Here is a 66,820-nt window from a genome sequence, read left to right as displayed (position 1 = left end):
CTTTAATATTGGGGCTCAGTGACCACTTACCATGTAGAAGACACTCCCACCACCACCACCAAGTTATTGTCTCCAGCACAGACCCGTCCCCTGAGCTCCCCTTACACAACAAATCTGGTAGATTGGTTCTTCTCAAACGGGGCGGTACCGCCCCCTGGTGGGAGTTTTGGAAATTTGCGCAAACGTTTTTGGTTGCCGCGTTGACGGAGGGCGCTACAGACTTTTTTTTTTTTTTTTAACGTCTTTATTGGAGCATAATTGCTTTACAATGGTGTGTTAGTTTCTGCTTTATAACAAAGTGAATCAGTTATACATATACATATGTTCCCATAACTCTTCCCTCTTGCGTCTCCCTCCCTCCCACCCTCCAGACATTTAAGAGGCCAGCGTCAAGGCATGCTGCTGGATATTGCGTCCGCGTCCTGAACAACTTGAAAACATCGTTAAAGGCATTCATATGGGTAAAAAGATAAGTTTATAATTATCTGAAATTAATATAAATACGCATGCATGAAAAATTTGGGTATGGTTTAAAATATACGAACTTTTTTTCTGAAATGAAACTATACAGTAAATAGAGTGACAATGATAATTTATTTGTTCAGAATGGTACCAAGCGTTGTTAACCATATCACAAAAGTATAATTGCAACCATAATGCCATCTATGAGATATAATGTAAAAAATTTAATGATATATAACACACATAAAGAAATGTGCTCATAGCACAAGTATTCAGTGTGATAAATTGTCAGAAAATGACAACACCTGTGTAACTAGCAACCAGGTCAAGAAGCAACATTATCAGTCCCATAAAAACACTCCTTGTGTCCCTTTCCAATCACTGTCTCCCTCTCCCCCGAAGGTAACCCCTCTTGCCACGAATCAGTTTTGACTGTTTTTAACTCTAAAGAGATGAAATCGTACAGTATGTTCTCTTTGGGGTCTGACTTTTAATTCAACACTGTGTTTGTGAGATTCATCCATCCTGTTGCTCTGGATAGTTTTCATTTCCCCTATGATCTCCTTTTCTTAACCCAACTTGAGCCAATCCGGTTTGATCTGTCTGAAATTTGGAATAAAGGCACTACATTTCAGAGTCAGGCAAGGGTGTGGTGCCCTAGAACTGGGGCAGTCAATTCTTGGACAAGCAATAATTATGGACAAAGAGGGAAGCTAGGTATCTACAAGGAGAGATTGGAGGAAATCTGCTGAGGGATGTGGACAAAAGATGATGGGACCAATGAAAGAGAAAAAGAACTGGATAGATTTGCACAACCCATGAGACCCAGTTGTACTTCCGATTCTTTTCTTCTATGACATTGTCATGCACCTTTACAATGCACTTTTTAAAATCAACTTTTATTTTGATGTGATATCAGGCCTACAGAAAAGTTCTAAGAAGGTTACAAAGCATTTCAATACAGTTCACCCTCATTCCCCAAATGTCAACATTTTACCTTTGTTTTATCCTTTTCTATCTCTCTGTATAAACACACATTCTTTTTCTCAGTTGTTTGAGAGTAAATTGAAGACAAAATAAACTTTTACCCTAAACGATTAAGTGCACATTTCCTAAGAACAAGGCATTCTCTTACCCAACCATAGTGTAATAGAATTAACATTGACACAATATTGTTATCTAATCTACAATTCTTACTCAGTTTTGTCAACTGTCCCCATAATACCCTTTATAGAAAATATGTGTTGCCCTCAGTTGCCATGTCTCTTTAGTCTCCTTTAAGCTGGAACAATTCAGTCTTCTTTTGTGTTGCATGACTCTGACATATATGAAGATTACAGGACAGGTATTTTGTAGAATATCCTTCAATTTCAATGTCTCCCTCATGATTAGATTCAGGTTATGCACTTTAGTCAGGAATATCATTGACATACTTTTGTATCCTCAATATTTCACATCAGCAGGCCCGTGATGTCAATTTCTAACATGCCTGGTAATGTTAACTTTGATCATTTGGTAAAGTGGCATCTGTCAGGTTTCCTCCGCTGTGAAATTACTATTTTTCCCTTAGTAAGTAATAAAGGAAATGCCTTTTAGCTCTACTAATTTGAGTGAGTTTCTTCCCCTTGTAAATTATTCATTTCTGTATCAGTTTACTAAGGACCCCATTCAAACTGGCTTAAGGGAAAGGGTAATTTATGGTTGCAACTAACTAACTGAAGACACCATTCAGATTTACCTAAGGGAAAAGGGGAATGTATAGTCCAGGAGCGGCTCTGACTTTGGGTATCCAGGGGCTTAGCATAATTAGGAACTTGTCTTATTCAATGGTATCTATATAAATTAAGAGGGACTCGATTCTGGGCAGACAGAAGCAATAGATATCTGTTACATTGATTCAGACAGTAGCAAAGAGGAAGCAAAAAGTGCGTGAAGAGACCCAACCACAGCCTGGGGGTTCCTTTGGTGAGCCTTACCCAAGTGGTTTATGTGGTTCTGAGCAACCCAGGACCTGGATTATGCACATATTTAGTCCCCTGGCCATAATGATTGGCTCAAGGATGGACGTAAGACCCAAGCTGGGCTGACGAAAGACAGCCCCAAGACCTTCCAGAACTATTGGTAAAAGATGTACTCTGGCTCCTGAGCTTGTGGAATGCCAGCTTGGAACTGCAAGTGGTCATCTTTGTCTCCCAAATGAAGGGTCTAGCTGAGAATGAAGTCAACACAGAGAACAGCAAAGCCAAGAGATACAGAGAGATAGACCCCTCGTAGCTTTGTTTCAATAAATTCACCTTTTCTCCTTAGCCAAAGTGGAAACAGAATGTTGTACGTTTCTCCTCCTCCTCCTCCTCCTCCTCCTCCTCCTCCTCCTTCTTCTTCTTCTTCTTCTTCCTCCTCCTCTTCCTCCTCCTCCTCTTCTTTCTTCTCCTCCTACTCCTCTCTCTTTTTGGGGGGTGGGTGGGTGGGTGTGGGCCACATGGCTTGGCTTGTGGAATCTTAATTCTCCGACCAGGGATTGAACCTGCGCCCTCAGCAGGGAAAGTGAAGAGTGCTAACCACTGGGCAGCCAGGGAATACCCTGTAGTTTTCTTCTTTGAACAGGAAAAGTACATAATTAGAAAAATTCTATTCTTAGGAATGGAATCTTTTTTTAATTAAAGGGAAATCAGTTGGACTCCAATGTATTTGGGTATTCAAGTGCTGTGGTATAAAAACTTATTTTAGCCTATGCTGATAAAAAATAATATGTGGACAAGCATTTGTGGGGTTTTAAAAAATATTTATTTATTTGGCTGTGCCAGGTCTTAGTTACGGCACGTGGGATCTTCGCTGCGGCGTGCGAACTCTTAGTTGTGGCCTGTGGGCTCTAGCTCCCTGACTAGGAGTCGAACCCAGGCCCCCTGCATTGGGAGCACAGAGTCTTAGCCACTGGACCACCAGGGAAATCCCTGGACAAGCATTTGAACTAAACAGTTTTGACAATATGATTAATAAAATAGAACTGGGGGCCTAAAGAAAGATTATTCCTAACTATACTCTGTTCTCCATGGAAATAGACAGCTTCTCAGTTATCTTTTCCTGCTTTTCAATTAAAAAAATAAGAGACTAATAAGAACCTGCTGTATAAAAAAATTAATTAAATTTAAAAATTTTAAAAAATAAGAATTCTTTTGCTGGGCTGCTTTATTATAGTGCCTTTAAAAAAATAAATTTATTTATTTTATTATTTATTTATTATTTTTGGCTGTGTTGGGTCTTTGTTGCTGAGCGCTGGCTTTCTCTAGTTGCAGCGAACAGGGGTTACTCTTCCTTGCGGTGCACGGGCTTCTCATTGCGGTGGATTCTCTTGTTGTGGAGTACGGGCTCCAGGTGCTTGGGCTCAGTAGTTGTGGCTTGTGGGCTCTAGAGCGCAGGCTCAGTAGTTGTGGCGCATGGGCTTAGTTGCTCCGCAGCATGTGGGATCTTCCTGGACCAGGGCTTGAACCCGTGTCTCCTGCATTGGGGGACGGATTCTCAACTACTGTGCCACGAGGGAAGCCCGTATGGTGCCTGTTTTTAAAGTCACTTTTGTTGAGCTTTAATTTATGTACCATAAAATGCACCCATCTTAAGTGTAGAGTTCAGTGAGTTTTGACAAATCTATACATTCATGTAACTACCACCATAATCATCATATAGAACATTTCTATCACCCCCTCAAAAATTTCCTCATACTCTTTTTTTAGTCAGTTCCTTCCCATGGCCCCAGACAACCACTAATCTGGCTCTGTCACTGTAGATTAGCTTTGCCTGTTCTAGAATTTCTATAAGTGAAATCACACAGCATGTATTATTTTGTGTCCAGCTTGTTTCAAAAAAGGCTGTTTATTTTCTATGCAGTCTATTTATGTTTACATGTGTGTCATAGTTTATACATCGTGTTGTAGATAACTATGGAAAAGCATAAACCAAGCTATTTCAGATGTAGTTGAACTCAAAATGAACTGAGTTTTTAACATGTCTTTTCCCACTTCTGAAATGTTTACTTTAAAAAGCATAAAGACCCTCAGACTAGCTTTTCATTATTGAGATGTCTTTTACAATTCACTGTGTCCCTAAGGAGATCTCTAAATCCAACCGCAGGAGGAGCCTTGTTTATACTTTGACACCAGCTTGAACCATCTTCTGTCACTTACACACGCCCCTCCACTTCCCTTTCTGAAAAAGTTCAGTCCCTTTGTGTCCAATGGAGATCACTTAACAAGCTCAGCCTAGGCTGGAATAAAAAGAACAATTGGGATATTATGTCTTGCAGGTGTAGGAAAAGGGTGTTGAGAAGGCTCTCACACCAGCTGTCCCCTCAGCTCAAAGGGTAGAGCATCAAGTTCCATAGGGTCCAAATCTCCTGCCACCTGATCGTAGATTCCTCTTGCATCCTCATACCTGTCTTCAGGCCAGTAGAGGTCACAGGAGCCCTGACAAGCAAAGGTGGAGTTAGAACCATAGAGAGATGCTCTGTGGGTCATCATTGCAGCTCTGGAGGATACACCCTCCTGCTCTACTTCATAGAAAAAAAAAATGTTTTAGCTTCTAATTATGGGGGAAATTCCAACATAAACAAAGGGGAGAGTGATTATTATGTACCCCCGTGAGCCCATCACTTAGTTTCAACAATATCAACCTTTGATCAATCTTTATTTATCTATATCTCTATCTTCTCATCCCCCACCCCCCCAACTGGATTATTTTTAAGCAAGTCCAAGATATCTTGTGATTTACTGTCAAAAAAGTAATTCAAATGTCAGACATGTGGAACTTTTAGTTAGCCCACGATATCAGCTATGGGAATTGTGGGATGTGAGTCTTGATTCTGTCAGTCTTATGAATGTCCAAAACATTCCCTCATCAAAATAGAAGAGATAAAAGACCATGTGGGGGTGGTCGCTGCTGGGGATGTGCTTTCCCTAGATTTGGGAGAAAATGGTTGTTTTTGATCAGCAAACTTTAGAGTAGACTTGCCCACGGGCCAAATATGGCCCACTGCATTTTTGTATTGCCTAAGAATAGTTTTACATTTTTTAATTGCTGGGGAAATATCAAAAAAAGAATGATACTTGTGACATGTGAAAATTATATTAATTTCAAATTTCAGTGCCCCCAAATAAAGTTTTATTGGAACTTAGCCACAATTGTTTGTTTATCCATTTTCTATGGCTGTTTTTATGGCAGAGTGAGTCGTTTCTAGAAAGACACTATATCCTGCAAAGTCCCATGTATTTACTACCTGGCCCTTTTCAGAAAGTGTGCAGACTGCATCTGTGCTTTAGAGGGCGCGCGTGGTTCAGCACCATGGACAGCACTGTGCACTTCATTTCCACCTTTGTGGGGAGAACAGTTCCCCATCTGGGACAAAGTTACAGAGGGAAATCTTTGGCCCACTGTAGCCAGAGCATTAGTCAAGGCCACCCAGAAAGTAGGGGTTCTGCCCCACCTCCCTTACTGTGAGGCAGTAGGTGGGGCTTAGTTCGTGGCCAAGGTCCCTGTCGGCCGCTTTCGCCTGCCCAGCCACTCTCTTCACTTCCCTCTGTGCTCTCCATCCTTATTCCACTCTCAGCCCAGTGGATTGAATGGGGCCGGCCCCTACTCCCTGATGCCATGGGTGGGCACTGATTCAGACTCGTCCAATTAGCATATTCTACTCCCCACTTCAGTGGTTCAGCAATGAGTACGAGCCAAACTAAACCAATAAGTGTCTGCGTTGGGGCTTTGGAGCTATTGAAAAAGAGGCATTCCCTTTATTTGAAGGTTTCTAATCTAATAGGATACAAACCTGCATTTGTTAGGGACATCTTTAGAGAGGACATTCTGGGTGGGCCTGAAGACATTTCTATCCCTTGACTTTTCCACTGAGTGGGCCAAAAAATTATTTCTCTATATCTCTCTGCTTAACCAGTATAGTGGAGATGGTTAATTATCCAACCGAATACATACCTTCCTTCTTCCACAGTAAAAGAATTGTAGTAGGGGATATAGCTGCCAAATAGGCTGCGTTTCTCAGCCTCCTTTGCAGTTAGGTGTGACCATGTCCATATTCTCACCAGTGGAATAAGACCAGAATGCACCGTTTCTGGGCCTGTACCATAAGTCAGGGTTGTGCCTCTACCATGCTCTCTTTCTCCCTTTCCCACCAGTTGAAACCCCCAGGGAACTGTCCTATCCATGTAAACTTGGTCAACTTATTAGAGGATAGCAGAGGGACACAACAGAAAGAACTTGGGTTCCAGAATAATCACGTGCAGCAGGGCTACTCACCTCTGACTGCTATGTGAGAAAGAAATAGACTGTCTCGTTTAGGCCACCGGATTATGGCTAAGGCCTCTTTGCTACAGCAGCTAGCTTACCCTAATTAATACAAGCAGTAGGAGGTGGGTTTCTAGCACTAGCCAAGAAATATTTCTGCTCACACAAATCTCCTCACCATCGGTACTTCATCGTAGAGGGGTCCCCAGGCCCCAGATGGGGCGTACAGTCTTTCCAGCTCATCATACACGTGCCCAGGAAAAGCCATATTCTCCTCCTTAAGACCTGTGAGACCTGGAAGGGAGAGATGATCAGGGCACCAGGTCCAGTTGTCAGGGGTACCTATGGGGGGGCGTGGTTTCCTCTGTGCTCACCACTCACCTCGGGGATAAGACATCTCCTCCAGCGTGGGGGGCAGCTGGAGGCTGAAGTCCCTCATGGAGTGGTAATATGGCTCTACATCTGTTGTGCTAACCTGTCAACGCCCCCCCCCCCCAAAAAAACCAGATAAAGTCTTTTCCATCCTTTGACTCCATCATTCCTGGAAAGGGCAATGATTAACGTGAAGCTAACAGTGGAATTTTAGTCACTGTCAATTCCCTGTCAGGGGGGTGTCAGGACCACCCCCCCACTCACCATGGAGCTTCGAGTGTCACGGTCTCCAGTCCACTGGCTCTCCTCATATTCATTCCTGACTCGGTCTTCCTCCGACCTTCCAGGAGGGAGGCATGGGGGCAGCTGGGTGTTGACCCTCTGAGAGCTGTCTCCCCCAAACCTCCTCCCCAGAGCCTTCCTTACAGAAAAATATCCCCACTTACCCTGCCTCTGTCTTCTCTGAGATGCCTGAGGGAAGTAGGAAAAGTCAGAAACATGCTCCTCGAGCCCACTTGGCCCTGGGATACCTTCAATATGCAGCCAACCCAGGGATCCCATCACCCTTGGGCCTCCATCCCCGCAGGGGAAAGGTCCCTCCTCACCCTCAGCAAGACGCTTCAGTCTCCGCTGCCAGAGGAATCCCCCGACACAGGAGGCATTAGAAAGCAGCAGAAGACCCCCAACAGCAAACAGCACAGGCAGCAGGGGCAGCTTTGAGGGTCCTGTGGGGACAATTGGTTTTAGACTTCAATGGGGGTTCTCTGAAAAAACCTGTCCCTGACCAAGCAAAGTTCTCCTCCTAGGTCAGGAAAGCAGATGGGCAGGGGTTTCCATGTCCACTCCTTTTGCCACCCCAGGGAAGGTGGCTCCTTTCTCAAATCAGGCCATTAGCAGTGGGTCCTACCTTTGCCCAAGCCCCTTGTATGGACTCAAGCAGGAACTTCAGCTCTTTAGCTGGGCATTCAAGACCTTCTGTGATCTGACCTCTTTCCATGTCCCCACTCCTGCTCACAAACTATTGACCCTCCAGCCACACAAAACTAACCACTGGCTGTTTCCAGAATCACTGAGACAAACCCACACTTCTAAGCTTTCGAATAGTCAAGTGTCTGTCTTTAAATGTCCTTTCATCTCAAGCAAACTTCGATTCTCCCTTCAAACTCCATCTCGAATGACTTCCTCTTTGCACAAACTTCCATCCCAGACAATATCAGAATCCTCTGCTGTATCCCTGAGGACAGGACTAAGTCCCTCTCAGTAGACATCTGCTTAGCACTCATTTCCCCAACTTCTGCTAACAGGACTCATTTTCCTTTGACGGTGGTTACTCCCTGCTCTCAGTCTGGATGGCTCCTCAGGACTCTGTGCAGGACACATGGCCTGACCTGGCCAATAAGAGAACCCATCCCCCTTCCCACGGTGATCAGAGACTGGCATTTAACCTAAGGTGGATTTTTGCAAGAACATCTAGGACACTCTTCTGCTAGCTGCTAAGAAGTGAAATAAAAGCTGAAGGTGTGGGAGGATTTCTTTGCCTTTTTAAGAGAAGAACCTGAGAAGGAAGTCATCAGAGTTGAAAACAAAGTTGAGAGAGTGAGAAACTGATCCTTGGTGAAAATTTTGAGCACCTGAATCCAGGCACATTAAGAGGTTTCGATTTCATGAGCCAAGCCATTCTTTTTGTTGTCAACAACGGCTGAATTTCTGTCACTTGCAACCTTCTCAGACTCTAAAGGGAATTATTTGCAAAATGATCATAATTGTCTCCCTATATGCATACCCTTGAGATGTTCCCTTCCGCACTGACTCCGAATTGAACCATGTCACTTGCTTCGGCCAATGAGACAGAATCAGAAGCTTGAAAAGTACCTGTAAATTGGAACTTGCCCTCTCCTGCTGCTCTTGAGATTCCAGTGGCTACCTCCATGTGAACAAGCCAAGGAGACACATGTGGCCCACTTACCTCCATTGTCCCAACCAAGAGCCAGATTGTCAGACGTGTGAGGAGGGGGCCCCCTAGACCAACCAGTCCCAGCCAAGCTGCTACATGACTATAGCCCAGACCAGAACTGTTCAGCCACTCACAGAATCACAAGAAATAATGTTTGTTGCTGTAAGTGCGCATATTTGGGGTGGTTTGTAACGCAGCAAAAGCCAACTGACACAGGCTCTGCACAGGGCATGGAATCAGCTAGTTTTTCATTTTGCTTTTTTCCTCAGAATTAAACTGAATTAGGAAGAGAGAAAATGTATCACATCCAGGTAAGAGGAAGAGCTAAGGATATGAGTGAGGGCCTACAGGGCAGAGCTAAGTCTTAAAGGGCTGTGGCCACAAGGAAGAGGAGCTGGGGTTAGAGACCAGAAAGTTTTTTCCAGGAGAGAGAGGGTGTTTGGGGATTGAGGACATGCCTGCAGGCTGCTCTGTGGGCAGCTGGTCATCAGGTTCTCCAGAAGGTTGGTCTAGACCTGGGAAGTGAATATAGAGAATGCAAATTAACACCATTAATCTGGGATAAGCCTTAAATATTTCTCAGCCTCCTATTAAGCTTTGCAACCCATTTTGAGACTCATGGGAACTAATTTATGACTTCTTAGGAATATTTCAAAGAGAACTGGAAATTGCTGATGATAATGACAATACTATTAATAGCCATTCTAACGCTAATGCTAATAATAAAATAATAATAATAAAATAATAATAAAAATATAGTTAAATAATAAATAATAAATATTTATTATTTATAATATATAAAAATATATATTTATAAATATAAATAAATATAAATATTTATAAATAATAAATAAATAATAAAAATAATTTTAAAATAAATAATAAAAATAATAATAATAAATTATTGATGAGTGCTTTATGGTGTGGAAGGTTCTTTTAACCTGAATTGTCAATTTGGGGGATTAATCAAAAAAGATGCTGGGTTCTCAGGATGCCTTAATAGAGGTATAAGTTCTAGAGCAAGGGAGGTAAGTATAGTTCTACTTTATGCTTTAGCACTTAAAGGGAAAACTGGAATGGAGGTGGGGGAAGGGGAGGGAAGATTGTAGGGATGGTAAAGAGTCCTTACTTCCTGAGGAAAAAGGCTGCTCTGTCAGGAAGGGAAAGAGAAAAAGGGAGCTTTCATGGGGCAAAGTAAACAGAAGGTGAGCAGGGGGCATTTCGTTAAATTAGCATCTACATAGCACTTACTTTGTACAGGGCCCTGTTCTAAGAGTTTTAGATATATTTTATTTAATCCTCACAACTGTCTAAGATAGACCTTATTTTCAGAAACTGAGATACAGAGGCTGGAGATACACCTTATCTTTAGACCCTGAGGCTCAAAGATTATACTGAGTCTTAAGTGACTTGCCTAAGGTCTCACATCTAGGAAGTTGCAGAGCTGGGACTTGAACCCAGCTTTGTCTGAACCAGGCTCTGTGTGATTAGCCACTACACTGTAGTGTCTACCAGAGCCAAAATGTTCTCAGTCATATAAGAATTTATCCGTGTCATCAAGTTGCTGAATTTATTGACATAAAATTGTAATACTTCCTAATTTCCTTTAATGTCTGTAGGATCAGTGGTAATGTCCCCCTTTTCATTCCTGATATTGGTTAAGTGGTGTCTTCTCTCTTTTTCGCCTTGACTAGCTTTATAAACATTACTGATCTTTTCAACAAGTCAGCTTTTGGTTTCATTGATTTTTCTTTATTGTTTTTTGATTTTGCAGTTCATCAATTTTTCTGCTCTTCATTATTTCCTTCCTTCTGTCTACTTTGATTTCTTTTTTTTTTTTTTTTTTTTTTTTTCGGTACGTGGGCCTCTCACTGTTGTGGCCTCTCCCGTTACGGAGCACAGGCTTGGGACACACGGGCTCAGCGGCCATGGCTCACGGGCCCAACTGCTCCGCGGCATGTGGGATCTTCCCGGACCAGGGCACGAACCCGTGTCCCCTGCATCGGCAGGTGGACTCTCAACCGCTGCTCCACCAGGGAAGCCCCTTCTGTCTACTTTGGATTTGGATTTAATTTGTCTTTCTTTTTCTAGTTTCTTAAGATGGAAACTTAGACAATTTGAAGACTTTAAAAAAAATCTAATATGAGCACTTAATGTTATAAATTTCTTGCTAAGCACTGCTTTAGCTGCACTCCACAATTTTCATGTTTTCATTTTAATTCAATTCAAATTCTCTTATAATTTCCCTTGTGTCATCAATCACATTCCAACAGTAGAGTCTAGTGGCAAAAACTAATCTTCGGAGTTCATCTGCCTGAGTTTAAATCTCATCTGTAGTTCCTTCCACCTGTGCGAGCTGTGACAGTTTATTTAACCTCTCTGGGCCTCAGTTTCTCCATCTGCAAAAAGGGAATAATAGTATTGACTTCACTGTACCACCCTATAAGTTCTCTGAGGAATTTTGCAACCTGCCCAGGAATGTCCCTTCCCACCTGGAGTGGTGACTGAGATCTGGGACCCTTTGTCAGCTAGTCCACTGTCGCCCAGGGCATTGCTGGCCAGCAACCAGACCCTGTATCGCGTGGAAGGCTGCAGCCCAGTCAGTGTGAAGGTGGTGGCCTGGGGTGGTAGGACATTCATGTAGAGGAATCCTGGAGTCCCCAGAGCCTCATACCTGCATGAAAGGGAGGGCAGTCATTCAGGGAGGTGCCCCAGTCCTATTGGCTACTACCCCTTCCTGCCATGGCAGGGACCCACCTGACTTGGAAACTTTGTGGCAAGCCCCCATCAAAGCCAGGCTTCCACTCCAGCCCCACCGAGTATGGGGTCATGCTCACGACCTTCAATCCCAATGGCGGATCAGGGCGGCCTTTGAGGTAAGGGATGGGGGACATAGTCAGAAGATACAGAAGGATTCTGAAAGATTCCTTCCAGATTCCTTAAGCATGATTTTAAATATACAGTCGATTCTCATTATTCATGGTGGTCATGTTCTCTAAAGTCACTGTGAACCCTCAACGAGCAAATACCAAACCATTGCTTCTAGGGGAAATGCAGGCTTAGATTCCCACGAGCCTCTAGTCACGTTTTCATCAACCAATTAATACATGATCTTGTATTATGCATGTTTCTGCTCAAAGACATCTTATTTACTATATCTTGTTGATTCATTAACATTGAACTCACAGCCAGTGGTGCTGTAACTCACACCTGAACGAAGCTTATCCAACACAAGTATTTTCTCCAAATGGCACACCACAGACTTCTTGAGCTTAGGAACACCAGACAGCACTTTAGTGCTGTTCTTGGGGGCCATTTTATTTAGCAAAATCACTAACAAAAAGCACGAAGGTGCAAAATAGGAGAGCTCTAAGGAAGCAGGGTGTTGTCTCGCTCCACCTCAGCTGAGAATGTACTCATCGGGTGACTCAAATTTTTCACCCGCTCTGTACTGTCCCCTGAATGTCTGAGAGAGCAGCATGAGTATTGATTTGAGGGTTATACATAAATTTTAGCAAGCAGGCAAATTTGCAAATACAGACTCCACAAAGAAGGAGGATTGACTGCATGATATACGCTTCTTGTAGTGAATTTTTGTGCCTATCTCATATCCATTCCCCTCATTTCTTCTGGTGACAGAACCCTGAATTTCCATTGGAGAACCACTCGCCCACATTCTCAGGCCACGTGCTTCTGATGGAAGTGACTCCACTCCTTGTAGGATGGACATGTGACTAGGCCTAGCCAATAGGAGCAACAATCAGATCAGGTTGTCTTCCCCTCACCACCTGATTGGATCAGGGATGGGCTGGGAGCCAAGTGGAACCAATGGATATTAATTCTAGTACTTTCACACCACTGTTAGGAAGCCTCACTTTATCGAAAAGCTTCTCACAGTGGTTGTTAGATGTCTAACAGACATCTCACAATAAAGCCAACGCGGAGAGAAGCAGTCCTGAGAGATGGGGAGTTCTTGATGACTGCTGAACCTAGATCCAGCGACTCCTGGAAATCTACTTTTCAGTTACTTGGGCCAATAAGAAAACCCCTCCATTTTTTCCTTTGTTGTGGGTTTCCCTAAAAATCCAGTCTCCATTGGGATTTCGGGGCAGGCAAAAACTCCATCCTCATTCATAAACACTTCTCAGGTTTCAGGAACACTGCCATTCGGAGAGCAACCAGAGACTTGAGGATTGACCTAGGGGAGCACCCTCCCAACACCCTCACAGCCCCCTCCCACCATACTGATGCTGACGAGTTGAATATCGGTGCGGTCCGAGCCGAGCGGGTTGGTGGCTGTGCACGTGAAGAGAGCATAATCCTGGGCTGCGGACACGTTGGCAATGGTCAGGAGGCTGCTGTGGACACCACTCTGGTGGTATGTGTGCTCTGTGTACCTGGAGAGGAGGTGTGGCATGGACTCAGGGAGGGTGATTGGGGCTGGGAGATCAAAGTTAGGGCTGGACTGCTACCTGGCTGGGCCTGGGCTCACCTGGGATCCTGGAGATCCAGAGGGACCCCGTTTTTGGTCCAAGTGAAGACGATATTGGGGACACCTCGGGCACGACAGTGGAGGGTGGCAGAACTAGTGCTGTCTCCAGCTGCAGCCACTTTAGTTAGAGGAGAGGGATGCTCCACGTGGGGGGCAACTAGAGGGGTTGGAGGTCAACATGAGGTGTATGGAAGGACATGATTTGTGGATTTGGTGGCAGGCGTTGAAGTTAGGGCTTTGGCTGTTACTCACATCTGACGACAAGACGGACCAGCCCTCTGGCTGGAGGTGCCACTCCATTGTCCACAATGCACTGGTAAGCACCAGCCTGGGTCAACTTGGCATGGTGAATCCGAAGACGCCCTGTGGACCCCTTTGATATCTTCTCCATGTCATCCAGGCTCTGGTCCTCCTCCTCTTCTCCCTGGAGGCACAAGAGTCAGCAGATGGTCTCCAAGTCTGGCCCCAGCTCCATTATCCTCCAAACTGGGTCCCCTCTGTAGCCTCATTTCCCCAGCCACCATCACCCCTCCTAGCAAAGGAAAAATTCCCGCTGTCATCCACCCATGCACCCATTCATCCATTTATCCAACCATTCATGCGTGGATCCATCCATTCATCCACCAATCCAGCCAACCACTCACCCAACAATTTGTTCAACCATTCATGCTTGGAACCATCTACCCACCCATCCATCCATGTATTTAACCATCCTATCCATCAATTCATTCATTTATCCATACATCCATCAACCTCCCGTTCCATCCATTCATCCATTCACCCATTCATTCATCCAACCATCTGTCTTCCTTCTACCTGTCCATTCACCCTTCCATCTCTCAACCCATCCACCCCATCTATTTCCTCATAGACACACACACCAATAAATACATGCATCTGTTCATCAATGCATCTAGCTACCTATTTATCTATCTCTCCATCTCTCCATTGGCCTGTGCACTCACCCATCCATCCATCCATCCATTTACCCATTATCTTTCCGCAGACGTCTTTTCCACTGATGGTGTATCTATCCATCCATCTACTCTCTGGTCTAATCTACTCATTTCTCTCATTCAATCATCTAACTGCCCATTTATTGATCCATTTATCCAGTCATTCACTTGTTCATTTGTCCATCTGTTCTTCCATCCACTCATTCATCCATCCACCTATTCATCCACCCATCTACCTATCCATCCATATATCCACCCACCTGCCCACCCACTCACCTGGTTATCTATTCACTCATCCACCCATCCATCTGCCATTCAACAGTTAGTTCTTGGAGCGTGCCCGGACAAGTACATAGTTATAGAGGGTCATGTAGACGTGACCCCTCCTCCCAAGGAACTCACAGTCAAGAAATCACATCCCCCCAGCCCCCTCCATCTACCAAAGGTTGGATCCTCACCAGCCTCTCCCAGTTGAACATCTCAGGAAGGATGGGATTGGCATCAACAGTGCAGACTATGTCCACAGAGCCCCCAATATTCACTTCAGTGGGGTCTTGGAGGGCTCGGATGATGGGAGCATCTAGGGAAGGGAGGAGCTTGGGGAAGGCACTTGGGCCCAGACAAGCCATAGTGGAAGAGGGCCCCAGGTGGTAGAGGCGTCTTAGAGGTGCCCGAGAAAGTTATGGGTGTGATAAAGTGTGTCTTTGGAGTAAAGTTCTCAAGGTTAATGAGGTCGTCCCCACCCTCTACTATACCACTGTAGTGACAAGAGTAGGTGCAGTGGACTTCCAGAATTGTGTGGCGGTGGGGCGTCCACAGTGGGCTTGGCTTCCTGATGGGAGTAGGTGGGCAGAGATTCTACATAGGGTCTCTCTAAGTGGGCAGGTTTCCCGAAGTGGACGTGGCTCCATCACAGTGGGGGCTCCCAGAGTGGGAGGCTTCCAGGATGGGTGAAAATCCCTGGGTGGGTGGAGCTTCCACAAAGAGGAGACTCCACAGTGGGCAAGATTCCCTGGGTGGGTGTGGTTTCCATGGTGGGCGGGGCTCCCAAAGCTCCCTAGTTGCCTAGGGTGACGAGGGGTCTCACAGTGTACGTCCAGCCTCACGAGAGCTTCAGCGGTGCCCTCTGAGTTCTGGCAGTGCAGCTGGTAGAGGCCATCGTCAGCGCGGGTCACGTTCCATAGCTGCAGAGCTCCACCAGACAGGATACGATGCCGGGGGCCGCCAGCTGGGGGAAGTAAAGGTTGAGGGGCCTACCAGACCCTCCCGTCCCGGAATCCCGGAGACCTGCGCTCCTCTTCATGTCCCTTCCCTGTACCTGGGCTGAGGCGGTAGCCGCGGAAGGTCCAGTTGAAGGCCTCCGGGGCGGGGTTGGCAGACACGGACACGGGCAGCAGTGCCTCGCTCTGCTCCACCGCGGTCACCACAAGCACCTGCTCACCCAGGAACTCTGGAGGGTCTGCGGAGGAGGCGCCGCTGGGAGTCAAGATTGTTAAGGTTCGGATCCGGGGAGGATTTGAGATCAGGTGCAGGCATGAGGTGTTAAAGTCGAGATCATGACTAGATTTTAAGGTTGTGTACAAGGTAGCAATTAAGTTCAGAGCTGAAATGGGGGTTAGGTTCAGAAGCCAGAGTCAGCTTTAAGGATGGAAAGAGGGTTCGGGATGGGGGTGATGGTCAGGGGTAAGGATAGAGGACAAAAGGCAGGATGGGGGCTGGGCAGGATAGGAGGTGGTGCAGGGTCGGGTGTGAGGATAAAGGTCAGGAAAGTTTCAAAGTTTAGGATGGAAGTCAAAGACAGTATCAAGATGAAGACCCACGTAGTATAGGATAGGGTCAGGAGGGAATCAAGAGGGATGCCAGGCCTGCGCACATACACAGCACGTTGAGGCGGTAGAACGCGCTCACGGTTTCCCGTAGCTCGGTGCTGTGGGCACGGCAGGTCACGCGGTGGCCGTGGTCGCGGGATGACACTCTCAGAAGGACGCTCCTAGCGGCGGCGGAGCCTTTGAATGGAGCACTCCGGGGCGTGGCGGCCACACCCTCCAGCCTGTGGACCGGGCAGGGAGTAGGACCAGAGCCAGAGTCTGGGTCCTGGGCAGGGTACTGAACAGAACGGCAAGTAGGGTGGGGGCGGGATTCTGACTGTCAAGCAGCGTGACCAGAACCAGGGAGCGACGGGGCCACTAGCACTCTCACCTCTCCCCCTCCTTGTCCCACGACAAGTTGACCGGAGGGTTGCTGCTAACGCTGACGCACGTCAAGTTTAAGGCATCCCCGGGGCGCAGCGCCGACGCGTTGGCCAGGATCGTCACATTAGTTGGGGGGACTTCGAGAACCGGTGGGAGGAGCGAGGCTCAGAGGTGAGGAGGAGGCCCGGCCTGCTTCCGCCCGGCAGTGACCCAGGCCCCGCCCAGCCCCGCCCCCCCTCCCCAAGCCGCCCCGCCTCCCCAAGCCACCCGCCACGGCTCCGGCTCAGGGCCCAGCCCTCCCCCCCAGCCCGGCCGTGCGGCCCCTCACACTGCACCACAAGCTGCGTGGACGCGCTGAGCTGGCCGGCTTTGCACGTGAACTTGGCCTGGTTGTCCGACGGACCGGTGATCAGTACCAGCTCTCGGGAGAAGGTGCTCCCGGACTTCTCCAGACTTCCCAGCTGCACCCGCCGTGGCTCCGGGGGCGGCCGCGGTTCGGTCACTGGGCGCAAGTCCTGAGGGCCGAGACTGACTGGGGGACCGCGCGTAGCCCTGCCATTCCCCGCGAGACGCCCCACTCGGCTGCCGGCCAGCCCAGATAAAGCTTTTGCGTGATGAGGAAAGGGCGCCCCCTTCCGTGGGCACCAGCTAGGGTAGAGGAATGGGGACTGGAACTGAGCACATCCTACCGGAATCTCTCCCGCCGACTGGGCCCCCCGGAGCCCCGAGATTTTGCTGTCTGATTCCGCCTCCAGTCCCACGCCTCACCACCCCCGCGCCCCACCCCCACTCTTCCTCTGCTCTCTGGAGGCCCTCGGCTGACCCTCAGCCCCACTCCTCAAAATTCATTCCAGCTATGTTTACCAGACACCCTACGCCAGGAAACTCCCTTGGAATTCCCAAACCTTTCCCAGAATTCCTTCACTTTTGCCTATCCTTAGTTCTTTTTCTTAAACTCCCCACCTTCCTCAAAGATTTCCTTTGATCTTTCCCTTAATTCCATTGGCTGGTCGCAAATTTCTGAATCCTTCCCCAATATTCTCTTATTATCGTAATCTTTTACTAGAATCCTTTGTATTGTCCCAATTCGTGGCATTTCTCCAAAATTCCATCCAATTAAATGGAATTCAATTTCCTTCCTATAATGCCTAGTGCTTCCCCCAGAATTTCCACTAGATTCCTAATTTCCCAAGAGTCTCCCAGAATTCTGCCAGAATTTTTAAATTTTAATGGAATTTCATTTTCTTACCCCCAAGTCCCAAGAATTCAAGTTAATATTAATGGATTTTTCAAATGTGCTGGAGGATTACTCGTCTTTCCCCCAAAATTTCTAGGCTTTGCCCACCATTGTCTTTGTTTCTGGAATTCTTAGTCTTTCCCTAAAATTCCTGCCATTTCACCTGAATTCCAAGATTTAACCAGAATTTCCTTTAATTTTAATGAAATTAATTGCCTTTTCTCTAGAATTCCCAATCCGGATCCAGAATTCTTTCTTTTATTCTAGAATTCTCACTGTTTTCCCAGAATTTCCTCACTTTTTCTAAAGTCGCGTTTAATTCTCATGGCAATTGTCTTTTCCAATTCCCTGCCGAAACTCAAAATCTCCAGTATTTTTCAAGAAATTCAGGTTTCCCAAGATTTCCCAAGAGGAGGAGAGAAGGGGCTTCATCTTTCCCCCACATTCCTGGCCACCCCACAACCCTTGCTTGGCACCAACCTTGTACCAGGTGAGGGAAGGGTCTGGATTGCCTCCAATGGCCAAACATACCAGCCTCACCCGGGTCCCAGCCCGGAGACGCTGCCCCTCTGGGGGGCCCTCAATCCATAGCTTCTGGGCAGGATCTGTGGGGAGAGCCAGGAAGAGTGGATTTTCTCTCCCAGCTGGGGCCTGAGGGTGGGGGGGGTCTCTAAGGCATGGGGAACCCCCGGGAGAGGGTGGAGCCTCACATTTCACATTCAGGGTGAGTGACTTCTTGAAGGTCTCCTTGGTGAAGGCCTCACTGAAGGCCTCACATGTGAGGGTCAGACCATTGTCCTCCCGTCGCGCCAGGAATGTCAGGTTAGACATGGAGATGTGGCCACCATGCAGGCCCTGGTAGAGAGGGAGCTTCAGACTGGGGGAGTAGGGCACCCCCATCCATGGTACCAGTGACTTGGGTCCACCCCAGACCCCAGCAGGGACCTATGAATCATCTCCACCCTCTCCTCTGTTAGACCCAGGAGGCCCTGGGCCCCAGTCCATGCTTGCTCCCCAGGCACCAAGGCATCCAAGCTGCCAGACCCCTCCTCTCCCAGATCCAGGAGTTGTGCCCTCAGCTCCCTCCTCCCTCAGACCCAGGAGCCCGGCCCCCGCCTCACATCCATGAGCGTCTCCTCTGTGGGCAGCAGCTGCCGCCAGCCCAGCCACCATCGCAGTAGGACCCTTGGGCGACTGGACTTGGTGATGCAGGAGAGTGTCACGTTCTTGTTCTCAGACTGGGATGCAGATCCCAGGATGGTAACGGCACTGGGGGGAACTGCAGGGATGATGGACAGAGGAGAGACACTAAGCTGGGCTGCACGGCTCACAGATGAGCCCAGACAGAGAGGAGACTGGGGACAGATGATGAGGTCTCCGGCATCAGACAGGCATGATTTGGGGACACGGACAGATGGTTCTCTGGGGCACAGACTGACAGATGGGCAGCTGGCACCAGGACTCACAGGTGACCTGCAGCGTGACCCCACGTTCCTGGATCCCTGTAGATACGCTGTTGTAGGCCTCGCAGCTGAGCCTCGCCCCGTGGTCTTCCGGCCGCACGATCATCACTAACATGCTGCGGGCCACTGCCTGGGCGTGCTCTGTGCCCCAGGCTGTGGACACTGGCTGGCCGTTCTGGAGACAGGGACAGGCCTGGGCCAGCTCAGGGCCGGCTCCTGGCCCTGACCCCTTCCCCCATCTCCAGGCCCGCCTCTGCCCTCACCTTCAGCCACTGCAGTGTGGCTAGCGGATTTCCCCCTCGGGCCATGCACAGCAGCTCCAGGTTCTGCCCTGCCCTCGCGTGCCCCTCTTCCAGGCCTGGCCACTCAATGACAGGGGGTCCTGGGGGGACTGGGGAACAGCAGTCACGGGCCTGGGGACCCCACCCATTCTTTCCAGGCCCCACAACCCGCCTCTGAACCCCTCTGTTTCCCCCTTGAGAGTCTGAGCCTTCCATAATCCCTGTGCTCCCCGGGCCCCCCCAATTCCTGCTTCCCATCCTTACTGCCAACAGTTGACTCAGTTCCCCACTTACACAGAACATTCATGGTGATTGAAGCCTTGATAGGGGTGTCCAAAGCTGGGCTGGACCCCTCACAGACCAGTAACTGCCCATTATCCGAGCTCTGGGGTGTCACCCTGGGGTGGGAAGTTAGGGTTCTAAAGTCAGAGTCATCATCTGAAATTTGGGAAGTCAAGGTGAAGAGGTGGGCATGCCAGGTCCCCACACCTGGCCTAAGTCTCTATGATGATTTCCTTTAGGACTTAGAGTTCCACGGAAGAGATTTCGGGGTCAACAGTGAGAACTGGGGTCCCAGAGGCCCACACCTGGCCAAAACCTTTGTAATTGATCCTCTGGAACTGGGATTCCATGAAGAAGTTTGAGAGTGTCAGTCCCGGATGTTCCTACCTGACCCAAGTTTCCATGCTTTAATCCCTAGGATATGGGGTTTTCATGGAGAAATTTGGGGATCAGTCTGCGGGGAGGGCACCCCAATTTCCATACCTGGCTGTGGCCTCTGTGGTGAAGAGTTTCTCCTGGGATCCCTCATTCACATTAGCAGAGATGTCAGAAATTCTTTGTCCACCTTGGGGTAACAAGAAGGTTGAAGGGGTGCCAGGTTTCCCCCAAGGTAGATCTTGGGGAGCATGGCCTGGAATTCCTCAGGGTGGACATACAACCCCTCCCTCCTGGTTCTAGAGGAAAAACACTATGTCCATTCCCTCCACACATTCCAGCCTCCCTGAACCCTGGAGTCCTCACTCAGGACTGAGTCCTGGCCTGGGCCTCTCCCCTCCTCTCCTTTTTTTTTTTTTTTTTTTTTTTTTGGCTACGCCACCTGGCTTGCCGGGATCTCAGTTCCCTGACCAGAGATCAAACCCGTGCTCCCTGCAGTGGAAGTGCGGAGTCCTAACCACTGGACAGCCAGGGAATTCCCTCTCCCCTCCCGTCCTTGCTGGGTTGTATTACCCACGCCCATCACCTCAGCTTCCCGTTGCTGCACCAGAGGGACACCCGTATCTCTATGGAGCCTCAACCTCTCCCCTGAGAGGGAGGCCTAGCAGTCCGGTGAACTCCTCGGTACCTTTCCTGGATGTCCCCTCCCATCCACTGGGTCCCACACTGGCCTCAGCATCTCCCCAAGCCTGTTCCTGCATCCCATCTCAGGAGAATCCTGGGCAGGGACACATCCCCTCCCCACTCCAGGGGCTTCCTGGTGCCCCCATCAGTTCACCCACACTCACTCAGGAGGAAGGAGATGTCAGGTGCTGGCTTTGCATCCCCAGACACACAGCTGACCAAGTACTCCTGCCCAGCTACCCACGTGACCGTGCTCCCTGCCTCGGGGGTCAGCTGAAGCACCTTGGGGGGCACTGGTGAGAAAGGGTCTGGGATAAGCCAGAAGCACCCAGAAGGATATGAGGATTTGGGCTTTGTGTCTCATTGCTCAGGAAATGAGTTCTGCACCCTGGGTCTAAGGAAGTGGATGGTGGGGAACTGGGGGCTTGGACTCCTGGACCCTGGAGCTGGCGAGGGTGGAAGTCCAGACTCACGGGTCCTGGAGGTCTCTCACCCGTACCCAGGATGGAGAGAATCACTCTGGGCGACACGAGCTCCGGGCCTGTTTCTGAGCGGCTGACCTGGCACTCATACCCCGCGTCGTCGCTGAGGTCACACGCTTCAATATGCAGGTGGAATTCACCTGCAGGGAGGACCCCAGGTCAGGGCCACGGTCAGCCTCTGCTGGTGGCTCAGAATCTCAGGCTCCTGTCCCTTACCTTTCGTAGGGTCCCCTTGCAGGCGATACCGTGGGAAACTGGGGATCCTAGGATCGGGGCCTAGGAGCAGCCCATCTTTGGCCCATTGGACTGTGCTGCCAGGGGCGCTGACCCCACACCACAGCTCAGCGGCAGTCCCCTCCACCACCGTCAAGTTTTCAGGCAGAGCCCAGAAGCCTCGGGGGACTGAGGCAGGGACTGGCACCTGGGCCAGGCCTGGGGACACAGAGGTGTCAGTAGGAGAGGGCAGAGGGTCTGCCTGGATAATGTGGGTGGAAGATGAGGGCCACCTGGCTCTGGTCACCAGCCAGGCTCCCACTCACCTGTCGTCAGCAGCCCCGTGATGAGCAGCGGCGTCCTGATGGGGAGCCTCGGAGCCGCCCCAGGCCCTCTGCCTGCGGCTCCCACACGGACCGCCGCCCGCCCCCTGCGCCTGCCTCTGTCTTGCTCTGGGTCCCTTTCCATGTCTCCGTCTCTTACTTTTCTCTTTGTTTCTCTTTTCCTTCTTCTTCTCTGTCTTTCTCTCCTCCCAGGAGTCAGTCTCCCCTCCCCCACACTGTCTTTCTGTCTCTCTCTTCCTGCCCTAAGTCCCCTCTGCTCTCCCTCCTGTATTCTCTCTATCGTGCTCTCCTGGTCTAAAGTTCCCTCCCCCCACCCTCTCTCTCTCTCTCTCTCTCTCTCTCTGTCTCTATCTCCTTCCCTGAAGTCAGTGTCTATTTCTCTTTCTTCTCCTGTGCCACTCCCACCCCTGGTCTCCTCTCACCACTCATAGCCCCTCAGGGAGGACCCACTGCTGAGTCGCGCAGGCCCCGGGAGCCCAGGAGAGCGAGGATGCGGTCAGTGGCAGAGCTGGGTCCAGTTCTCAGTTGAATCTCGTCCTCACACTGTTACCTCCCCCAGGCACCCTCCTGCGTCTCCAGCTTCAGGCCTCTGCCCAACCTTCTGGCACAGCTGGAGCAAGAAATCCCCTGTCAGCACATGCCAGGCACATTCCTCGGTGCCTCCCCAGCCCCCATGACCCCAAGGGCCTGGCTTGGACCAGGGGTAAGGAGGGGCAGTTCAGACCCAGGAGGTCCCAGCTCAGCATGGGGAGCTGAGAGCTGGACCCAGCGTGGGGGTAAAACTCTTCGGCTCTTCCTACCCTGGTACCTGACCTTCAAGTGCCTCCCTTCTTTGAGTAGACATCCCCCTCTCAGTGACGTCAGGGGTCTCTGCTGAGGAGTGTGCACGGGTGTATGAGAGGGACTGGGAGAGTGCCGATATCTGTGTGCACACATACGTGTGAAGTGCTTGTGAGTGTGTGAGCATGCGTGTGAGCCTGGGGAGAGTGAGCTGTGATCTGTGGAAGTTTGTGCAGTGCGTGAGTGTGTAAATGTCTAAAGCGTTAAGTGTGCCTGGCAATCTGAGTGGGTAGCAGTGACAGGTAGGGTCCGAGGCCACAAGCACTGAGCCCAGTGTGGGAACACTTTGGCAAGGGCCTTGTGAGTTCTAGTTCACGCAGCTTCCCTCTATCTCTTTCTGTCTCTTCTTGCCTTCTGGGTGTCTCTGTCTCTCTCCCTCCCTCAATCCATCTTGATTTATTTTCCTATCTTTCTCCATCGCCTTGACACTCTTCCTCTCTGACTCAGTGTCTTTCTCCCCCCTCTCCTTCTCCATTAGGTGGTTACATGTCAGCCAGCCTTTAACTCTGTCGCTGTCTGTGCCTGTATGTTTCTCTGTTGTTCACTTTCTGTCCCTGTTCTCATCTCTATCTCTCCACCACCCCATACTCTGTCTCTCACACACACCAGGAGCTCAATAAATATTTGTTCTCAGTCAGCCTTTGACTGTGTGTCTTTCTTTCATTTGTTTCTTCATCTCTGAGTCCTCCTCACTGTCACATCTTTGGATTTTATAACCATATGCTGGTTGGCCTGCCCTCCCCACTCCAGTGTGCACATACACACCCACATGGGATAAGCTTCTTCTGCCTGCTTATCTCCTGCAGGAATTGGAACTGCTCGTTTTCTCTCTCTCTCCCCACTATGACCCCCATCTGGTCCTCATCCAGAAACAAGATGAGGCAACTGGCCTGAGTCCCCACACCTCCATGCTTGATGCACCGTCTAATCTTTCTTCTTCCCTCCCATTCCAGACTCCTTGCCCTCCTCCCACATTCCCTCTCCCAACACCCCCACGCCTCCTGCGGAATGGGGCTGGATGCAGAGCTGGAGGTTCTCTCACAGCGCCGTCACCAGATGGTGTCCCTCGGGGCCAGGGCATAGAGTTGTCCATTGCTGGGACCTTTAATTAGCACAAACCTTCCACCCTCCACCTTGGATGTTTTCCTTCTCTGGATGCTCCTGGGACCTCAGGCTCTCCATCTTTCCATGTCTGTGGCCCCAGAGAGCCAGGAAGGGGAAACGATGTCAGGTGTCTGGAAAAACAGCCTTACTACCTGACTTCCACCCCAAGACTCAGGAGTCCTGGACCCAAGCTCATCCTGTTTCAAAATCCAGGGGCTGGATCCCCAAAACAAAAGCCAAGAGTTCTAGAAGTCTGGGCCCCCAGGATCTACCCTTTCAGACTCAGGAGTCCAGGCCCCTTCTTCCCAAGGACCTGGGAGTTCAGGCCTCCAGTCCTTCCCACCCCACACCCCATGCACACACAGGACTTAGGGCAGATGTTCACTGTCTGTTGATTTTCAAATCCTCCTGGGCCTGCGTGGGGGTGGGAGAGAGATTGGTGGTTAAATCCACTGACTCTAAGATTTAAGGCCAGATTTTCTGACCCCAGGTCATCCTTTCCCAACTGCACTCTGCTGCAGGCAGGGGAGCTAGCTGAGTCCCCAACTCCTCAGAAACTCGGAGTTCAGGCCATTAGCATCTCAGTCCTCAGAGGTCTGAACCCCTAGTCTTAGAATCCTGGGGATCCACGCCCCTGCTATTTAGGGACACAAGAATCTGAGCTCAGGAACAACAGAGGGTGGAGCCCCAGTCCCTACAGGCTCAAGAATGTCAGACCCAGGGTCCCAGGCCCCCAGGCCTCCAGCCCCCGCTCTGTCGGCTCAGGGTCCCTCCCACCTGCCCGGCCAGCTGCGCAGCGCACCGCGGGCCGGCAGCGTGGGAACGCCCCAGCTGGGCGGCATGTAGCCGTCAGGACAAGCTGCGTGGTTCCCAGCCTCCCCGTCTGACTCAGCCCGGACACCGCCGCCTCCCAGCCGTCGCCCGGCAACCACGGCTGAGTGGGGCGAGGGGGTGGTCCCGGACCGCAGGGTCCTGGGAAAGGAGGGGCTGCGGGTCTGGATTCCTGGATCTTAGGACGTGCTATGGTGTGCAGCGGCAACAAGGCAGGCAGAGGGATATTTTGAGAAGGGGTTTTGAGGTGGGGAGAGCTGAACCCCCCCTTCTCGAGGGATCCCAGCTGCCCCCCAGGCAAACACGGTGCCCTCTTCCTGACCCACCAGGCCCAGAGGAGCCCTGGGCCCGGCTTCTCCGGGGCGCGGAAACTAGCGAGTCCCCAGGGGTTCCCGTTTATAGCTCCGTTTCCACTCAGCGCGGTCCCTCCAGGACCCGGGCTGAGCAAGTTTCTTCCACTCCCTCCCCTCCCTCCTCCTCACCCCCAGCCACCCCCCAATCCCGGCAGGGTGCAGGTGTCCAACCCAGCCAGTGTTCCAGCTCCCAGACTGAAAGGGCGCTGGGGTGTCCTCCCGCTGGGGGGACCCGGCCCTGCGTGCCCCCATTCATCCGCGTCTGGGCCGCGAGAGTTTCTCAGCGGGAAGAGGGCGGGTCTCCCAGAAGGCGGCCGGGGCGGGGCGAGGGGCATCAGGCCCTCCAGGGTCTCTCCGAGACGGAGCGCGCGGAACTGACCTGCGTTTCAGAGCCGCGGAGCCTGCGGCGGAGACAGGGGGTGCTTCTAGCCTGGAGCAAAGAGTTGGGAGCGAAGGGGACTCCAGGCTAGAGCGGTGGGAGGTGTGCTGCCGAGGAAGGAGCTGGCAGGGAAGCCAGTGCAACAGCAAGTCTGCTGGATCTTGGGGGACACACACTCGGGATGCTGGTCCCCGCACTCCTTGTCCTCTTCTTCTGCCTCAGAGGGCGTGCAGGTACCGCGAGGGCCAGGGGCAGATAAATACAAGAGAGGGTTGTTTGCCAGTTGTCGCTTTACTGTGGTAAGTGCAGCTGAGGATTCAGACTCCTAGATCCGAGGGAGGAGAGCTCTGGGACCCTGGGCTTCTGGATCTGAGGGCAGAGAGGATGGGGGACTGAACTCCCTCCCGAGTGAGGGAACTCTTGAATGTGCTAAGCTCTGCTCTGCTCCTCCGCCCCACTCTCCTAGGCCTGTCACCCCACTTCCTGCAACAGCCAGATGACCTCGTAGTACTGCTGGGGAACGAGGCCCGTCTGCCCTGTGCCCTGGGTGAATACTGGGGGCTGGTTCAGTGGACTAAGGATGGGCTGGCTCTAGGGGGTGAAAGAGACCTGCCAGGTGAGGCTGTTCTATCTATTCAGGGAGGGGTTGACTCCAGGGTGAGGGAGTTGGGCTTGGGCTATAACTGAAGTTTCTATTTTGACGTTTTCAAGTTTGGGAAATGAATGGGCTCAAGGAAACATTTGGGAGTTCAGAATTTTCAGCTTCTTCTTTGGAGGTGACCCATAGGGTTTGGGAATTTTAATTTTAATTGTAAAATATTGCATAAGTGCAGAAAGGCTCATAAGCATAAATGGAAGATTTGCCAAATAATTCTAAAATAGACAGTCATGTAACGACTACCCAGGTCCATTGCCAGCTCCCCAGAAGCCCTCCTTATTCCCTTCCCCTGTCATAGCCCACTCCCTCCTCACCCAGGAGGTAGTATCTAATCTGACTTTTATGGCAATTGTTTTCTTGCTTTTTTTTTTTCCTGAATTTGTCACACACACACACACACGCACCCCACCCTCATGCAAGTTTGCAGCAACTCTGGATTGGGAGAGGATTAGTGTCTCTCTGGCCCAGCACCCACTTATGGTAGTGTCTTTCTGGTGTGGGATGTCTGGGGATGGAGGCCTGGGGCCAAGAACTCAGAACCATGGTGTGACTGCCTTTTCCCTGACTCCAGGGTGGTCCCGGTACTGGATATCAGGGAATGCAGCCAGTGGCCAGCACGACCTCCACATCAGGCCCGTAGAGCTAGAGGATCAAGCATCCTACGAATGTCAAGCTACACAAGCAGGCCTCCGCTCTCGACGAGCCCAACTGCACGTGCTGGGTGAGGACCCAGCCCGCTTGTCCCTGGGGAGCCCAGGGGGACCGCCAGAGCTAGCTGGGAATATGAGAGTCGGGGGAGAATGGAGGAGTGGTCGGTCAGAGCTGGGAAGATAACGGTCTCTGGGCCCAGGATCCAGCTCTGACCCCAGATCCACCCTACAGTGCCTCCGGAACCCCCCCAGGTGCTGGGTGGCCCCTCTGTGTCTCTGGTTGCTGGAGTTCCTGCGAATGTGACCTGTCGGAGCCGTGGGGATGCCCGCCCCACCCCTGAGCTGCTGTGGTTCCGAGATGGGGTCCAGCTAGACGGGGCCACCTTCCGCCAGGTCAGGTCCAAGTCTCTGTGCCAGCCCTTGCTCATTCAGAGAAATTTGGGGATCCACTCAGACCACAAGCTCGTCAAGAGGAGGCATGGGAGGGCAGGGATTCAAGGCTTGGGATCCTTGGTACGTACTTAAGTATAAGGGCTCTAGGGCTAGACTACCTAGGTTCAAATCCTGGCTCAGCCACTCGTTAGTTGATCTTAACCTCTCCGTCCCTCAGTTTACTTATCTGTACAATGGAGTTAATAGTAGTATGCACCTCTAGGATAGTTGTGAGGATTAAATAAAGTAATATTTATAAATGCCTAGAAGAGTGCCTGACATAAAGTAAGTACTACCTAAGGGTAGATGAAATCATCATTATTATTCATAACCTACAGACCCTGTTGAAGGAAGGAACCACTGGGTCAGTAGAGAGCATCTTATCTTTGACCCCTTCCAGCCACGATGATGGAGCCATCTTGGTTTGCCGGGCTCGGAGCCAGGCCCTGCCTGCGGGGAAGGACACAGCTATCACACTGAGCCTGCAGTGTGAGTGCAGTTGGACACTGGGCCTTGAGCCTGAGGTCCTTGGGGAAAGAGGGAGCTGGGGCCTGGACTTCAGGGTATGAGAAAGGACAGGGCTGTGGACCTCGGGTCCCTGGGGGAATTGGGTACTGGAAGCCTAGACTCCTAGCTGAAAGGGAAGAGGGGACTGGGGACTCCGACTCCTGGGGTGGAGGACCTGAGAATTGGACTACTAGGTCATCAGTGGAGGTGTCCTTGCCCACCGCTGACCACTGACTCACCTCTACAGACCCCCCAGTGGTGACTCTGTCTGCAGAACCACAGACAGTGCAGGAGGGAGAGAAGGTCACTTTCCTATGCCAGGCCACAGCCCAGCCTCCTGTCACCGGCTATAGGTGAGCACGCAGATCATTCCTCCCCAGCCAGGAGAACAGGCTTGGGGAGGGCTGGGGCTAGGACGTGAGTAGGTGTGCTTCGGGAACAAGGACAACACAGCCCACCACCTTCGCAGGTGGGCAAAGGGGGGCTCCCCTGTGCTTGGGGCCCGCGGGCCAATGTTGGAGGTAGTGGCGGACGCTTCATTCCTGACTGCGCCAGTGTCCTGCGAGGTCAGCAACGCAGTGGGTAGCGCCAACCGCAGCACAGCGCTGGATGTGCGATGTGAGCAGGGGCGGGGCCGTGGGTGTGGCCAAAGTGGGGTGAGAGAAATGGGACTGGGGCTACGGTGAGGCGCGGCTCTGACGGGACTACGGGAGGTGGTGGGGCCGAGGTAGGATTTAGGCGGGATTTGGCTGTGCTGGATCAGTACCAAAGTGGAGTAGGGGCGAGGCGAGAGCGGGGCCGGGGCTTGTGAGCCGGACGTACGAGCTGAGTTGTGAACTGGGGGCTTAAACCCAATGGCCCTTGGGAGTGTCGTTTCTGAGTGGCTGATCCCAAGTCAGAAGTTTCATCCCTCCCTGGTCATGTGACCCCTCCTCTGTCTCCTCCAGTCGGGCCGATTCTGCAGGCAAAGCCGAAACCCTTATCCGTGGACGTAGGGAAAGACGCCTCCTTCAGCTGTGTCTGGCGCGGGAATCCGCTTCCACGGGTCACCTGGACCCGCCGCGGGGACGCGCAGGTGAGGCCAGACCTGGGGCTTGTGGCCATGGCTGGCAGTAGATGGGGCTTTCTCCCATGGTCGTGCCCCTGACGCCCCTTCCCTATCCCAGGTGCTGGCCTCCGGGCCCACACTGCGTCTTCTCGCGGTGGGGCCGGAGGATGCAGGCGACTACGTGTGCAGAGCCGGGCCGGGGCTCTCGGGCCTGGGGGGCGGCGCTGCGGAAGCTAGGTTGACTGTGAACGGTGAGAAAGCGGTGCTTCCTAGTGGACCTGGCGTGTCCTGGGATAAGAAGTGGGCAGAGGGGGCGAGGGCTCATGGGAGTGGGCGTGGCCTTGAGAAAGGGAGCTTAACTGACGGCTGGGGCCCTTGGATTGAAGCGGGACCTAGGGAAGGCAAGCCTCAGAGGGGTTCGAAGTTTGCTGAGAGGCATGGCCTAGTTGGCTGGGGTTAGTGGGGAGTGCCCAGGCCTGGCCTCGCCAGCTTGAGAACGGGCCGGGGGGGAGGGGCGGGGGCGGGGCCTCTCTGATTGGTCCACAATCTCCAAACCAGCTCCCCCAGTGGTGACCGCCCTGCACTCTGCGCCCGCCTTCCTGAGGGGCCCCGCCCGCCTCCAGTGTCTAGTCTTCGCCTCCCCCTCCCCAGAAGCCGTGGTAAGGAAAGTCCCCACTCTCATGGCCCTTCCAGCGGTGATCCCAGACCTCCTAGCCGGACTCCCCAAACTGCTGTGATTACCTGTGACTCCCGACACCTTGACCTCCTCTTCCTGCCGTCCTTCGTCTCCTCAGTGACCTTCCTCTTTTGTGCCCCCAGGTCTGGTCTTGGGATGAGGGCTTCCTGACGGCGGGGTCGCGAGGTCGGTTCCTGGTGGAGACATTCCCAGCCCCAGAGGGCCGCGGGGGACAGGGTCCAGGCCTGATCTCTGTGCTGCACATTTCGGGGACCCAGGAGTCCGACTTTAGCCGGGGCTTCAACTGCACTGCCCGGAACCGGCTGGGCGAAGGAGGCACCCAGGTCAGCCTGGGACGTAGAGGTGAGACCCTGGGCCCAAAGACCCCAAATCTGAATATTTCAAGCCCCCCAAATGCCACAACCCCCAAACAGAGGATCCTCAAGTGCAGAGACCCCCAAACCTTGGGAGCCTCAAAACTATGAGTCCGTTGAATCCTGAGATCCCCAAACAATAATTTCCCTCAAATACGGAATCCTAAACTGAGAGACCCTTCACACTTAGGGGCTCTAAAGAAGGCAACCTCCAAATATAGGCAAAGTAAAAATACCCTCAAAGTCTAAGACTCCCTAAAGCCAGGGAGTTTAAACTTGTGAAACCTCAAGTTCATGAGTCCTTAAACCCAGGGACCCCAAGCTAGGGGACTGCAAAACTTGGAATCCCCAAACTTGGTGACCTTTGAACCCAGAGATTCCCTACAAAAGCCCCAAGCCCGGTTCCCCAGTTCCTGCTCAGCATCCTCAGGAACCTCGTCTTCTTCCCACAGACTTGCTGCCCACCGTGCGGATTGTGGCTGGAGTGGCCGCTGTGGCCACGACTCTCCTTATGGTCATCACTGGGGTGGCCCTCTGCTGCTGGCGCCACGGCAAGGGTCAGTACCTGAGCCCCATCCCAGGCCCATACACAGGCCCTGCCCACTGACTGGCCTGGCCTTGGGACCTGGTCCCAGTCCTGCCTCTCTAGACCGTCACTGGCCTTGGCTCACATTCAGGACCTGATGCCCTGCTCAAGCTCTAACTCCATTTCCTCAGGGTCACACACCCCTTACTCTCCTAGGCCAGGGTTCTCTCCCAGTCTCCTAACCTGATTTGCCCCAGTCCTCTCTTCCTGCTCACTGGTCTCCACAGACCGTGACCCAGCCCCATCATTTACCTCTGCCCCCACCCCCAATGTCCCTGGCCTCAGCCTCATTCTCCAAGCAAAGGAATCTGGTGCGAATCCCAGGGAGCAGCAATGGCTCCAGTTCGAGGGGTCCCGAGGAGGAGACAGGCAGCAGCAAGGACCAGGTAGGATGCCAGGGTCCCAAGACCTGACGGTACATCAAGACCCAAATAGTAACCCAGTCCCAGTTGTGATCCCAGTCGCAACTGGGCGCCCCAAACTCAGAAAGAGCTGTAGTCCCAACAGTGATCCCCAGATCCAAATATCCCCCAAATCCAAATACACCCCTGACCCAATTATTCCCTAGACCCAATATGTCCCTAGGGCTCCTTGTTGTCCTGAGTCCAGACCCCAGCTCTCAGGTGCCCTTAGTCCCTCCTGCCTGGCCTCAGATCTTCAACTGAGGGTCTCTGGGGTCTGGCACTGGGGCCAGAGGATCCTCTACACTCCCTTTCACTAAGCACCCTACCCCAGGGCCCCATCGTGCACACAGACCACAGTGACCTGGCTCTGGATGAGGAAGGAGCTCTAGAGACCAAGGTAAGTGTTGGGAAAAGAGGGGCTCCCTTCACTGTATCTCCAACTCTCCCTCCACTTCTTTTAATTTTTTTATTTTTGGCTGCATTGGGTCTTCGTTGTTGCGTGCAGGTTTCCTCTAGTTGTGGCGAGTAGGGGCTACTCTTCCTCGTGGTGCATGGGCTTCTCATTGCGGTGACTTCTCTTGTTGCAGAGCATGGGCTCTAGGTGTGCTGGCTTCAGTAGTTGTGGCATGCGGGCTCAGTAGTTGTGGCTCTAGAGCACAGGCTCAGTAGTTGCGGCACAAGGGCTTAGTTGCTCCGTGGTATGTGGGATCTTCCCAGACCAGGGCTCGAACCCGTGTCCGCTGCATTGGCAGGTGGATTTTTAACCACTGCGCCACCAGAGAAGTCCCTCTCTCTACTTCTGTTACCTCCTTTTTCATTCTGTTGCCCCTAGAGCTGGCAGCTAACCCCCTCCACCCACTTCTTGCTGCCTCCTGGGCTGTCTCACCCACCTCCAGTCTCAGTTTGCTTATCTGCTGACTATGTCCACATATCTGCCCCAGCCTTGGCCTCCATCTTGAGCCCCAGATCAAGGTTCGGTCTGCTTGTGCTTTCCCCATCACAGTCATGTTTCAGGCCTAGATGCCTCTCCCTGGTTGCTTCACCCAAGGCCCCTTCTACCTACCAGGTTCCACACTGGCCTCACATTTCCCCAAACTTGTACATCCTTTAGGGTCCCATCTCTTTTAGGCCCCACTGACCCCAGTCCCCAATCCAGAGCCCTTCTCTCTCTTCTCTGTACCTAGCACATGCTATTCTCTTGGCCCGAAACACTCCTACCTTTCTTCACATACCTACCTAATTCTCTCCATCATTCCTCTGGTCTCAACTCAAACATTTCTGGTTCCAGAAAGTTCATGCTTCCCTCCTCCTAGCCCTGATCATTCTGTCTGTGTTTCACCTGTCATAGCCATGACCACTGTGAGCTAAGCTTCCCCATCACGGTCTGAAGATTCCCCCATCTCTGTCCCAGTCACTCCCTGAACGTCCTCCATCACAACCCTGACCTTCCTGGCTCTATCTAGTGATTCATCATTTCTCCTTTGGCCTGGATCTCCATGAGGACAGGGCTAGGTCTATCCTAGTGAGAGATGTCTAGGCATGCAGCACAGGGCATGACACAGAATCAAAACCTCAGGGCTGTTGGGCAAATGAATGAATGAACATCTTGATCTCCATTTCTCTCTCTTGTTCCCTCTGCATCTCCTTCCACACCACCACCCCTCAACAGGCCTATATCCTTCTGTCTCTGTCTTTCTCTGCCCATCTCCTTCTGTCCCTTCATCTCTTCTCACTGTTTTTCTGTGTCACTTTGCTCTTCTACCAGTCTATATGTCTCTGGGTCTCTGACTGCTCCTGTTTCTATCTTTTCGTCTTCCCCTAGGTCTGGCTCTATCTCAGTGTGTCTCTCCATCAGTGACCCTCACCCCGCCGTACCCTTACATACCTTACCGAGTCCCGTTTTGTCCCCTCAGGACCCAACCAATGGTTACTACAAGGTCCGAGGAGTCAGTGTGAGCCTGAGCCTTGGAGAAGCCCCTGGAGGAGGTCTCTTCCTACCACCCTCCCCCCCTCTTGGACCTCCAGGGACCCCTGCTTTCTATGATTTCAAAACACATCTGGGCATTGTCCCCCCCTGCAGATTATATAGATCCCAGGCAGGTTATCTCACCACACCCCATCCTCGAGCTTTTACCAGCTACATCAAACCCACAGCCTTTGGACCCCCAGATCTGGCCCCCAGCACTCCCCCCTTCCCATATGCTGCCTTCCCCACACCCAGCCACCCACGTCTCCAGACTCATGTGTGACATCTCTCCAACTGAAGAGTCCTGGGATCTTCAACTTGCCATAATGGATTGTCCTGATTTCTGAGGAACCAGAACAAGTCGGCGACCTTACTCTTCCAAAATGGAGCACTGAGGGGAGGGAAAGATTGTTACAATTGTCTGGGTCATTGATACACAGTCAGCTCAGCCAAAGGGGATGCCCCAAGTGGGAGCAAGAAGGCCACTGTGCCTGCCTCTTCCCCTGTGTAAAAGAGATTCAAGATGGCACATGGACCCTTTGCAGAGGGATGGGGGGACAGGGGGTGATGGGAGTTAGGGGCAGAGAAGGAAGTTGTTTCCAAACACTGAAAGAAGGTATTTCAAGATGACCACCTGCATTGAGAAGAAAGGCAACATAAGGCAGATTAAGATGGAGGACGTGTTCTGGCTCTCCTCAAGGGGCACTTTGCTTCACCCATGGAATTGCAGCCAAAATGGCCATTCACTCCCTGGGAATCCAAGATGGTCACTATCTTGATTTTGTCTAGCTTCCTTAAAGGCCCTGGAAGAACTGGACCCAAGGAGTAAGGATAGGGTGAGAGCTGTTGTGGGGTTGGGGGGGGTGAGGGGGTGGTGTTGGAATCTGAGAATGAGAATATTTATGTTTAATAAAAAAAGTTGCGAAGTGAATGTCTTAGAGATTCTCCTGGCATTATTACTGTCTATCAAAGAAGGGGTCCATCGAAGCTGCCCCAAGGCCCTTCTTCTTAGCTTAGACTATGAAGTGGCTGTAGAAAAAACCATGAGCCGCCCCCCAGCCCTTTGCTACCCATTGAGCACTCTAGGCTCTTTTAAGATACATCTACACAAACATACATGCACAGATGCACACACATGACAGGACTGCCCCAGTCAGCTTGGGGAAGACAATTCTACACTGCATTTTGAGGAGACAAAGAAGTGAGCCCTGAATGGCAGGGGGCGAAGGAGAGGCTAGGGGTGGGAAAATAGAAATGCCCTGATCCTGACAGCAAGGATGGGGGTCAACACTTATCTTGAGGTGCTGGCTACCTGACTCAGCTCATCCTTAAAGAAAGGGTCTGGGGGCTTTGGTTCATGAATCCTTGATCTAGGAGTTAAAGGTCTAGATGACTGGGGTTCCTGGCAAGCAGAGCAGAAGGTCTGGGTCTTAGGGAGAAAGGGCTGAGGGATTGGTCTCTGGTCCTGAGAGAGAAGTACCTGGGACCCAGACTCCTGGATCTGAGGGAGAAGGGGACTGGGTCTCAAGTGCTATGTTCTTGATTGGGGAAACTTTGGAGGACTGTATTCCTGGAACCTCAAGAGAGGAGTGGGTGGGGGGCGCTCTCCAATGCTTGCACCCCTAGAGGAGAAGGGAGATGATTTGCGACTATCTGGGTCCGAGGGAGGGGAAAACTGGTGGTGAGAGTCTTGAGGGAGAACTCAAAATCCACAACCAGGAAGCCTGTGACCCAGACTCCTGGCTAGGCCCTTGCATGGGGTGGGACGCCTAGAATCTCAAGGCGGCGGGGGCCTGGCGCAGGCTCCCACCCGGGGTTTCCTAGCTTCTCCACTGTGCGCAGAGCTGCCACGCTATTGTCCTGGCCAGGAAGGCGGGGCCAGCGCGGGGCGGGGCTGGCGGCGCCGGCGCAGCCCGGGGGCGGCGGGAGGAGGCGGCGGCGGCGGCCGTGGCGCTGGGAGCTCCTGTCACCGCTGGGGCCGGGCCGGGCGGAAGTGCTGGGGACGTGAGGGCGCGAGGGCCGGGACATGGGACCCGCCATCCCCGCCGCTCGCGGTCTGGGCCCGCTGCCGCTGTTGCTGCCACTATTGCTGCTGCTTCTGCGCGCGCAGCTCTCCGTCGGGAGCCTGGCCGGTGGGAATCCCAGCGCTGCCGAGGTGAGGCCCGGCCGGGTCCAAAGGGATGGGGGAAGGGGCGGGACCGGGCCTCTGGGCCCCGATGCGGACAGGTCCAGAGCAGAAAGCGCAGTCTTTCCAGCTAGGTGGCCGGGCCCCCCGGCGCCGCTAACTGCACTAGGCATTCAGAAAACCGTAAGTCCAGGCCCCATCTCCCTCATCATCTGTCGTCCCAGTCCCCTCCAGCCCCCAGCGTAGGAACTGGCTTTTCCAGAGCCCCTGGTCCCAGAAGTCCAGCCCCCTCAGACCCTCTCGACCTTGGTGACTCAGCCCCAGACCCTTCCCACCTGGACAGGACCCACCAGGCAGCAAGGCACCTACAGCCAAAGAATCTGGGCCCCCTGCATCCTCTGGACCCATATGAGGCCTCCTGCAAGTCTCCTAGGACCTAGAAGTCTAGGCCTCCAGCCACCGCCCCCCAATCCAGGATGTGGCTCTCCATCCCTCAAGGACTTGGTGTCCAGGCCTGCAGGGCCCTGAAGCCAGGCCTTGTGGTCTTTGCACCCGAGAATGAGAGCATGAGCTAGGGATGGAGGGAGGAGGGGCCAGAACGCCTGGGTTCTGACCTCCTCCCCTGCTATTCACGTTTAACCCTTTCAGCTCTAGTGCGGCTGAGCTGGGATGAGGGCGGAGCCTGTCTCCGCGGCAACAAGGCCGCGAGAATCCCGGGGGACCCGGGTCGCCATAGCAACGGCAGAGCTGGGGCGCCCCCGTCCTGTGGGAGCTGTTTCCCGGGGAACCGAACCTCTATGGAGGCGGTGCGCGGTGCTTGGTGGAGGGGGCTGGTGCTGGGGGTGTGAATATCTGGGTCCTAGGGAGCAAAGGACCAGGGGACTCACATGCCCGCGTCCCCCGTGCCCTCTCTGACCCCTCCGTCCCCACCCCCAGGCCCCAGGGTCCGCTCAGGTGGCTGGACTATGCGGGCGCCCAACCCTTCACCGGGACTTGCGTACCGGCCGCTGGGAACCAGACCCACAGCTCTCACGACGCTGTCTCCGGGACCCGCAACGCGTGCTGGAGTACTGCAGACAGGTAGGCGGGACCTACTGGGAGGGGCGTGGCCAGCAAGAAAGGGGATCCAACTTGGGGCCGGGTCGCGCGTGAGAAGCTAGTCGTCGTGCAAAGGCGAAGTCCAGGGAGATGAGGCATCCAAGAAGGCATGGGAAACTAGGGGACGTGGCCAACAAAGAGGCGAAGTTAAGATAGGACAGGACCTGTTTTTGAGAAACTAGGTCAGGAAAGGGGAAGAACCGTGCAAAGACGGCCCGCTGAGTAAAGTGTCCAGTGAAGAGACGGAGTTTAGCAATAATGTGGTGGACTCCTTAAAGAGCAGGTGTAGGTGGGCGTGACCAAAGGAGACGCGGGGCTAAGACAAAAAGACCTTTGGACCGGCGTGACTGGGAACGGGGTGGAACCCAGTGAGAGAGTGGAAAGCTAGGAGGCGTGGCTATGAAAGCAGGTCTAACACAAAGAGAAGGGATACTTACTGAGAGGCCAGAGAGAGCCGAGGCTTAACGAAGGGAGGAATCTATGGGGAGATAAACCTGATAGGGGGAAGGGGCAGAGGCGACTACAAGAGAGGTGGGCTTAGAGGGATTGAGTTTTGGGGCAATGGAGGGACCTTCGTAAAGAAACTGGACAGGCAAAGGGGAGGAGCCTAAGGATGGCGTGGCTTAAGGGAGAGGTACTAGGGGGCGTGGCCAATGGGCTTGAGGGGCTTAGATATTTAAGACCTGTTCTACAGAGAAGCAGGGCCTAGGGAGGAGAGGTCCTTATGAATACTAGAGACTTGAAAAGGGACATGGCCAGTGCAGAAGCGCAGGCGGGGCCGTGGGTTGATCACCCCCACCCGGTGCCCCCAGATGTACCCGGAGCTGCAGATTGCACGTGTGGAACAGGCGACACAGGCCATCCCCATGGAGCAATGGTGCGGGGATGCCCGGGGTGGCCGCTGTGCCCACCCCCACCACCAGGTTGTGCCTTTCCTCTGCCTGGGTGAGTCACAGGCTGGGGGAGGGGAACGGAAGGAGTGGGGGGGTCTCCGAGGGGTGAGATTCTGGCCCTGGTTTCAGGCTCACATTAGGGAGCTGGATGCCTGGGTCCAGAGTGGGACAGAAAAGCCTATGAGGATAAGAGATCTGGATTCTGAGGAGGGTAGGGCTAGTGGCTGTGGCAGTGTCTCACATCGATCGATGCCCCCCATTTGCCAGAGGGTGAATTTGTGAGCGAGGCCCTGCTGGTGCCTGAAGGCTGCCGGTTCTTGCACCAGGAGCGCATGGACCAGTGCGAGAGTTCAACCCGGAGGCGTCAGGAGGCACAGGAGGTCAGGACCCAGCCCACTCATCCTCACCCCCCCAGAACCCAGGGGTCCTGTCCTCTAACACCCTCCTCCAGAACCCAAGAGTCTGGGCCTCAGCCCTCTCCTCCCAATGGGACAGAACCAGGAATCCAGGCTCCCAGCCCCATCAGCCCCCAAGACCCAGGCATCCAGGCTCCCCCTCTACCCTCTGTTACCCCACAGTCCTGGCATCTGGGCCCACTCTTCCCGCAGGCCTGCAGCTCCCAGGGCCTCATCCTGCATGGCTCGGGCATGCTTTTGCCCTGTGGCGCGGATCGGTTCCGAGGTGTGGAGTATGTGTGCTGCCCCCCTCCAGTGACCCCCAACCCGTCTGGGACAGCAGTTGGGTGAGTGGGAGGGAAGCCTCCATGCCCAACCCAAGGCTCCTGAGGCAGGAGCTGGAAGCCTGGGGGCCTGGGCCCAGGTTCTTATTGCCTTGGGTCTTCTGCTCCCTCAGTGATCCTTCCACTCGGTCGTGGCCTCCCAGGGGCAGAGTTGAGGGGGGTGAGGATGAGGAAGAGGAGGAATCCTTCCTACAGCCAGTAGATGATTATTTTGTGGAGCCCCCACGGGCTGAAGAGGAAGAAGAGGAGGAAAGAGTCCCACCCTCAAGCTCCCATACCCCAGCAGGGGTCAGCAAAGGTGAGGCAGGCTCTGAACCCCCAGTCCCCTCCACCCTGGGGGGAGGATGATTTAAGGGAGCCTTGGTGTAGGGGCCTCTTTGGGAGGGATGTGTGGGGGAGAAGCCCTGTTGGGGGAAATGGGAGGGATGGGAATGGCTTTGAATAAAGTAGAGGTGGAAGGGGCAGCCTGTGAGGAATGCAAAGGGGGAGGGTGGTTTGGGGGTACCCGGAAGTGGAGGAGTCATTTGGTAGGTCTGAAGGATTATTGGGGGGAAAGCTTGGAGGGTAGTGTAATGGATTCCTAAGCTTTACAAGAACAGGCCCAGTTCAGAACCACATTTCGCATGACGCCAGGCAGCAGCTGTGGCGGAAGTGAACACATGAGGGTCTCCAGTGCGCTCTAGGAAATGCGGTTCTCTGGGAAGGGAAGATGACCTGGAGCTGGGCTTCTGGCTGACTCCCTGGTTCCTGGCCTTGCAGTGACTCCCACCCCGAGGCCCACAGATGGTGTGGACGTGTACTTTGGCATGCCTGGAGAAATCAGCGAGCATGAGGGGTTCCTGCGGGCCAAGATGGATCTGGAGGAGCGCAGGATGCGTCAGATTAACGAGGTGATGGCGCTGGGGGCCCCAGGATCCCCCATAACACAGAGCTCCCTAAATACCAGGAAACTCCTCAGGGACGCATTGAGACTACCTCTAAAGAGTCCCCAAGTCCCCATTAATCCCCAGTCCTCAACACCACCCCTAAGATGACCAGGGATCTCTGACCCACCTAGAATCCCACTGAGATGCCACCAGATTCTATGGAAACTCTGATGCATGGTACTCTTCCACTTTAAATTCCTTCTGAATCCTCTCCCTTGGGAATCCAAGAGGCAGGGTGACTTAAGGGATCTGGAGACTCTGAAGAAGGATGGGGGCAGGGGAGACTCACTGGGTAGAGCAGGGTGGATTCTAGGATCCTGAAGCTCCCCTTGTCCCCAGGTGATGCGTGAATGGGCCATGGCAGACAACCAGTCCAAGAACCTGCCTAAAGCCGACAGACAGGCCCTGAATGAGGTAGGACAACCTCCAGAGTGTCCTCCTCAGGCCTGTCCACTACCCGGGGCACACTGGGTCTCAGCCTGGCTAAGGCTTTGTCTGGCCTCATCCAGTTCCACCCCTTCCTACTTGCATGGGCCTCTCCGGGCTCCACCCTTACACTCGGCTTGGCCCCTCTTGGCCTACATCCAACCCGACTTTGCTTTCCTCCTCTTCCCACTGGCCATGTTTTGCCCTGTCTTAACGTGGTCCTAGCCTCTGAGGGCTGGCTCTGGAGGCCTCTCCCTAGCTGGGCCCCTGCAGACACAGCCAGGTCCTTCTCAGCCTCTCTTTGATGCTCGGCCCTGCTCCCTGACTCTGATCCTGCCCCTCTAATCTCCCTTTTACTCAATCCGTCCTCAGTAATCCCAGCCTCATGACTCTCTGGCCCACCTCTCTCAGCCTCACTTTAGTACCGCCCTACCCTGTGTAGACCCCACTCGGCTTGAGCCCCATTACTTGACTCTTGCTCCTATCCATCTCAGTCTTATTCAGTTACAGCCTTTCTCCAGTGGGTCCTGCCCAGGCCTGAGCCCTACCTTTCCTACAATACCTGGCTCCTTTCATCCCAACACAGGCCAGCTCTGTTCCTAGATTGTTCCCACCCATGTAGTGAACACCTTCAGCGGGGCTCCCAGCAGGCCTAGCCCTGCCCCGACTCTACCCGGCCCTGCAGCCCCAGCTCCACCAGTCAGTCTCCTGTCATCTAGTCCCACCCCAGGTTGACTCTGCCCAGGCCTGGATCCACTGCACGCCTCCCTCTCCCCCCGCCACTTGATCCTATAGCCCTACCTTTCCAGACTGCCTTTGACCCGGGTTTCACCCCACTATGCCTCTCCTGGCCCTGTGCCCACCCCCTCGCCAGCACTTCCAGTCCATTCTGCAGACCCTGGAGGAGCAGGTGTCTAGCGAGCGACAGCGCCTGGTGGAGACCCATGCCTCCCGAGTCATTGCCCTCATCAACGACCAGCGCCGGGCTGCCTTGGAAGGTTTCCTGGCGGCACTGCAGGGGGATCCGCCTCAGGTGCGGGAGCCGTGGGGGCAGAGGGCAAGGGGTGGAAAGGGCTGGGGCAGGCCTGGGCAGCCTTCATCCCTTCCACAGCCAGAGCGCGTCCTGCTGGCCCTGCGGCGCTACCTGCGAGCAGAACGGAAGGAGCAAAGGCACACGCTGAGGCACTACCAGCACGTGGCTGCCGCGGACCCCGAGAAGGCCCAGCAGACGCGCTTCCAGGTGCTCAGGTTCTTGCAGCTCCCAAATGCTCAGCTGGCCCTTGGACCCCGGCCTCTTGGACCCCAGCCTTCAAACTCTTCTCTTGCCCCTCATACCCTCTTTCCATCCCTGGAACCTCCCCCTTCTGTGCTTGGGACCCATTCCAGTCCCTCAGATCCTTACTTCCTGACTCTGGAATGCTGCCTCCCCGACCCCTGTGCCTTTGACCCCTTTCGTGAATTCCCACTCTCTGTCCCTTGACCCCACTTCTTGTCCCTTGGATTCTTACTTCCTTTCCTAGAATCCCCCTCCTGTGCCTTGAACCCTGTTCCTGTCCCTCAACTCTCCTTTTTCCCTAACCCCACTTGTTCTCCCTGGAACCCTTGTTCTGTGCCCTCAGATCCTAATTCCTCTTTCTTGGATGTCCTCTTCCTGTCCAAGAATACTCCATTCTATTCTCTTGAACTCCAAGTCTTGCCCTTGAACCACATCATTTCTATATGACCCTCCAATTCTACTTCCTTTTTCAGAACCTCCTCAAGCCTCACTTCCTATTCCTCAGACCCTACTCTCTGCCCCTCCTACCCACTTACCATCTTCTATACCATATTCCTTGTACCCTATACTTACCTTGTCTCCTGTGCCCCACCTTTCCTAGCAACTACTCCTTTTCCTTCTTCCTTACTCTCTTTCCCAAGACTCTCACAGCCTGTCTTCTGTACATCTTTTCCTTTTCATTGTATTCCACTTCTCCTTCTCCAATTTCCTTCCTCCCGTGGCCAAGTTCCTGGCCCTTATACCCTACTTCCTTCCCTTGTATGTGTTAATTTTGCTTGGACTTGACCTTCCTCCTTCACCCTGCCTCCGTTTCCCCATCTCTAGCCTGCACGGCTCAGTTCATCCCTCATACTCACTCGCCCACAGGTGCAGACTCACCTTCAAGTAATCGAGGAAAGGATGAATCAGAGCCTGGGGCTGCTTGACCAGAACCCCCGCCTGGCTCAGGAGCTGCGGCCCCAGATCCGTGAGTGCCCAATCCTGACCCCCCAGCCTTTGACTCCCCTGCCATTTCAGCTATCTATTCCTGTGTAACAAACTCCAAAACTTAGTGGCTTAAGTCAACCATTTTCTTTTCTTTTCTTTCTTTCTTCTATTTTTTTTTTTTTTTTTGAGTTTGGAAAACCAAGGTTTATTCCAGTCTTTCTTTAAAAATGGTCCACAGTGGGCTTCCCTGGTGGCGCAGTGGTTGAGAATCCGCCTGCCGATGCAGGAGACATGGGTTTGTGCCCTGGTCCGGGAAGATCCCACGTGCCGCGGAGCGGCTGGGCCCGTGAGCCATGGCCGCTGAGCCTGCGTGTCCGGAGCCTGTGCTCCGCAACGGGAGAGGCCACAACAGTGAGAGGCCCGCGTACCGCAAAAAAAAAAAAAAAAAAAAAATGGTCCACAGTCCTTCAAGGACCTTCATGAGCATCACTTGAAAAGTTTGTTAAAAATGCAAGTTTAGGGACCTCACTCCACACCTATTGAATCAGAATCTTTTGAGACATGGCTGGAAATTTTTCATTTAACAACTTCTTTGAGTAATTCAAATGCACACTGAGGACAGGAAATCTTCATCTTCTGGTCATAGGACAGCATGTACCAGGTATTATAGCTGGATTAAATCAGCCATTTCCATTGCTCGTGATTCTGCCGTCTGCTCTGGGTTCTGCTGGGTGCTTCTTCTGCCGGCCTGGTCAGTAGTCAAGCGTGTCACTGCATTTGGCTAGCAGGTCAGCTAAGGGCTGGGACTCTGGCACAAATGAGCCTCTCTCCCTCTCTATGTAGGCTCAGGGCCTCTCTTCTCCATGGAGCCCCTCCACATGGTCTCTCCAACAGGGGAGCTGGACTTCCTACGGGGTGGTTCAGGCTCCCCATACCATACAAGTGGAAACTGCCAGGTCTTCTTAAGACTTGGGCCCACTTTCTATTGGTTAAAACAAGTCACAAACCCAGTTCCGATTCAAGCTGCAGGGCCTTCACAAGAGCATGAATACCAGAAAGTGCAACCCCCAGATCTACTGTGACTTCCTCCTGGATGTCCCATGCCAAACCCCAATTCTCCTGCTCTCTAAGGAGGCTGTTCTCTTGAACTTCAACCTCCATCCTCCAACACTCAGCTCCACTTCCCCAGGTCACACGTATGGCTCCCCCCCCAGTCACTCTATTGTTAGGGTGCCATCCATTCACCCATTTTTGTTTTGTGGATCCCTACGCTCACAACCTCACCACCTTTCTGCACGTTCCCCTCAGAGGAACTCCTCCACTCTGAACACCTGGGCCCCAGTGAATTGGAAGCCCCTGCCCCGGGGGGCAGCAATGAGGACAAGGGTGGGCTGCAGCCCCTGGATTCCAAGGATGGTGAGTTAACCCAAATATACATAATCCCAGACTTTACAGGCCCCCAACCTCAATTCTAATCCCCCACCACAGTGAGTGGAAGAGGATGGGAAGGAATGTCTGAGGCTGTAGAGGCCTCTGTAGGATCCTCGATCCTTCCTCGGCCCCTGGGAGGGGGCTCCCCCACACTATCTTTGGTGATGCTCTCCTCTCTTCACTCTTCCACCTGTCTTGCCTCCTCTGGCTGCCAGCAGACACCCCCATGGCCCTTCCAAAAGGTGAGTATCTCACAGAGTAGTCCCCAGCCACCAAATCCCTCTGAGTCCTTGAGCCCAGAATGGAAAAGGGCCTGTACATGGGGAACCCCAGGCCTCCTGGGATGGAGTCTGGTGCCCCTTCTGACCCCCTCTTCAGGCGGGGGTAGCACCATTCTGGACTCTCAGGAATGAGATAAGATTTGGGGGGTAGGGTCCACAGAACAAGATGCTGCATCCTCTGGGAAAGAGAAGATGTCCCCCCTGGAGCAGTATGAACGAAAGGTAAGTTAGTCGGACCCGCAGGCACCGGAGGGAAGATGGGCCAGGGGGCCTGGATTCCTAGGTCTGAAGGAGGAGGGTGCTAGGGGTTTGGGTTCCTTGGCCTCAGAGGAAAGAAGGGACTGAGGACATGGATTTCAGGGTCCTAGGGAAGAAGAGGGCTGGAAGATGCCCTCTTGGGGCCCAGGGGAGGGGGAGGCAGGGGCCCAGACTTCTGGGTCCCTGACACCTCCTGCTCCCCCAGGTGAATGTGTCTGTTCCAAGGGGTTTTCCTTTCCACTCATCGGAGATTCAGAGAGATGAGCTGGTAAGAGGAGGAATATTCTGGGTACTTAGGGGAAGGGGTCAGAGGTCAGTGGCTAGGCTGTGACTCCCAAAGCCACACAGGGCCCCGGTGAGCCTCCAAGATGACCCCGGCCCCATCTCCTCTCCCTGCAGGCACCAGCTGGAACAGGCATGTCCCGAGAAGCTGTGTCTGGTCTGCTGATCATGGGAGCGGGTGGTGGCTCCCTAATCATCCTCTCCATGCTGCTTTTGCGCAGGAAGAAACCCTACGGGGCTATCAGCCATGGAGTGGTGGAGGTGAGAGGCAAAGAGACCTGGAATGGGGAGGACTTCCAGAGCCTGGGAGTAGAGGGGCTGTGCAGTCTGTGGTCAGGCCCCTATGGCCCACTCCGCCTCCCCTGCCCCTATTGCAGGTGGACCCCATGCTGACCCTGGAGGACCAGCAGCTGCGTGAACTGCAGCGTCATGGCTATGAGAACCCCACCTACCGCTTCCTGGAGGAACGACCCTGAACCAGCCCCCTTCACCCCTTTGACTGAGCCCAGACCTCCCCTCTTCCTGGAGCCCCAGAACCCCAACTCCCAGCCTGGGGGAGGGGTCTTGAAAAAGTTCATTTCACACCCTTTGTGAGGGGGCTGGAAATTCTTATTTCCCCTGTCCAATTCCAAATTTCATCCCTAAGAAATCCCCGGGTATTCCCAGCTGCCTCCGCGCTTGGGACCTCCTCACTTTAATTTATTTTGTACATTTAATGTATTGTTCCTCAAGGTGACCACCAGCTGGTCCCACTGTCTGTTGTTCCCTGGAATTCACCCTCCCACGTGTCCCCCACTAATATCCCAATAAAGTCCTCTTCCCCACCAGGCCATCCTCTGTCTCTGTGGGAGAATCAGGGTGTAATCAGCTCTGGACATTGGTGTGCAACCCCGCCCAGACCTCCTTCACCTCTTTAAACTGTTGGAGAGAGATCTTTAAATCTGGGCGGGGCCTTGGGAAGGGGCGGAGTCCAGAGATCTAGGCTAGGCTCCCACCCAGGAGCTTTCCGTGGTACTGAACGGGCAGCCACTTCTAGGCCTGTATCCGTGGGGTTCCAGGGTGGACTCCAAGGAGGCTGGGCTCTGGCAAGTTTCCCCTGCTTCCCACTCACCCTCATACACAATCACATACAACATCCACCCCCAACCTGTGAACTGGGTGAGGGACAGGGAATCTTGAACCGCTCTTCCCATTCTTGAGTCTTAAGCCCTTCTTGGAGTGTAGAAATCCAGCCATGTGTCCCAGGGAGGGTTATGTGATGTCTGCAAGTGCATCCCATTTTGTGACATGTCAGAGTTGTCCCTCTACATATACTGTTAACCTGTCTCAAGAGGGTTGTTATGAGGATGAAAAGGAGAAATATTTGTTGGGACATTAGAATTGTGCCTGGCACTTTGCAAATACTTGTTGAATAAATTCTAAAATGACATGGCAGCAAACATTCATATGGCACCCTGTGCCAGGCACTGCTCCAAGGGCTTTCATGCACTGGCACACTTAATCATTATTTCTACCCCATGAAGTAGGTACTATGACTATCCTCATTTATAGATTAGGAAATGGAGGCAAAGAGAAGTTATATCACGTTCCCAAGGTCACCATCTAGGAAGGGATGAAGCTAGGAATTCAACCCAGGAAACCTGGCTCCAGTGCCCATACTCTAGGCCATTTTGCTAACCTCCTGCCTAATAATTCATGACTGTCCCATATGGTGTTTGGGTTGCTCACTGCAAAATTTCAAGTGACACCATTCATCTCCTAGACATTGTAGATTAGCATTTTTACCACAGCTTCCCAGCAGATAGCAGTAGTGTGCCATGTTCTGATATCAGGATAGCACAATTTTCTGACAGATGGCTAAGGGAGGGAGCACGTATTTTTAATTCCTCCAACGGACCGATGAGCTCACAGTGATGAGCTCTACATAATATATACATGAATTATAGGTCATGTACATTAAATATAGACGTGGTAGGCATTGGGAGGAAGATGCCTACATGATGCAAGTTGGATACAATGCCACAGCTTTATTAAGAACCCAGTTTGCGATATCATTCCGATACTGGCTTTACCATCAGGTATACTCAGACCATTCTAGTAGAAATCTATAAGTAGCACCACAAGCAGGGGAAAGACTGCCTTGGTATTTTCACAGCCAAGGGTGATTAACAGGCTAACGATAGGTAAGGAGCTCCAAGCAGGTGGGATAGGAAATGAAAGGCCACTTTGCTCAAAACACTCAGTGCGTGATTCCCTAATAATATCTGCATTTTAATGGCAATACTTAGAGTAATTAGTTTAAAACCACTGTTTTTGTTGAAATTCCAGCAGGAAAAATTACTTTACGATTATTCATTTGATGCTATTGTGCCCCAAACCCCTCTTCTTTTCCCATTGAATACGATTTAATTCTTCTTTTAGTAAAGCAAAGTTTCCTAGAGACGTGTTATCACGTTAGTGGTGTGTGTGTGTGTGTGTGTGTGTGTGTGTGCTGATACATGTCGGGACACACATCTTATATGTCAAAAGAATCTAAGATGCCATCAAAAATAAGAAATACCATTATTTTATGTACCACAAAGGAAAAATACACAGACATTAAACTATGCCACATAATTGTAAGATGAATTCCAATTAAGTTCTTCCTAGAATTAATGAAATACAACACACTATTACGAATTTTTCATGGGTCAGCTGCCACTATGTGAGTACACACAGAAGAGCACACTCATGCTGGTCCAGGGCAGCTAATGTGGGAGACTGGTGCTGGCACCACCAATAACTCCACCTCCCAATATGCTTGTTTCAGTGTAGTACCTTCCTCCCCACTGATTCTGGGCTTGGCCACATGACTGACTTTGACCAATGGGGTATCAGCAGGCATGACGCACGAAGGGGCATTTTCTCTTGGAATAGCCCCTCTTGGAGCTACTGCGTGAGGAAATCCTCCTACCCTCCTGGAGGGACCACAGGGAGAGGGATGCTCGGTTCACTCTCAGAAGTTCCAGCCATCTCAACTGAGCTAGCAGACATGTGAGTGCTGCTGTCCAGGCCAATCGGGCCTCCAGCTGACTGCAGCCACGCGTGTGACCAAAGCAAGATAGCAGAACTGCCCAGCTCAGCCCAGCCCACATTGCAGAGTCATGAACAAAAAAAGTGGTGCTGGACTTCCCTGGTGCTGCAGTGGTTAAGAATCCGCCTGCCAATGCAGGGGACATGGGTTCGAGCCCTGGTCCAGGGAGATCCCACAGGCCGCGGAGCAACTAAGCCCGTGCGCCACAACTATTGAGCCCGAGCTCTACAGCCCACGAGCCACAACTACTGAAGCCCGCGTGCCACAGCTACAAAAGCTTGCATGCCTAGAGCCTGTGCTCCGCAACAAGGAGAAGCCACCACCAAGAAGCCCGCGCACCACAACGAAGTGTAGCCCCCACTCGCCACAACTAGAGAAAGACTGCGCGCAGCAACGAAGACCCTATGCAGCCAAAAATAAATAAGTAAATTTATCAACAAACAAAATAAGTGGTGGTTGTTTTAAGCCTTACGTTTTGGGGTAGAGACACTGGCACATGCCCTGAAGTGTGCTTGGTTTGCTGTCCGTGAGCGGCTCCAAGCAGTGGGGGCTACCGTGCATCAGAGGGTTTTCTGGAGTGACGAGACTGGGATGGAGGACAGAGCAGAGGCTGTGGGGCAGAGGTACAAGGGGGCATTGTGGAGGTCTTCGGTCTTCGGTTTGGGTTTCTCTGGAAGCAGAGGCTGAGGCAAGGATTTGAGGACAAGATTACCTGCAAGGAGTGGAGAACATTGATAGGGGAGGCGGGAAGGGACCCAGAAAAGGGAAAGCTTCCAAGAAAGGGTACGTTATCAAGCCAGAACCATGGTGGAGAACCGGAGCTTCGTTCCACTGGGGAGCTTTGAGAGCCCGTGTAGAACACACACTTCCCAGTTATCCCCACGGAGGCAGGGGACCCGGAGTATTTACGTACCGTTTCCCTTCAGTCAGTCACTGGTTGAGAGCTGCTGGAGCGGGCAGAGGCGTGATCCTCGTGGCATGGAAGTCCTGCCACACTCACACCCAGGGCAAAGTGGGCACCAGTGGTCTAAGGATGCCCACAGGCAGAGTCACGTGCTGGCCCTGGCAGTTAGACCACGAGGTGTTGACAGGGTGAGGGGGACAGGATATGGACTTGGCACCCGCTGTGTCTGCTACAACCCCCCACCCAGACACATTCACCCAAACACGGCTCCTCAGCCGCTTCCCCGCACCAATGATTAGAGACTAGACAATAGCGGTTCTAGTCCAAACCAAGTTTAATCAAGAGTTTCAGATAGGGGAGGGATTCACTAGAAATACTGAGGTCTGGGTCAGGGGCCTGGTTGTGTTCCGACTTAAAGCAGTAGGACCTAGGGGACTCCAATCGAGAGTCCTTCCTATGTCTCAGGGTTAAGGACCTGAAGGGGGTGGGCCCTGGGGAGGTCAGGGGTCATCTTAGGAGCTCTACTAGGATCGTACCGGAAGCTGTTTGGGCATACCCCAAGTACCATATAGGGGAGTTACATCTGGACCCCAAAAGATCCTGGTGGGGAAAGGGTTGGGGGGTCCAGTGTGTTTCACAGAAACAATCAAGGGGCCTCGATTTCACAGAAATCATCAAGAGGGCTCCTTGTGGGTGGGGGAAGGGTATCATACCACCCCAAATATTGGGGACTGTTTACCCGCCAACAGCTATTTTGGGGTTTTAATGTAAGACCCCGATGGCAGGACATTACGCACATACATGATCACGGATTTGCAACATTAGCATACGCTGGCTGTCCCACAGGACGGTGGGGACTGGAAAATCAGTCCAGGTTCTGGGTTTGAGTCCTAAGAGGACAGGCCTGGGGGTGCCACACGGCTCCTCTTCAGTAGCTGCCGGAGCTGTGGACAAGATAAGATGGGGGAGAAGCTTGAGAGGCTGCAAGGAGAACGGGCACACCTGTGAAGTTGGGGGTCAGAGAGAAGTGAGTAGGGTCAGTTGGGTTTGAAGGTCAGAGGTTCTGAGTCAAGATGCAGGGCTGGGGGTGAAGGCTCGTTCACACAACGAATCAAGGCTCCTGAACAAAGGTGTTGCTGGCTGGGCGTTCCCACCTTGGGATTAGCGTTGAGGACTGGGAGTCAAAGGGGAGAAGCAAGGGGCCAGAGTCACACTGGGGGGTCAGAAGTCTCACTCTTAGGTCAGGACTAAAAGTCAGGGGGCTGGAGGTCATACTTGGGGATCAAAGGTCACACCTTGAGGTTAGGATTCAGGGTTGAAAGTAGAGGTCACACTCTGAGGTCAGAGTGGAAATAGAGGTCAGGAGGAGTCACCATTATCAGGCAAGGGCGCAAACACTGAGGTCCAGGGTCTTTTTTTTTTTTTGGCCGTGCCACATGGCATGTGAGATCTTAAGTTCCCCAACCGGGGATGGAACCCATGCCCCCCGCAGTGGAAGCGTGGAGTTTTAAACGCTGGACCGCCAGGGAAGTCCCTCAAGGTCACATTTTGAAGTCAGGGTTGGATAAGGGTCAAGGTCACCTTCTGAGATTACAAGTCACCCTCTACAGTCAGGAATGATGGGGTCGGGGGGTGCACCCTGCAGTCGGGGTGGGCTCAGTGCTCACCCCCTCGGGGCCCGGCCCGGGCCGTAGCAGGTGGACAGGCTGCTCGTTCTCCAGGTTGCGCAACGTTGGATCCGCCCCAGCTGCCAGCAGGCGCCGCACAATGGCCTCTTGGGCCGGCCCAGGGGGCAGGGCGGCCGCCATGTGGAGGGCTGTGTTCCCATGGGCCTGGGGATGGTGAGGGGTGGGGGGGGCCTGCTGAAGACACAGGCTCAGCTGGCCTGGGCCCTCGACGGTGCGCTTGATATTCCATCACACCCAGGTCCCACCTGTCCCTCCTCACATCCCCCAGAAGCCCTCTCCAGGGCCACATTCCACACACCCCTCTAGGCCCTACACGTGCCCCGTCCACGTCCCACACAGCGGCTCCTCCACAGCCACAGCCTGCAGAACTCCCAACGTCCCACTGCCGGCTCTCTGCCACATCTCGCCCAATCTGCACATTCCAGCCTAGGCTCCTACCTTCATGTTGACAAAGGCCCGCAGGTCTCCCCGTGGCAGTGCCAGCAACAGCTGAACCAGGGTCGGGTTGGCAGCCTGCACAGCCAAGTGCAGAACCGTCTTGTTGCTCTTGATCTCCTGTAAGGAGGGGAATGGCAGAGGTCAGGCCAGTCCTCACACCCAAGCCTCCACCCGTGGAACCCAGGAGCCTTCAGACACCCTGTCTCTCTTTTTCAAGGACCCAGGAGTGCCTTTTACAGTTGTACGTGCTGTGCACTCTACAGGAATACCAGATTTAAGGGGGTACCATTCAGATCATACACATCACTGAACGGTACATTTATTAAGACAATTTTCCAGCCCAGGTATCTTTGAGAAAAAGATTTCTTTTCTATTCCTCCAAAGGAGCTCTCTGGACTAGCAGCTGCCCTGGCCAGCCCACATTGTATTAAACACAGTAAAATGTGCCCACATCCCACATGGACTGTATTTTATCTATAAGGATGGGAACTGAGCAGCATTAATCAGTGGACTCCCTAAGCCTGTAGCTACTTCCATACTGAACTGTTCTCTTCATATTTTGAAGCAGATAAAGACATTTTCCACAATGAAACGTTACTATGTGCCTTTAAAGAATTTGTAATGATACTAAACATTAAAAATTGTGTGTTTAGACATAGAAAATAAACGTATGGTTACCAAAGGGGAAAAGGGATGGGGGAGGATAAGTTAGGAGTTTGGGATTAGCAGATACAAACTACCACATGTAAAACAGATAAACAACAAGGTCTTACTGTATAGCACAGGGAACTAGATTCAATATCCTGTAATAATCCATAACAGAAAAGAATATGAAAAAGAATATGTGTATATGTGTGCAACTGAATCACTCTGCTGTACCCCAGAAACTAACACAACACTGTAAATCAACTATACTTCAATTTTTTTAAAAAATTGTGGGTTTATATAGGGCAAAACAACCTAGCTGGCTCATCAAAAAAATTATGAAGAAAAAACTCTAAAGGAGGGGACGCTCTAAATTAAGAGCTTAAAAGGACATATCACTGCAATGTGTGGGCTTTATTTGGATCTTAGTTTTTTTTTCGTTTTTTTTTTTTAATGAATAAAATAAATGTATGTCACTTTAGAGCCAAATAAAAATTTGAACACAGGATATTTGATATTATGAGACTGTTAATTTTTTTTAAGGTGGAATAAAGGTACTGAGGTTAACAAGAGTTCTTGTCTTCTAAAGACAAATATTTATGGATAAAATTATAAGCTTGAATTTGCTTAAAAATAATACAGGAGAAGTTGACAGGAAAGGACTGGCTATGAGTTGCTGGTTATTTATGTTGGGTACACGGAGTCCATTATACTATTTTCTGTACTTTATCTATATTCAAAGTTCTTGAACTAAAATTTAAAAATCCAAAACAATGAGTAGATGTTTAATTCTCTCAGCCAGCCTTTGAAGGAGCTACTGTCAGGAAGGAGGAGACTACACGTATTCACAGCTGGATTCTGGGGTCAGGCCACCTGGGCTCAAATCCCCTCTCTGACACTCACAAGGCAAAGTCCTTGAGCCTCAGTTTCCTTATCAGTGGAAGAGAGAAAGTTATAATAGTGTGTTTGTGAGGATTCAATTAGCTAATCCATGAAACTTAGGGTTTGATGAATAGTAAGTGCTTGGTAAATACAAGTTAAGATTAGTAATATTATTCCCAGTTGTCAACTGGGGCACAGAGAAGTGAAGTCACGTGTTCAAGGTCACACAGCTGGGAAGAGGCAAGTCAGCATTTGTTTCGAGCCCCTGGATATCCAGGCACCCCCATCCCACATGCCCTCCTGGAGGCCAGCTGCCCACTGCCCAGCTCACCTGGCTGGTATGATCAGCACCCATGTGCAGCAACATCTTGACGCAAGCCAGCCTGTCTTGGGCCTGGGTACTCAGTACTGGGGGATATAGGTCGGGTGGGTGCATAGCAACGTTGAGGGCCAGGATGGCTGTGTGGAGAGGGGTGAGGCCTGCAGAGTAGAGACAGTGAGGACTCTACACCTGAGCACCGACCCCACCCAGCCACACCAGCCCCACCCACCCTGCCCACCACCCAACATACCCTCGAAGTCTCTGGCTTCGATGTCAACTCGAACCCCTGAGTTAATCACAGCCTGGGAGGAGGAGGAGGTAGAGAGCTGGATTAGGGTCTCCCCAGGCCTCCTAGCCCTGAAAGCCAGGATCTAGGCAATCAGTCCACCCCATTCATCCCACCTGCCAGGTGAACATACCGAGAGAACTCTTGGGAGCCCATATGTAGCGGCCACGTGTAAGACAGAACGCCCTTGATGGTCAGTGGCATTGGGTTCTGCTCCCAGGTTCAGTAGATCCTCCACAATCAGGGGCTGGTTGGCAGCAGCAGCCACCAGAAGAGGGGTCTGCAGGAGTCAGGAAAGGTCAGTCTGGGCCCCCAGCCCCCTCCCCTCTGAAAACCAGGAATCCAGGCCTCCAGACCCTCTGCCCTCAGATCCAGGAGTCCAGGCCCTCAGCCCTCACCTTGCCCTTATGCTCACGAATGTCCAGATGTCTGTACCCTTGGAGGATCTCAGCTGCGGCATATGCAGCCCAGCGCAACCCTCGAGCCGCAAACAGGTGCAGGAGCCTAAGGATAGGTGGAAGGCAGCAATGAGCACAGCACCCCAGCTGAGCAAGGGAGCCTGCAGACTCCATTCCCCTATACTCACGTGTCTCCCTCCTCATCCTGGGCCAGCAGCTTTTGTGGCCCCAAAGCCAGCATGTGAGCACGGGCAGTGTCCAGGGATGGTCCGCTGACCACAGGAGGCAACTGTGGGGGTCCTGAAGGGAGTCCAGAACCTCTCCAGGATCCTGCCGGTGGCAGAGAAGGTTCTGTATACAGCCGAGTATCCAGGGGGTCCTGAAGGGTACAGGTGATGGGGAGAGCCAGTCAGCTGAGAATTCCCTCTTTCTACCACACACACATACACATACAGAGCGCCAGGCAGAGTGGCTGGGCGTCCCATCTGCGCCAAGTGACCTTGTACCTTTGGGGCTCAGTTTTGCCCATCTGAGGAATGGGATCTTAACCCAGCCCCAGACATCTCAGAATGCTGCATAAGGGTAACTGGGAATCTTAGGAGCCCTTCAGCACCCAGTTCCCATTCTGTATCTCACCTCCATCCCCAGGGGAAATGAACACGGCCGCCCTGGGTCCGATTGTGAGTAGAAGTCAGGAGTCAGTAAACCTTCAGCAGCAGAAGCAGGGTAAGAGTAGGGCCTGTCCGGGTAGGCAGCATGCATGTTGGGGTCCCAGTCTGGAAAGCCCATGGGAGGTGCCAGGCTGCCAAGTCCAGAACCCACAGTCTCCTGGTGTGCTGGGAAGTGAGTATGGCCTGCGTGTGAGAGGAGGAGCAGGGTCAGGCCTAGTTACCAGTTAGGGAAGTCACAGCCCAGACAGGACCTGTGTGAGGGCCTGGAGTCCCCAAGGTACTGAAAGCTAGTACTTCTGGGGCACCAAGGGGCTGGAAGCTTGGACTTTTGGGACCTAAATGCCTGGGACTCTGAGGGGTTGAGGGCCTAGATTCCAGGCTGGGAGCCAGGGCCCCTGAAGGACTATGTGCATAGACTACTGGGCTCCAGAGAATCTGGCTCTACTCTGCAAGTCTCAGCAAGAATGAGGGCCTAACTCCTAAGTTCCTGAAAGTTCTAAGAGTTGGGGTGTTTGAGTCCCTGAGGGAAGCTGGGGCTAGGAGCTGAGGGAACCAGGTGAGTTTCCAGACTTACCAGCTTCACACTCTTTCTCAGATGGGGTCAGGGGCTGGGCCAGGGGAGCCAGGAACTGTCCCTTGTAGAGGCATAAGCAAAAAGAAACAAGGGTGAATTTATCTGGCAGATTCCTCAGCATCCATTCCCCACCTACAGGGCATCTAACTCAGGACTGCGTCTCTCATCAGCCCTGAGGGCCCAGCAAGGCAGCAAGTCCTTGCCCAACAGGACATGGCCTCATGGGAGTTGTAGTTTACAGCGCTTCATAGGCCTCACCGGTAGCCCACCAGCGTCAGGCTGCTGCTGGCGGCGCCTTTGTTCTTCTAGGAGCTTCTTCACCGTCTGTGATGGGCAGTGGCTGCGCTCATTCCGGATCACTGCGGGGTGAGGAGGGAGGGAAGTTATCAGGGGTCCTTAGGTCACCCAGGTGCGCCGGGGAGTGGATCTGAGCGCCCTCCCGCGCGGAAAAACTGGCACACTGATACCTTCTGAGAACTCCAAAGCCAATCTAAGATTTCGGGTGCGGCGCCGCCTCCGCGGTTTCCTTCCTTTTGCTCCGCACTTTCCCCTCTGACACCCAACTTTCCACCAGCGTCGTGGAAACTGAGGAAGGAGGTGGAGGGCGCCCTCTGCAGGCCCCCTCCCTCTGCCTGCCACTTCCGTGAAAAATCCCACCCCACCCCACCCCCAGATCTCCCAATCCTGAGGGATTCGGGGCGTCGCCGGGCATCACTCCCCAGAGACGCACAACCAGGTTCCCAATATCTCTCTGCCCTAGAAGCTGCCCTGATACTTTTTCCTCGGGATACCAGGCCTCCGAATCCCCAGCCCCTCTCCCTGAGGAAGCACGAAGTCAGTAGCCCCCTGGCTCATCAGGAATCCAAAGGTTCAGCCCTCGCCCCCCTCTTCAGACCCAGAAGTCCAAGCCCCACCTCACGGGAGTCTGGGAGACTCGCATCCCCTTCCCCAGGACCCAGGAGTCCGGGCTCTCAGCCTACTCCCCCGTAGGACCTGGGAATCCCAGTTTCCAGACTCCTTGTTCGCACGACGCAAGAAGGCCGGGCCCTCAGCCCTCACCCTTCCGAACCCTCACCCTTCCGAGCCCCGCGCGAGCATAGGAAGGGTTAAGCGCCGGAGGGCGGAATCGGAAACAGACCAGGCGCGACGCGCTGACGTCACGGCGCTCACGCAAGGGAATCTTCCACCTCCCTCTTCCTCTCCGCCCGGCGGCCCAGGTGTCCCGCTCCGAGACGCGATGCGTGGCCAAGCGTGGCGCTCGTGGAATCCCCGCACAAGGGAAATTCCTGCTCAGCTCGGGGACCCGGGCCGGGTGGCGACTCGGGAAATCCCAGGGTGGGGCAGGGTCACGGCCAGAGTGCATCCCTGCGGCCAAGCCCCGGACCTTGCCCACCCAGACCTTGGCTGATTTCAAACAAAGCCCCCAAGGACTCGATCCAGCCTCTTTTTCTACAGCATGGAGTCCGGGTCGCCAGCCCCCTCCTCCCAGGACCCAGGCAGGAGTCGGGGCTCCCAGCGCTTTCACCCCCGGGACCTAGGATTCAGGATCAGCAGTCCTTTACCCCACCCCACGCCCCCGCCCCGGGACTCAAAGAGTCCAGAATCCCAGCCGCTCCGGGATCACGACCCAGGAGTCTGGGCCCTTCGCCCCCTCCAAACACCGGGTACCCTCACTCTCAGCTTGATGCTTCACCCCTCACTCTTGATGCTCTAGCTCCGTCCCTCAGAGCCTCAAGAGTCCGTCCCCCAGCCCCTCTCTTAGGGCCCGAGCGTGCCTCACCTCCCCGCCCCTCCATTACCTCGGGCATTCCGTGATGCGGATTGTGGGGCCCCAGGGCCCCGGCCTCGGCGCTGCGCCAGCCTCGCTGTTTCCCCGCGGAGCCGCCGCCGGGTCCCCGATCTTGGGTTGGGTCCCCCCGCGACTTTTTAAACTGAGGTTCTGGCACCGCCCAGTCGTGGGACGGGCCCCGCCCACAAGCCCGGGAGTCCCCGCGTTGCGCTCGAGCAAACTTGGGGTCTAAATGGGCGGGGCTGACTTTAAAAGCCTTACTCCTAAGTCTCCCCGGAAACGGGGATTGGGAACCCCGTCTTTGGTCTGAGGGAGAAGGGGCCTGAGGTAGCGGACTCCTGAAAGAGGAGGGAACTGGGGACCTCGACTTTTGTCCAGGGGGGTGTTGGAGGCCTTGACTCCCAGGCCCTGGGCTGGCGGGGGGGAGCGGGGGGACGCTGCCAGTATTACTGGGTCCTGAGAGAGAAGGGGGCTGGGGTTCTGAACTCCCTGGTCTCGAGGGAAGAAAGGTCTGTAGGTAAGAGTGACATAGGTGGACTCAAATTTCCCCCCTTCCACACATCACCTTTTTCAGAGGCCAGTTCTCATTCATTCATCATTAAAAATAATTACTGCAAGGGAGGTACTTTGCTGGGTGCTGTGGCATAGCTGTGAACTAAGCAGGCAGGAATTCCCAACCCTCAAGCCAACTGACATTCCAGTGGGAGGCTCATTCTCAGTTCCCATCTTGGTGACCATGTAAATCATATTTCTCCCCTGCCCTCAAGACTCTATGCTCTCCTGGTTCTCCTCCCTCACTTGCTGCTCCTTCCGTTTTACTGGCTGTTTCCTCCTCTTCACCCATTCTTGATGTTGGGAGGAGGTGGTGTTGCTCCTCTGTCTGTACTCACTTCCTTGATGATCTCATCCAGTCTCATGGCTTTAAATACCATCCATAAGCCAGCAATCCCCAAATTTACATCTCCAGACCAGACTTATCCCCTGAACTCAAAGAGGCAGCTGTGGTCATTCAGTTTCTCCACAGGGAGATCTATCAGGCATTTCCAACCCAGTCTGCCCAAATCTTGGCACTTTCCCCCCTAAACCTGCTTCCCCTCCTTCTCCATCCTGTCAAAGGATGCTCTGTCTTCTCAGTTGCTTAGGCCAGAAGTTTTGGTCATCCTGGACCCCTCTCTCTCATACACACTCATATCCACTCCATCAGCAAGTTTTGTTGGCTCTACCTTCAAAATCTTTCCAGGATCTCCCCAGTGCCCACACCCTGGTCTACCTGTCATGTCCCATCTGGACGATCACAGCAGCCTCCCTGATCTGTCTGACCCTCCCCCTAGTTTGTCCCTAAAGGCTGTCAGAGAGATCCATCACCTCTCCCCCTCCCACACACACACAGGAAGCAGGTGGCCCTGCCACCAGCAAAGTGACATCCGCTATTGCTGCCTCTCTACTCCCCACTGTTCCTCAGGACTTCTCTAGACCAAAGCCCTTTGACAGACCTCTTCCAGCCTCCAGCCCACCATGGTTCCTGCAGGCAACATCCTGTTCCTGCTTTTGCTCCCAGGTGAAGCCAGTGGTTATGGGATGGCTGCTGTTCGAACCCTTCTCACCGCTGGGTGAGATTTCCTGTGGGGTGAGATTTCTGATTTCCTGTCTCCCTCTGTGTCTCTGGGTGCTTCCCTCCCATTTGACGCCTCTTTCTCATTTGACCTCTCCTGAGTGGAGTCTACTTCTCAGGGCATCACCTTTCCCTGCACCCTGTTTTGAGAACCACCTCTCCCCACTGATCTACCTTCCCTCTCCTTCCTCAGTGGCTGCAGCTCAGATGACCGCAGGTGAGAAATCAACACCCTGTCCCCTTTGCAGCACCACTTCAGGTCCTGCTTCCATCCCTAAAGTGTGGCCTGTGAGTCCCGGATCTCACCTCGCATCCCTGAAGCAGAGCCCCCAGAGGATCTGCAGCCCTCTCTAGGTCCCCATCTCACTGTCCTCATCACCAAACTGAAGGCCCAGGGACTCGGCCACCCGCCAGCCTGTCTTCAGGAGTACTTACTATGCCCAAAGCAGAGTCCTGGGAGCCCTGGGACACCCCCCAGCCTCTCTCTGGATCTCCCTCTCCGCTCTCATTCGCCAGGGAATCTGGGACACCCACCTCCAAAGGGACTTCCTCCGACCCATATGCCCAAAGCCCAGGCCCAAGTGTCTGGGACCCCCCTCAGCTGCCTTCTGTCTTGGCTCCCATCCTCCCAGTTCCTGTTCCAGATGTGGGCCCCTCTCCCTGCCACTCCTCGTGGGCCTCGTGGCCGCAGACGCGGTTGTGTCACTGCTAATCATGGTGGTGGTGTTTGTGTGTGTGCGCGCCCATGCAGCAGCCCCACCCAAGGTGAGGGCAGGGACAGAGCTGGGCCTGAAGAGGCATGGTGTCCCTAGGGAGGGGGTCCCCAGGGCAGACGCCCCCGGGCAAGCCCTTGAGGTTCTGGGGAAACCCTGGGGGAGGTGCTTGGGGGAACTCCTGAGGAAACCCCTGAGGCAGGGGGTCCCCAAGGAAGTGGAGATGTGGGTGGAAGGTGGGTGGTCAGGCCTCGTGCTTTCTCTCCCCCACCCCCAGAAGATGGCAAATCTACATCAACATGCCTGGCAGGGGCTGACTCCCCAGTAACCGTGACATATGACTTCTGACCCTGTCATCCTGGATTGTGTGTGGCAGCAAAGGAAATCCAACCCTCTTTTGGGCTGGAATAAAGCAACTGAAATACTTCTTGTTCTAATTCTTTCTCAGACAACCCAGGTTCCCCAAAGGCTCCCTCTCATTTAGCTGTTTCTGGGTTAGAACCCCGCATATCCCCATCCCATCAGCCCAGGGATCTAGAATAACTCAACATTATTTGTGTGCTCCATGTTTATTTGGGGGCAGTAGTGGGGAGAGGTCTGACGTCTCACTGTGGACACTCTGGATCTGTATCTTGGTGGGAGTAGGAATAGAGTGCTGAGCAGGCATCAGGAATGTTTGGATCCAGGCATCAGGTTGTTGACTGCCCTCGTTTGGGCTCATTTTTAATATGGCCTCTGTGTGTTGAGGTTGCTGTAGACATCTGTCCTCTGGCCTTGGAGCTCCTAAAGGGATGGACAGGGTGTGGACCATCAGTGAAGAAAGTCCACCAAATAAACTGAAAAGAAAATCTAGCCTTCTCCCAGTGGCCTGCAAGGCCCCTGGCAGCTTCTTCAACCTTGCAGCCATGAAAGAGATCTGGATTTTATTCAAGTGCCTTCAGTGTTCCCCTTTCTCCTCTGCCTCATTGTTATGCCCCAGCCGAGGGGCCTTTGTGTGTGCTGTTCACTCTGCCTGAAGCATTGGTCCCCTAGATATTCCCATGGATAGTTCCTTCTCACCCTTCAAGTCTCAGCTCATGTCACTTTCTCAGAGAGGCATTTCTTGATTTCCCCATCTATAGTTTCTTCCCCACACACTTGAGTCACTGTCACATCAACCTACTTTATTTCCTTCGTGTTGCCTCCCCACATGATCTTATTTGTTAATCTGCTTCAAGTCTGTCTCCCCAGGACTCCCCTGGTGGCGTAGTGGTTAGGAATCCGCCTGCCAATGCAGGGGACATGGGTTCGAGCCCTGGTCCGGGAAGATACCACATGCCGCGGAGCAACTAAGCCCGTGCGCCACAACTACTGAGCCTGCGCTCTAGAGCCCACAAGCCACCACTCCTGAGCCCACGTGCCACAACTACTGAAGCCCACACGCCTAGAGCCCGCGCTCTGCAACAAGAGAAGCCACCGCAATGAGAAGTCCGCACACCGCAACGAAGAGTAGCCCCTGCTTGCCACAACTGGAGAAAGCTCACAAGCAGCAACAAAGACCCAAAGCAGCCAAAGATAAAAATTAATTAGTTAATTATTTTTAAAAATGTCTGTCTCCCCAACTAGGATGTAAGCTCTGCTGCTGTGTCTCCAGCATCTAGCATATATAGGCCCTCAACAAATTCCACCAAAGGAATGAATAAACTGGGGCTTTGCCCTAAAATTTCACGGCCCCCCACCTCCCCCAGTAACTGGAAAACCCCTTCAGTCTCTTGGACCTCACAGAGCCAAACTTGAGATTCTTATACTTTACAAAGAGACTTTTTATCCACAAGTGAGGCAAAGCAAAGTAGGTTGCAGACAAGTAAAACAGATTTCGCAGAGCAGGGTTCACAGTGGGGATGGGGTGGGGTTCTATGGCCCCAAGATGCAGGCCTCAGATAGAATCCCTGAAATCATATACAAATGCCCGGTCTGGAGTTCATCTTTCTGGAGAGGGTCTGTTTGGCTTCCATTAGATTCTCAGAGGAGCTCATGACCCCCTAAAGGGTTAAGAATGGCATTGACATGATGTGGGAGATGGAAAGATGACATTTGCATCGTGGTTCTTAAGAAGGGTTTCAAGGATACCTGCACTACCCCTAGATTATATGCACAATTTTGTATTTTTTGTGTGGATTTTTCTGAAGAGTCTCTGGCTTTCGTCAGTTTCTCAGAGGTTGCAGGGTCCCTCCCCACAAATTCAGAGCTCCTCTCTTTAGACTTACCATACTAGGGTTGAATTATATCCTCTGCCCTTATGAGGACTTCTCTGAGAAATCAGCCTGTCCTGGGCTGGGCTTTTCCAGAACAATTCAGAGCCTGCCTTCTGGCTGAGACAAACCATCCCTGTATTTCCCCCTCTATGCATTTTAAGCTGAGCATAAGGTTGTGATTGATCATTGAAAGCAGTTTGGGATAGTTTGTCTTCAAGCGTTTGAGGAGCTGCTGAGAAAGTGGGCTTTAGGGTCTAGGTTCTGCGGAGCTGGGGGAGGGGTACTTGGGACAAGACACTCTCAGGGCAGGAGTGAGGTGTGCGAAAGAAAAGCCGGTTTCCTCACCTGATAAGGCGACTCTGTCTCCGTGATGTGCTGTTTCCGGGCCACTGCTTGGGGGTGGGGAACAGCAGAGTTCAGAGACAGACGGGGTGAGAATTGAGACCATTTTGTTGCCAAAGCCGCCCCTCCATCACCTCTTTTCGGGTGGACGTGACTTGGGAGCTTAGCCCTCCCCGCCAGGCAAGTCCTCGGAGGGTCCCAGGCCATCCCCGGCCAGCTCCACTCACCCTCCGTGGGCCCTCGCCCCCGAGGGACCAGCCGACCCAGGGAGTACACGGCCAGGGCGATGAGTAGGGTGAGGACGAGGTCACCCAGCACGATCCCCGCCAGCACGCTGGGGCTCACCGAAGAGCAGCTGCAGTCTGGGAACGGAAGTGGCACAGGAGTCAGAGGTGACCAGTGGGATTTGGGAATCGGGAGGTGGTGTCAGCCCTCAGGGGGTGGTGTGGAGAGACTGGGGAAGGGACAGAGGTGTGGTGGTCTTTGGGAGGTAGGGAGGGGGATCGCAAGGTCTAGGCCTACCTGCGTGGGCCTGAACGAGGCTGAGACCTGAGGAGAGAAAAAGAAGGTAAACTGAGACACGTGACTATGACTGGGGTTGGGCAGAGAAGCGGGGCAGGATGGGTCCTGACGGGTAGCAGGCGCGGGTGGAGAGAGCCACGTCTGGTGGGACCTGCGGGCCGGCATCACGGCCACCGGACTGTGTTACTTCTACGTCGACTCGTCCTGTTGCAACACCCTCTACCTCTCCCAGAGGCCAGATCTTGGGGGGTGCAGGCTCTGGGAGAGACCCATAGGGTTTGGGGAGCCGGGGATCTGCTCCGGTACCAACCCCCACCCTTTGGTTCTGTCTTTCCGCCCTGTTCCCTGCCCTGCCCAGAGCTGAGCCCAGGAGCTGCCGAAGCCCCCAACTCACCACCCACAGTCAGGAGAGACAGGAGCCTGTTGGAGGGTCCAAGGCCCCCCATGATGCAGGCGACGCTGCTGGACACCACAGTCCAAGGCGGGTGGGATGTGGCGTAGTGTCCAACCAAGTAAAGGAGGAAGTCTGAGGTGGGTGGTGGCAGGAGGGAGGAGGGGACGATGGGGGAGGAGGAACGGAGACGGATACCACCAAAGAGTCAGGCCCAGGGGCCATGCTGCAGCCCCCAATGGCTGGAACGGAGGGCAAAAGATCCGTGTGTCAACTCGACCTCCATCCCTAGGCAGGGGTCAGACATCATTGTAACAGGAGGGTCTGTGGCTGACTGTGATTGAAGCTATCTCTGCCTTTTCCTGGCTGGACAACCTCGAACAAGTCACTCAACCTCTCTGGGCCTCCGTTTCCTCATCTGCAAAATGAGGAGTAAAATAGTACCTACTTTATACTATTGTTGTGGGGAATCAAATGAATTAATATTTCTAGAACAGGGTCTGACCCTTGTCAGCTTTTTATAAGAACCAGTTATAATTACTTGACAATCAGAATCGTGTGATGGTCATAGGATATTAAAAGAGAACCATCAGGATATGGGTACTAACGACGTGCAGGCAGCCCGTCCCAAGTGTTCATGCATTTAACCCCCAAGAACACTCTTCTGAGGTAGATGCTCTGATCCCCATTTTACAGAAAGATAAAGACACTTGCCCAAGGTGACACAGAACATAAAGGCAGAAATGGAACCCAGGACCCAGAGACAAATATTTGACCCTTAGAGAGAAAGAAAAAAGAACCAAGATGGAGGATAGGGAAGGAGAAAGTAGCGGGAAGGCAGAGAAAGAGGGAGAGGAATAGGCAGTGACACAGATGCACACAGCACAGACGCAGGACTGGGGCTTTGGGGTGAGGCAGGTGGGGGAAACACGGTAACGCTGGGCCAGCTTAGGCTGCTCCCACCAAATGAGGAAGTGGCTGGAAGCGAGCACTGAGGGAGGCCACCCAAGAGATGACAAGGACTTCTAGCCCCAGCAGGAGATGAGCTGGGGCTGTTGAAGGAGGAACCTGAGGTTAGGGCGCTGGGGGGATGGGCCAGCAGCAGGAAGCCCCCCTCCCCTGTCCAGGCGGCACACCCACAGCTCCCCGGGGGGCCGGGCTCAGGAGAAAAAAGGGGAAACTGGATGCTGGTCATGGGACAGACGCTGAGTGGCCCCATTGCGGAGGCGTAGCATTCAGAGTCTGGAAGAGGGTCAGGGCCGAGTCCCAGGCAGCACTGGCTGCTAACGCCGCCACTGCCCAGGCCTGGCCGAGTCCCGCCGCAGAAGAATCAACACCCCACCATCACCACCACCACCACCAGGTCTGGAGGGAGCAGGTCCTGCAGGCCCTACTGGCACACCAGGCATCTCAAGTTGGCTGAAGCCCAGCGAGCCGGCGGGGGGGCGGGGGGGGGCGCAGTCAAAGACCAGAGGAAGCTCTGAGCCAGGAGGGCCTTGATCTGGCTCAGGTGTTCCCAGGGCTCCCTCTGGCTGGGGGTGGGGAGCAGGCTGTGGGGGGCAGGGCCAGGACCTGGGGGCCAGGCTGCTGCAATGGTCCAGTTTCTTGTGAGGATTTTGTGAGGTCTGTTAGAATCAGGCTTGCCTGGCACCCTGTATATGCTCAATGAATGTTAATCTTTATCAACATCATTGCTGCTACTGTTATTAGTACTTCAAGTCTTCGGTTCTGGGCTCGCCTTGAGAAAAATCCTCCCCCTACCTCTCGGCCTCAGCCTCCTGATCTGATTTCTTCCAACCCCAGCCAGGCCCAGGCTGTCCCCAGTCTAACAGCCCCACACCCAGGCAGCACCCAGTCAGAACAGATGTGACCACAGGGCTGGACCAGAGTCCTTGGGGCTCCCCTTTGGTTGCTGAGATGTGGGGACGTCTGAGATGTCCCAAGGGAACCGACTGGGGTGGTGGTAGATATTTGTGGGATGTGGGATAGAGGCCCTTTACCAACCAAAAGTGAAGTATTTCAATATTTTAGCGACAGGTACAACTTTACTGGTGCAGACTCCAATATGCCAGCCTGGGCTGGTCTCCGCTCCGTGGTCTCCATTCCACTGGGAAAAGGAACAGGCCGAGATGGAGGGCAGCACCCTCCCCCCAGTGCCAGACTCCAGGAATCCGGGTTGCCCCCCTGGCCACCAGATCTGTAAAGGGTCTCAGTCTCTCCTGGCAGCAGCCCAAGAGTTGGGGAAGGTCAAAGCTGACTTTCCCAAAAGGCCTGCTGTGTGCTGAGTCTATGACAAGCTTGCCTCTGTGGAAGCTACAGTCCCTCCCCACTCTCCCTGCTTCCACTTTTCCCCCCTACAGTCCATCTTCCCCACAGCAGCCAGAGGAAGCTTTCTGAAACGTGAGACAAATAACCCGCTTTTTTAAATGGCCAAAAGATTTGAACAGACACGTCACAAAACAAGAGATGTTGACTGGCCAAATAGCATGTGAAAAAACGCTCAACGTCACAAGTCATTAGGGAAATACAAACTAAAACCACAATGAAATACACACCTACTAGAATGACAAAAAAAAAAATTTTTTAAGTATTTATTTATTTGGCTGCACCCGGTCTTAGCTGTGGCATGCAGGATCTAGTTCCCTGATCAGGGATCAAACCTGGGCCCCCTGCATTGGGAGTGTGGAGTCCCAAACACTGGACCACCAGGGAAGTCCCTAGAATGACAATAATTAAAAACACGGACCCTACCAAGTGTCAGCAGAGACGTGGAGCAAATGGAAATGTAAAATAGAACCTTGGAAAAGAGTTTGATAGTTTCTTATAAAGTTAAATAGTCACCTATGCATAGATCCCGCAATTCTGCTAAAGAAGGCATTTACCCAAGAGAAATAAAAACATATGTTCATATAAACACCTGCCCATCTCTGTGTCCTCCCCTCGGGCCTCTTTTTGCCTCACTTGCCCTACTCGAGTTACACTGGCCTTCTTGCTGTTTCTTGAATAAGTCAAGCTCATTCTCACCTCAGGGCCTTTGTACCTGCTGTTCCCCCTGCCTGTGATGCTTTTCCTGAAGTCTTTGAATAATTGACCCTTTCTCATCCTCCAGGTGTCAACCCAAATGCTACACACTCACAGAGGCCTCCCCTGACCACCACCACAGCTCAAGTCACCTCCAACCAATTTCATTTTCTTCCTGTATTTGTCATGCCTGAAATTCTCTGACTTATGTATTCCTATTTCTATGGTCCGTCACTTCCTCTAGAATGGAAACTCCATAAGGAGAGGAATCTTTCTGTCATGTTCACTGTTGTGTCCCCAGAACACATAGCAGATGCTCAATAAATATTCTTTGGCTCTTGGCCCTAATGACCACCAGTGGTAACAGGTTACATCATCTCTGCAGAAGATTAAGGGTATCCCAAACATGCCCACTATTTCTTCCTGAATTGATCATTTGGCAGATAAGAATGCTAGGGTCCCCCAGTATCCTCCTACTCCTTCTTGCATGGAATTTTTAGCAGGGCCTCTGGCCACTAGACTAAAGACTGTATCTCCTGGCCTCATCTGCATTTAAGTGGACATATGACTTCATTCTGGCTGACGGGCCGTGTGGAAAGTCAATGAGCAATGTATAGGTCACAGGGTATACTCTACCCTTCTTCAATTTTCTCATTTGCTGCAATTTGAACGAGGGAAGGATCATCTTGGAACAAAGTGGATGAGGGCAACGTGATAAGGACAACAGAGCAACAAGATAGAAGGAGCCTCAGTACCCATCATCTTGGAGGAGCCACACCATCCCTGGACTATTATGTGAGAGAGAAACTTCTACCTTGTTTAAGCCACACATGGTAGGTAGTCTTTAAAAACAGTCACCAAGAATTTCTTCGTCCCAATATGCGTATGCTGTCCCCTCATCAAGAGGTACAGAGTCCATTTTCCCTCCCGTCATTCTGAGGTGACCTTATGACTTTCTTTGACTAAGAAAAGAGTGAAGGTGATGCTGTGCCCGTTCTGAGCCTAGGCTGTAAGAAGCCTTACAGCTTCCGCTCTTACTCTTCTGGAACCCAGATGCCATGCTATAAGGATGTCCAAGCTCCCTTCTTGGAGAGTGAGGCCACACAAAGAGGCCCTAGACGATGAGCTACCATGTGGAGAGAGAGGCCACATGGACGAGAACCAAGGCACCCCAGCAGACAGGAAGTGCCAGTGCCCCAGAAGATCCAGTCTTCTTGGATCTTCTGTGCCATGCCAGCCACCAGTTAAATGCAGCCCCTTGAATGACCCCCAGCCAACACACACACAAAGCAGAAGAACCATGCAGTCAGCTCACAGAATCATAAGAAACAACTACATGTTGGGATGATCTGTTACAAAGCATTAGACAATGGAAACAGCACTGTTATTTTGGGGGACCTTGTAACTGCAGCCAAGTCTATATCCTACCTGACATAGTTTCAAATGCCCTTCTTGAACTAGCTGCGTTTAGAGGGTGAAGTTTGTGAAGATTTGGAGGTTAGTGCACACATGCTCTAAGGGAACGCTGAGAACCCAAACATCAGAGGTGAGCGGGTGATGGAACATTGGACAGATCTGGATGGATACCAGGACTCTCTCCATAGCTTGCCTCTGCTTCTGTTGGGGCTAGCTTTGTTCAGCCCTCTCTGTTCCTTACGGAACAACAGAGTTTCTGCCATCAAAAATTTACTCTTGGGCTTCCCTGGTGACGCAGTGGTTGGGAGTCCGCCTGCCGATGCAGGGGACACGGGTTCGTGCCCCGGTCCGGGAAGATCCCAACATGCCGCGGAGCGAGTAGGCCTGTGAGCCATGGCCGCTGAGCCTGCGCATCCGGAGCCTGTGCTCCGCAACGGGAGAGGCCACAGCAGTGAGAGGCCCGCGTACCACCAAAAAAAAAAAGTTTACTCTTGCTGGTCCCTTGATTTCTATATATATGACAGGCTGGGACCTGGGGCCCTTTGCTGCAGTGCTTGCAGAATACAAGAAACAGAGCAACAGCATACAAAGAAACTATAAGGAACTAAAAATAACTGCGTACATGCGCAGTTGGGGCAAGTTACGAACAAGATACAAAAAGACTGGGACTTCCCTGGTAGCCCAGTGGGTAGGACTCCGTGTCCCGGGTTTGATCCTTGGTCAGGGAACTAGATCCCACGTGCATGCTGCAACTAAGAAGTCCACATGCTGCAACTAAGATCCAGCACAGCCAAAATAAATAAATAATTTTTTTTTTTTTTAAAGATAAAAAACCCAACTACCACTTCTGAGGTGTCAGGAGCAAAAGCAGGATACTGCACGTGATCCCTGCACACAGCACCACCAAGTGGGTTGGCCAGGGCTTCCCTGGTGGCGCAGTGGTTGAGAGTCCGCCTGCCGATGCAGGGGACGCGAGTTCGTGCCCCGGTCCGGGAAGATCCCACATGCCGCGGAGCGGCTGGGCCCGTGAGCCATGGTCACTGAACCTGCGCGTCTGGAGCCTGTGCTCCGCAATGGGAGAAACCACAACAGTGAGAGGCCCGCGTGTACCGGAAAAAAAAAAAAAAAAAAGAAAACCAAGTGGGTTGGCCAACCGCCTAAGCCGACCGTCTGGCCCGGACCCATGAACCCACCCATACCCTCACCCAGTTTAAACTTCAGGAAGCAAGCAAGGGGAACTGTGTCACTCCTTCGTGCTGCAGCACAAGTCCCAGTAGAGCCTTGCCTGAATTTCTCATCTGGCCTCTTATCAATTACTATTGATTAAGGAGTCCAAGAACCCTGGTTGGTTAGATAGA

General features: G+C 52.8%; 5 protein-coding genes across 14 annotated transcripts; 2 read left to right on the top strand and 3 right to left on the bottom strand.

Annotated features, from left to right (window-relative positions):
- Nucleotides 1-4,551: 4,551 nt before the first annotated feature.
- NPHS1 (NPHS1 adhesion molecule, nephrin) lies at nt 4,552-22,195 on the bottom strand. Its single transcript, XM_059045691.2, has 29 exons — nt 22,054-22,195; nt 21,731-21,946; nt 21,532-21,654; nt 21,197-21,325; nt 20,457-20,538; nt 19,986-20,089; nt 19,674-19,801; nt 19,414-19,585; nt 19,069-19,226; nt 18,658-18,802; nt 18,428-18,552; nt 17,039-17,225; nt 16,718-16,847; nt 16,396-16,568; nt 15,837-15,977; nt 15,606-15,746; nt 14,977-15,098; nt 13,815-13,986; nt 13,563-13,719; nt 13,316-13,467; nt 11,828-11,939; nt 11,563-11,744; nt 9,529-9,585; nt 7,722-7,841; nt 7,563-7,587; nt 7,381-7,456; nt 7,126-7,219; nt 6,923-7,038; nt 4,552-4,919 (listed from the first exon to the last, which is right to left on the bottom strand). Exons 1-29 carry the CDS (start codon nt 22,193-22,195, stop codon nt 4,788-4,790), a joined length of 3,813 nt encoding a protein of 1,270 aa, XP_058901674.1. The 3' UTR covers nt 4,552-4,787.
- Nucleotides 22,196-25,564: 3,369 nt separating this feature from the next.
- On the top strand, nt 25,565-33,815 carry KIRREL2 (kirre like nephrin family adhesion molecule 2). Of its 3 annotated transcripts, XM_067019029.1 has the most exons (16): nt 25,565-25,811; nt 26,045-26,194; nt 26,808-26,957; nt 27,119-27,279; nt 27,657-27,807; nt 28,073-28,178; nt 28,295-28,443; nt 28,773-28,900; nt 28,992-29,124; nt 29,432-29,532; nt 29,693-29,912; nt 30,376-30,480; nt 30,795-30,895; nt 31,245-31,310; nt 32,827-32,865; nt 33,135-33,727. In XM_067019029.1, exons 1-16 carry the CDS (start codon nt 25,760-25,762, stop codon nt 33,204-33,206), a joined length of 1,884 nt encoding a protein of 627 aa, XP_066875130.1. In that variant the 5' UTR covers nt 25,565-25,759; the 3' UTR covers nt 33,207-33,727. The 3 variants fall into 3 exon arrangements, with proteins under 3 accessions (XP_066875130.1, XP_066875129.1, XP_066875128.1); XM_067019028.1 differs by having other exon boundaries at nt 32,736-33,808; XM_067019027.1 differs by having other exon boundaries at nt 25,570-25,811; nt 32,827-33,815.
- Nucleotides 33,816-34,790: 975 nt separating this feature from the next.
- On the top strand, nt 34,791-44,368 carry APLP1 (amyloid beta precursor like protein 1). 3 transcript variants are annotated; one of them, XM_059046208.2, is made up of 17 exons: nt 34,791-35,034; nt 35,941-36,084; nt 36,915-37,047; nt 37,263-37,375; nt 37,604-37,737; nt 37,848-38,032; nt 38,494-38,624; nt 39,000-39,074; nt 39,961-40,119; nt 40,198-40,326; nt 41,230-41,329; nt 42,598-42,705; nt 42,939-42,962; nt 43,153-43,223; nt 43,465-43,527; nt 43,659-43,802; nt 43,919-44,368. In XM_059046208.2, the coding sequence occupies exons 1-17, from the start codon at nt 34,906-34,908 to the stop codon at nt 44,015-44,017; spliced, it is 1,941 nt and encodes a 646-aa protein (XP_058902191.1). In that variant the 5' UTR covers nt 34,791-34,905; the 3' UTR covers nt 44,018-44,368. The 3 variants fall into 3 exon arrangements, with proteins under 3 accessions (XP_058902191.1, XP_058902189.1, XP_058902192.1); XM_059046206.2 differs by having other exon boundaries at nt 42,936-42,962; XM_059046209.2 differs by lacking the exon at nt 42,939-42,962.
- A 3,466-nt stretch (nt 44,369-47,834) lies between these two features.
- NFKBID (NFKB inhibitor delta) lies at nt 47,835-55,323 on the bottom strand. Of its 5 annotated transcripts, none has more exons than XM_067019192.1 (12): nt 53,890-55,323; nt 53,681-53,781; nt 53,423-53,483; nt 52,814-53,031; nt 52,366-52,556; nt 52,178-52,283; nt 51,913-52,059; nt 51,744-51,795; nt 51,503-51,651; nt 49,645-49,761; nt 49,186-49,350; nt 47,835-48,462 (listed from the first exon to the last, which is right to left on the bottom strand). In XM_067019192.1, exons 4-12 carry the CDS (start codon nt 52,964-52,966, stop codon nt 48,409-48,411), a joined length of 1,134 nt encoding a protein of 377 aa, XP_066875293.1. In that variant the 5' UTR covers nt 52,967-53,031; nt 53,423-53,483; nt 53,681-53,781; nt 53,890-55,323; the 3' UTR covers nt 47,835-48,408. The 5 variants fall into 5 exon arrangements, with proteins under 5 accessions (XP_066875293.1, XP_066875294.1, XP_066875292.1 ...); XM_067019193.1 differs by having other exon boundaries at nt 55,222-55,316; XM_067019191.1 differs by having other exon boundaries at nt 54,337-54,520.
- A 2,763-nt stretch (nt 55,324-58,086) lies between these two features.
- On the bottom strand, nt 58,087-61,158 carry TYROBP (transmembrane immune signaling adaptor TYROBP). 2 transcript variants are annotated; one of them, XM_059046238.2, is made up of 5 exons: nt 61,029-61,158; nt 60,635-60,661; nt 60,340-60,474; nt 60,116-60,162; nt 58,087-58,319 (listed from the first exon to the last, which is right to left on the bottom strand). In XM_059046238.2, the coding sequence occupies exons 1-5, from the start codon at nt 61,078-61,080 to the stop codon at nt 58,260-58,262; spliced, it is 321 nt and encodes a 106-aa protein (XP_058902221.1). In that variant the 5' UTR covers nt 61,081-61,158; the 3' UTR covers nt 58,087-58,259. The 2 variants fall into 2 exon arrangements, with proteins under 2 accessions (XP_058902221.1, XP_058902222.1); XM_059046239.2 differs by having other exon boundaries at nt 60,116-60,159.
- Between the last annotated feature and the right edge of the window lie 5,662 nt (nt 61,159-66,820).

Source organism: Kogia breviceps, chromosome 18 (assembly GCF_026419965.1).
Source record: "Kogia breviceps isolate mKogBre1 chromosome 18, mKogBre1 haplotype 1, whole genome shotgun sequence".
In the NCBI taxonomy this organism is placed as follows: Eukaryota; Metazoa; Chordata; class Mammalia; order Artiodactyla; family Physeteridae; genus Kogia; species Kogia breviceps.
This window is presented reverse-complemented; position numbering and strand designations above follow the sequence as displayed.

What these genes read in the sequence shown, in the direction of transcription:
- NPHS1 (XM_059045691.2), bottom strand. Translation starts at nt 22,195, where the DNA reads ATGGAAAGGGACCCAGAGCAAGACAGAGGCAGGCGCAGGGGGCGGGCG. An exon ending in CTTCCCTCACCTGGTACAAG is followed by an intron (nt 17,226 to 18,427) that starts GTTGGTGCCAAG and finishes CTCGGCCCTCAG; the next exon opens with GACTTGCGCCCAGTGACCGA. An exon ending in CTGGATCTCCAGGATCCCAG is followed by an intron (nt 13,468 to 13,562) that starts GTGAGCCCAGGC and finishes CCTCCTCTCCAG; the next exon opens with GTACACAGAGCACACATACC.
- KIRREL2 (XM_067019027.1), top strand. Translation starts at nt 25,760, where the DNA reads ATGCTGGTCCCCGCACTCCTTGTCCTCTTCTTCTGCCTCAGAGGGCGT. An exon ending in AGCCCAACTGCACGTGCTGG is followed by an intron (nt 26,958 to 27,118) that starts GTGAGGACCCAG and finishes TCCACCCTACAG; the next exon opens with TGCCTCCGGAACCCCCCCAG. An exon ending in CTGCTGGCGCCACGGCAAGG is followed by an intron (nt 30,481 to 30,794) that starts GTCAGTACCTGA and finishes CCCTGGCCTCAG; the next exon opens with CCTCATTCTCCAAGCAAAGG.
- APLP1 (XM_059046206.2), top strand. Translation starts at nt 34,906, where the DNA reads ATGGGACCCGCCATCCCCGCCGCTCGCGGTCTGGGCCCGCTGCCGCTG. An exon ending in TGCTGGAGTACTGCAGACAG is followed by an intron (nt 36,085 to 36,914) that starts GTAGGCGGGACC and finishes CGGTGCCCCCAG; the next exon opens with ATGTACCCGGAGCTGCAGAT. An exon ending in AGATTCAGAGAGATGAGCTG is followed by an intron (nt 43,528 to 43,658) that starts GTAAGAGGAGGA and finishes CTCTCCCTGCAG; the next exon opens with GCACCAGCTGGAACAGGCAT.
- NFKBID (XM_067019190.1), bottom strand. Translation starts at nt 52,966, where the DNA reads ATGGGCTTTCCAGACTGGGACCCCAACATGCATGCTGCCTACCCGGAC. An exon ending in CATTTCCCCTGGGGATGGAG is followed by an intron (nt 52,557 to 52,813) that starts GTGAGATACAGA and finishes TGTACCCTTCAG; the next exon opens with GACCCCCTGGATACTCGGCT. An exon ending in GGGCCTTTGTCAACATGAAG is followed by an intron (nt 49,351 to 49,644) that starts GTAGGAGCCTAG and finishes CACCATCCCCAG; the next exon opens with GCCCATGGGAACACAGCCCT.
- TYROBP (XM_059046238.2), bottom strand. Translation starts at nt 61,080, where the DNA reads ATGGGGGGCCTTGGACCCTCCAACAGGCTCCTGTCTCTCCTGACTGTG. An exon ending in GTCTCTCCTGACTGTGGGTG is followed by an intron (nt 60,662 to 61,028) that starts GTGAGTTGGGGG and finishes TTCTCTCCTCAG; the next exon opens with GTCTCAGCCTCGTTCAGGCC. An exon ending in CCTCGTTCAGGCCCACGCAG is followed by an intron (nt 60,475 to 60,634) that starts GTAGGCCTAGAC and finishes TTCCGTTCCCAG; the next exon opens with ACTGCAGCTGCTCTTCGGTG.